The sequence below is a fragment of the Salvia splendens genome, chromosome 9, assembly GCF_004379255.2.
Source record: "Salvia splendens isolate huo1 chromosome 9, SspV2, whole genome shotgun sequence".
NCBI lineage: Eukaryota > Viridiplantae > Streptophyta > Magnoliopsida > Lamiales > Lamiaceae > Salvia > Salvia splendens.
In genome coordinates this window covers 14246685-14318773 of record NC_056040.1, presented here as the reverse complement: position 1 = coordinate 14318773, position 72089 = coordinate 14246685, and the positions used below count along the sequence as shown (strand labels likewise).

The 72089-nt window shown below is 41.9% G+C and overlaps 2 protein-coding genes, 1 long non-coding RNA gene, 1 other non-coding gene and 1 pseudogene across 5 annotated transcripts in view; 4 read left to right on the top strand and 1 right to left on the bottom strand.

Annotated features, from left to right (window-relative positions):
* LOC121747576 (protein LATERAL ORGAN BOUNDARIES-like) overlaps positions 1 to 806 on the top strand; it is a 2137-nt gene extending 1331 nt beyond the window's left edge. For both annotated transcript variants that reach the window (XM_042141650.1, XM_042141651.1), the window contains exon 2: positions 1 to 806. This exon is cut by the window's left edge and continues 247 nt beyond it. In XM_042141650.1, the coding sequence (XP_041997584.1) occupies positions 1 to 291 (291 nt within the window). In that variant the 3' untranslated portion in view covers positions 292 to 806.
* A 6173-nt stretch (positions 807 to 6979) lies between these two features.
* Positions 6980 to 7420, top strand: LOC121749192 (oleosin H2-like). Its single transcript, XM_042143782.1, has one exon. It carries the CDS (start codon positions 6980 to 6982, stop codon positions 7418 to 7420), a length of 441 nt encoding a protein of 146 aa, XP_041999716.1.
* Positions 7421 to 7844: 424 nt separating this feature from the next.
* Positions 7845 to 9726, top strand: LOC121746697. Its single transcript, XR_006039064.1, has 3 exons — positions 7845 to 8039; positions 8827 to 9003; positions 9281 to 9726. It is a non-coding gene; the product is annotated as an uncharacterized LOC121746697 (long non-coding RNA).
* A 17364-nt stretch (positions 9727 to 27090) lies between these two features.
* On the bottom strand, positions 27091 to 27176 carry LOC121749945. The gene has a single exon (XR_006039747.1). It is a non-coding gene; the product is annotated as a small nucleolar RNA R21 (small nucleolar RNA).
* An 11349-nt stretch (positions 27177 to 38525) lies between these two features.
* On the top strand, positions 38526 to 69606 carry LOC121749191 (annotated as a pseudogene).
* Positions 69607 to 72089: the final 2483 nt, after the last annotated feature.

Sequence of the window (72089 nt, the reverse complement as noted above, 5' to 3'; positions counted from 1 at the left end):
GTCTACGGCTGCGTCGGAGCCATCTCCTTCCTCCAGAGGCAGGTCGACCGCCTCCAGAAGGAGCTCGACGCCGCCAACGCAGACCTCATCCGCTTCGCCTGCGCCGGCGCCATCCCCCCATCCCCCGCCCCCCACGCCGCGGTCGTGGGCACACCGCGGCAGCGGGGCGGAGGTGGAGGTGGAGGAGGAGGATTTTATCAAACACCACATAGTAATTACACATTTCCTTATAACTACCATTGCCCATGGAATGGTGGCTATAATCCTCATGGAGGGGGAGGGGATATGTAGGGATGGCTTCAATTCATCTCTCTCTCTAGGGTTTGTTTCTCTCTCACTCTTGAAATTAAGATGCATGCTTGCTTAAGTTATTTTTGGCATATCAACATCAATTTTAAATTACATGTCTAAGTCATGGTTTGCTAAAGCTATGTTTCTAGAGTCACATGCATCCATCTAGCTGTCAATTTTATAAAAAAAAAAGGAGGAAAAAATTTTATTGTAATCCACTGCTTGATCAATTCCAAAATTATAATATGTGCAAGTGTGATAATTTAGGCTTGATCAAGAATGGGGGTGAGACTCACTATTTTACTTGTACAAGAAATGGACATGTGATCACTGTGGAATTGGGAATAAAAAGTTGTAGTATTTGTGTGTGAGAGGTGAAGTATTTGTAAGAGAAGATTCTCTAGCCATGAGGGTGATCTCCATTCATCCACATGTATTCTTAATTCTTGTTGAGGACCACTTCTTTATTTTCTTGCTAATATCTAATTGCGTATAGGTTTTGGCTCGAATCAAAATATGTATTCACCTGTGGGATGGTAATTTTACTTAATTAGGTCAAATTGAAAAAACAAAATCATGAAATTTGGTAAATTTTTGGTCTAGTTCGTGATTTTAAAAATTAGTCGAAAAATCATGAAGTTTGAATTTGTTTGCAATAACCATGTAGCGAAATTTTTAGTGAAATTGTATCTTGCAGTCGAGAAATCATATGTGGAAATCATCGTCGGTAAGTTAAACGGTATTATATGTAGTCGACTGGATTTTTTTAACGTGGGATAGTTGCGAACAAAGCTATACCCAATAGTTTTTCTGACTAATTTTTAAATTGTGTGACGGACCAAAATTTAACAAACATTCATTGTTTTTTCAGTAATTTCCCTTTTTAACTTCTTCATATAGTGGTGAAATGATGAGTAATATATGGTCTTGAAGTGATTCTTATACACTGCGGAACTTTGTAAACAGATAACTATATGTATAAACTGACATCATAATATATGGTTGAATATTGGTGCAAGTGTATATTGTATAATGATTATATGAACATGTAGTAAATGAGGAAGTGACAGGGTCCTTTGTAATAAAGGGATTTTCCACAGTCGAAAGAAAATTAATGTCTCATGTAACAGAATGTAAACTTTTATACATAGTGAAACATGTCCATCACATATACTGTTTACTAAGAACATTTTGAATCTTTTGTACCTAAAGATGGAGTGTGAATCTTATCACAAAATTTAAGTTTGTGAACCTCAGCTTTTGCTCCGGACACCTTCTACAGTGAGCAACAGCTCTTTCTTGCATTGGATCCATGTAGGTGGTGGCCACTACTCCATGTACACATTTCAAAATAAAATTTCTCTATAGTTTTCAATGTACTAGTAGAAAAGTAATCAATTAGTAAATAATTTCCAAACAATATAGTTTTAGGAGATGAATCAGAACTCTAACCCAAAACACTAGGGTTAGGGTTTCAATCCAATGAATATGAGCTACAAGAAAATACGGTGTGCTTGATTGCCAATCTTGTCTGGAGTCTTTAACATCGAATCATCCCTACCCTACCTAGTTGTGCAACTTCCTCATAATCAATTACTACCATTTACACTTGCTTACCATTTCAAAATAATACACCCTTTGTCGAGCCCTATTTCTTTTTAGGCCATCCACAATTGGGCGCCCTAAGGCGCGCCCTATGCACCGCCACGTCAGCATTTTATCCTCCTATCCTTCCACATGCAGTGGGACGCCCTAAGCATTTTCTTCTATTTGAATATTTAAATAACTACAAAAATTGGGAAAGACTTTCATTTCATTTACAAAATTAATACATTACAATATGAGAAAACTGATGCGAGAAATGTTCGTCGTGGTTCATTTTTGCTTGTGAGATTTGGAGAGATGTGAGAGATGAGAGAACTGATGCGAGAAATGTTTGTATGAAAAATGGAATGACAATCGAGGTTTAAATAGACAAATTTCGAATTTAAAAAATAAAAAATAAAAATAAAAATGCGTTGCATGTCCGCGCCTCCCACAGTGGGTGGACGATGACGCGGACGATGCCCTATCGTCCGCGGACTAAGCGTCGGGCACGGACGACGCATCGTCCGTCGTCCGCCTCATTGTGGATGGCCTTAGGCCGTCCAAGGCAGGTGGATTGTTTCTTTTTTTTTTATGTAAAATACTTAATTTTTTCTATTTCCTTTTCACTAACCTTTTAACATTAATTTTTTAAATCTTATGTTAAACTTCTCAGGTGATGTAGGGAGTAGATGTACTCTTCATGTCCACGTAAAATAATCACATTTTTTTATTCTGGTTTGTCTATCAAAATTAATTAGTGACACTTCTATTTATGGAAAATTTTCACCACTTTCTTTTCTCTCTCTCCTACTACCTTGCCACCTTTTCTCTTTTTCTTTTCCACTTTACCAATTCCATATTAAAACTTATGTCATCCATCCAAAATAAGTACTAAAAAACATTGAGGTAAAAAATTTATTATTTTTACCCATAAGTATTGTTTAGAATATGACGAATCTGTAGAGACATGGTCTAGGAAAACTGAATTAAGAACAAGTAGTTTGGCATCCTTTTTGCATAGCATTTTGATATGGTATTTCAGATTTATTTGGGAATACTATTTCAAAATAAAACACTACTTATGCAGAGAATGATTCGAATGTACTTTTTTTTTTGTCTATGATGTAGTTCTGAACTCAAGATCTGTATAATTTTGATACTACCAATCACTACTCTTATTATAATCTCATACTACTAATATAAAAATGGACAACTAAAGTAGTAGAAGTAGTAGTAGTATATATTTTTATAGGCAAATTAATTAATATTAACATGAGGCTTCCATTTACACTGTATAGTTGTTGTCATTGAAATACTATTACAATGATTTTGTAATGTTATTGCGAAACAAGCAGAGAACAATTATTAGATGGAATTTAGATATGGGTGGGAATGAAGATTGATTGCAGTGAGTGTAAAGTTGCTTTTTCCACACATTTCAGAAGTAGCAGAAGCTTTCTGTCACTTCTGTTTCTCCCCTTACAATTTAATTGGGCATGCATGCAGTAATTTAGTTCCATCCATCGCTTGTCTATCATCCTCCAATTCATCGTCTTCTCGAGATCAACAAGATTCATGTCCATTGGATTCTTTTTGCAGTTTTCTTCGTCTTGTCAATTTTCGATCGGACACATATTTGCTACAACAGCTAGTAGTGTTGCTTATTCCATCAATTTCGTTTCTTTTTTGCCGATTCAGGCAATGATTCCATCAATTTGTTTTTATTTGAACTCAGACAACCAGGATTTGATTGGAGTGACTATCCATTATTTTTATTTTTGTAAAATAATTACATAATAAAAAATATTCACTTCTGTCATTTTGACTAGCTCTTCACTAGCGTTGAGATAAATAAATGAAAATGGATAGAAAAAATTGAGTGAAGTGCGAGTCTTAATTTTATATAATAAAATGTACTAAGTGAAGTATGAATTAGTAAAAGGTGAATTATGTCAATTAAAAATAGTAAAAATGAAACGACATATTATAGTGATTGGAAATGTCTCAAAATTAAAAGGTGAGATACAAAATAATAATAATTATTATATTGACTATATTAACTACAAGATTGACCAGAATATTTATCAATTTTCGTGATTTTTTTTATCAATTTATCCTATTAAATCCTAAACTTTAAAAGTCAAATCACTCTTTAAATATGGTTAGTTGATATGCAGAAAATACATACGCGTACGGCATTATAAATACAAGTGCTAATTCATGGTTAATATGACAACTTTTTTCCTGAAACGATGGTCATATTAAAAACCAAAGCTTATTTTATCGGTACGATTTACTTAAAAAAGTAAGCTAGATTTTTGCATCAATTTTGTTTTAATTGCTTTTGAATATCATTAGTACTCGATCGTAGCTGGAAAAATAAAGAATTTTGATAGCAGGTAAAAGCTGTAGATACGTGTATATATTTCAACATGTGGACACATGCAACAACCCCACTACCTACATTCATTGCCCCTATAATTCGCAGGCATGTCTTTGTGTTCTTTTCTTTATATACCAATTTTTAAACAATTAATATCATATATATGTATACTATATTATGTACCTATTGTATAGGGTCGTGATGTAAATTAAAGTCTGCGTCAATTATTAAATACTACATATATTTGTTCCAAGGTTTTATCAACTTCAACTAGAATGCAAGTCAACAATAACTTTTTCTTTTTATGGTTATAGCAAAATTTAGAAACAAAGAACAAGAGGATTTGTTAAAGAAAGGTATAATTCGTTTTTGTTTCGTTTGTATGCATTAATTAATATGATCATTGAACTGTAAGAGAATTAATAGTACTCAAACACATTTCGATAAAAATTCCCCCATGACACAAAAAGAAAAATTGCAGAGGTATATATTCAGAGAAAATAAATGAAATATAGTTCGAATGTATACTTATTCTAGTTTGTTTCTTGGGCAACTAATAAACGGCCTTTTGTATTCCGAACAATAAAAAAATTAAGCACCATTTTTATATACATTAAGTCGCATAGAATAATAAATTAAATATAGTGAAAGAAGATTTGTTCCTAAAAGTCGATTATATTCCGCCACATTTATCCTTAAATGAGACTTAAATTAAATTATTGAGCAGAAAAAAAAAAGCTTCAGTTTCAGATCACCAAATCTTATTTGTTCACTTATTCTTGTGATAACACTATTACAATAATAAAACTTTACAATAATTATTTGTTTAAAGGTTCACAAAATGCCAGCTTTGGCTTTGCGCCGTAAAAAGTGCACGAGTATATATTCAAGGCCGCCGGCGTATCTAAATTAATCTCTTTTTAATCTGGATGGAATAATCAAAAGCTGCAAAATCTTTACATATGTTAGCAAATATCAAAATTGCTTATACATGAAGAACTTCAACGATATTAATATTTTGTGAGTGAAGACTCACAAGTAGATTTATTTATTTTGTAAAATTATGTTATCCCTTTAATTCCCTTTTTGGCCCACAGAATTTGGGCTTCAAGTTGAAATTAACAAAATTTAATATTATGAGTAGTATCTAAATTATAAAGTGATACCACATTGATCAAGAAAAATGTTTGTGACTCATTCTTTTTTTATAGATTCTCCGTTGATGAAATCTGTTGATTGCAAAAAGTGCTTCTCCTGCATGATTAATAATAATGCTGCTATTATTACATGTATATGATATCTTCATTAATTCAAAAGAAAATGGGTGTTTTATCTGTATATTATACTTTTATCTCCAAAATAATGTAAAAATATAACCTGGCTTGACCAATGCATGAATAGTGGTGTGATCCGTTGCTAACTTGCTAACTCATCAACGTAGTGTATTAAAAATGTCAATACGATGATACTGAAATGTCAACATAAACTTAAGTTGATATTTTAATACATTGTGTTGACATTAATATTTAAATGTCAACATAGTTTATTAAAATGTCAACACAAATATGTGTTAACATTTTAACGTGATCGTGTTGACATTTTTAATACACTATGTTGATGAGTTAGCAAATTAATAAAAGTTAGCATTATAACGCACCACTGCATGAATATATAATAAATCAAAAGCTCAATTACACTGCTATATTCTCGTTAAAGTTATGTGCTAATCCAGCCTAATGATGCATTATGATATATTTCAGGCAAAGAAAATAAAGTGCTTAACTGCACATTTTTCTAGGCGTAGTTGATAAAAAACTAATTACATATTTTGAATTATTATTACTGCAATAGGGCCACATAAAAGTAGTTAATGTGTTTAAATGTGTATATGGCCTACTGATGACCAAATGTCACTAGTTAAGTCTGTTACATCAAATCTCTATGATTCCATAATATCTTTGTTAAGCTAATGAACGATTTCATGTATTAGAAGAAAATGAAAATTTTCATTTTCTTAAGAGCTTTTTACTCTTTAAATCGGTTATTAACTTATTTTTGTGATGGCAAATTCAAAAATGGAAAATAGCTTTCAAGAAAATGAGTAGGGTGAGGTGGGTAGAAGGAAGAAATGAATTATGAATATGAATGAATCGGGCTTATTCTTTATCACATAACGGCCCATCGACAAAATGAGCCCATAGTTTGTGCGTCATATAATGTCAAACGGGCCCGTTGAATTCGTATATATTTCTGTCACGCAATCTAATAGTACTACGTTGATTAAAAGTAATTTTATTCCTTTTTGTGTTATTTTTAATAATCTAATTTGGGCTTCAGCCAAGCTTCAAATTCGATTAAATACAATTATATTTTAGTTTGTTTAATCTATTAATCATAGAGGGTATCATATCAAATTATGAATGCAAATAAAATGATATTTCGATTATTACACAATTTTACAATTTCTTACAATATTGTACATTGTCATACGAATCAATAGCATTAAGATATGTTTGTTTGTTTGTTTGTTTGTATCCTAAAATATAATGCTATCATTTGTCATGTAAATCCGCATGTTTTGTTCTCCTCAAAGTGAAACATCTGTCACTCCATAATCCACGTGTCCCAATTCAATCCTATTTAAAATTTAATGAATCACACTTCATACCATTCAACACTTCATCACACTCTCCCCTCTACCGCCCAACCACTGTCGCCATGGCGGAGCACCACCACCAGGGTCCCACGGACGCCGTGAAGAGCTACCTCCCCGACAACGTCCCCTCCACCTCCCAAGGACTCGCCGTCGCCATTCTCTTCCCATTCGGCAGCATCCTCCTCAGCCTCTCCGTCCTCATCCTCACCAGCACCCTCTTCTGCATCGCCGTCTCCGCCCCGCTCTTCCTCCTCTTCAGCCCCATTATTGTCCCGGCCGTCATCACTCTCGCCCTCGCAGTAGTCGGGTTCTTGACCTCCGGGGTTTTCGGCATCACGGCGCTCTCGTCGTTCATGTGGATCGTTACTTACTTTAGAAAGATGAGGGCGAGCTGGCCGGAGCAGTTCGAGCAAGCCAGGCGGCGCGTAGGGGACGCGGCGAGCCATGTGGGCCAGAGTGTAAGGGAGGTGGGCCAAAAGGCCCAAGCTACCGCATGGTCTTGAGGGAAGTGGACTAGTTATTTGGGCCCGGGCCCATTAATGTTGGCACGATCAGTTTTGTGAAGAGTTATTCCAATAGTTATAATTTCGCTCTATATTTGAGTTGCAACTGTCTGGCTAATTTTGCTATGTGATTCTATTGAATTGAACATGTATGTCAAACACAATAAGCAAAAACAAATTCAAAAATACGAGTTGTGAAGGACACAAATAAGCACAGATAAAATCTAATTTCGTGCATTGACTTCTGATTCAGTGGTATTAATCATTTTACCTAGCTCTTTTTTTCTAACTCAAATTAATAAACAACATTTATTGTAGCCCAATAAAGTGAAGATAAGGCCCAATTTCAACCGACTAAGAAATTTTAAGATCCATAATATATGAAGGATTGCCAGACCCGAAAACCAGACCCGAATCATTTGAAAGCAATTAATTCCCTTTCTCATAACTCAAGCAATCTCTAGTTCTTTGCGCTCCACCGTTTCCGCCGGTAGCTTCTATGTTCTGCGGCCGCTGCCACCATCCCTGATACTCCGCCGTCGGATCTCTCACTCTCTCTCTCTCTCTCTATTAACTCGCTTTCCTTCTTGTGTCGTTCGAGTTCACATTCAGGTTGAAGGTATAATTTTCCCTAATTTTCCACAATTTGTATTAGTATTTTATATATTTCCACGTCTCAATCCGCAATTCTGATTCGATTTTTTTATTCCATCCTGCAACTCTGGAGTTGAATTGTGAGAGCGGATTTGACTTAATTTTACCATTTATGTTTAAGAGGTTCTTCTAGCTAAAGTTCTTATGCCATTCTCAAAAAAATTTGTTTTGACTATTGATCCTTATCTGGTCGTCAAATATGAACTAAGTTGTTGTGAGTATAGATGGCAGCTCAAATTTTAGATATTTCTGTGAATGATTGAAAATGTTATTATATGGTTAGGTTGGGAACACTCCAATTTTTTTATGTGAATACTTAATCAAACATTTCAGATCAATTGAATAGATTTGAGGATTTTTAGAGCATAGGTCTCTGGTTTTGATTTAAACCAGCTTCCTAATCTTTGCATATTTGCTGTGATATCCACTTGCAACTATAATTTCCACCAGCAAAGGAATCATACGATAATTATTAGTAGTAGTAATTTTGTATTGTTCAGTTTCATGTTTGAATCTCCACATTAAGCAAATGTGTTAGTCAATAAGGATGCTTTTTGGTGTTTGGGAGTTTCATGTTTCAGATATTAATTTCAGTTGCTGACTTGTTTTCCCCCAAAGACAAAGAACCTCTTAGAAAATTCGTACTACTCTCTTGAACTGTTCAATGGTGGTATATATGCTGTGCAGTCAAACCACTGATTAAGTCTTAAATAATGTCAGCTTTGCAAGTTTCATATGTTTCTCTCATGCAGCTTGCAAAAAATGTTAGCACTGGAGAAGTTTGTAGCTTCTAATGGGAGAATCATCTGGGGTTGGTTGTTCCTTATCATTGGAGCCTTTTCTTTCACAAGTTTCCTCTATGCTACTGTTATATCTAAGCTTCAGCCTCCATCTCATAATGTTATCATCCGTGCCATACAAAATGACTGGTATTTCTCTTTTAATCAAAATTCCTGTATTTCATTGTTCATAATTGTTACTTGTAACACTCTTAGAAGTGGTGGCCACTTTCTTAGTCTATTGATTTGAATTCAGTTAGAATTAATCCTGTTGTATGCATTGGCATGCTTCATTGAATGGGAAATTTGAATGTGTTTTTTGGGTGCAAATTATCTTCATCTTATTGAAACAGTAAAATTTAGCTCCAATCACATCGTGACTCTAATATTCATACTGCTAACCTCAACAAGTTACGTGGTTGTCCAGGTATTATTGCTTCTTGATTCCCATGACACTTCCAATCCTTTTTGTTGCGGTGTATTTTCATTGGCTGAGCATGAAGTTGTTCAAGCATGCCTGATCTTACAACTCTCGACTTCACTCAGCAACAATTCAGTAAGACCATCTGCCGCTGTCGTGCACATAATCAATCTCCGCCGTGTTTCTCTGTGGATATCGAGCTCCCATGGTACAAGAAAGACCCAAAGGTTGATTGTGAAGATTGAAATTAGCATTGGCTGTGTGTGTATACACAACGGTGGGGATTACAATTCATACATGAGCTGCATCAAGCATGGAAATGCTGCAAAGCTTACTAGGCACATTTTCTTACTTGATCATGTGTTTCTTGTTCTGGAACCTTTATTGATACGGTAACAACTCTCTTAACATATCATACAACAGAATGGAGCATCAAAGTTTATTGTTTATTAGCACAATGATCTTAGTTTTTTAATTATACTATTTCTTTTTTAATGTACTTTATTTGTTGACATAAAAGCATGTCCTTGCTTCTTGCTTCCTCCAAACTGGTGTTCTTGTTGCCCAAACGAATGATAGCTTTGTTTTTATTCTTGATCCTCTTAAGGAAAATAAAATTGTACTGCACACTTAGAGTGTCCACAGTGGGGGCCGCGCACCCGAGCCACGAATGATAGCTTTGTTTTTAATCTTGATCCTCATAAGGAAAATAAAATTGTACTGCACACTTAGAGTGTCCACAGTGGGGGAGCCGCAGCCAGTGGCTCGGGTGCGCGGCCCCCACTGCAGAGCGCCACGACAGGCGGCTGGGAGCCGAGAGCCGAGAGGGAGCCGCGGCCCTCACGTGGCTCAGCCGTGTGCGCCGCGGCCCACCACTGCAGAGGGCCGAGAGCCGCGGCCCGGCCACTGAATTTTTTTTTTTTTTTTGCTTCTTTTTATAAATAAACACCATTTTCCCTCCATTTTTCTACCCCAATTCAAACACCGATCTTTCCGATCTTTCCAATCTATTTCAATTCAACTTCCAATCTACCCCAAATTTTCTACCCCAATCCCAATTCAATCTATTTAAACTAGAAAAATTTCGTTGTATAAATATCATAAATTATAGTCTAATAAAATTTATTGTAGTTAAATTAAAAAATATCATTAAATAAAGCAAACAAATTAATTTTTATTTTGGAGCGGGCCACATTTCGTTGCCCTTGTTATTTACTATTGTGGAGAGCCCAGGAGAGCCATATTTGATGGCCGGGCCAAGGGCCACCATTGTGGGCACTCTTAGTCAATTGGCAATTTGCTAAAAGTAGGCATATGGATTCAAGCAGTTATAACGTAGTGATACATACAAACTCACAGTTCATTTTCTGAGGCATGTCATACACCCCATAAGTATGTGTTCCACTTCATTCCATCAGTAAATAATTTCAACTCTTTTACCCTCGCAAGTTATATTCCACCCATCCAATCAGGTGGAAAAAAAAAACTGACAAGCATAATCGTAAGTTTTTGTTAATTTTTTTTGTTAATTTTGTACAACGAATATAGATACTAATGATTGAGTAAAGAAAGAGATTAAAAATCTGAAGGTGAAAAACATGATTTACAATGAACTATATAGTTAATTTTGACATTTTCCTATAAAACATATAAGAGCATCCGCAATGGGGCGGACGATAGGCCGCCCGAGTTGTGGGTGCGCGGACGATGCTCGATGCATCGTCCGCGGATGATACGCGGACGATAGGACATCGTCCGCGCCATCGTCCGCCCATTGTGGGCGATGGGCAACGCGGACGATGGCGCGAACGATGCAACACGTTTTTTTTAATTCTGAAAAATTTATTTATATAAATACCCCTACCCCACCTTCATTTGTAACCTTTCCATTCACTTTTCCACACTCAAATTACACTATAAAATGATCCAAACCCCTTAGCTCAAGTGGTTGACGGGTAAGGATACCGCGCCATCCTGGAGGTCACGTGTTCGACCCCTGATGGCGCATCTTGGGGATTAATTTCCCCTGGGGGTTCTTGAGTCACTGGCCTGGACCCAGGCGCTGGGGGAGGTAGCCTGTTCATGGCGTCGCCTGGACCCGTGCTTGGGGGAGGTTGGTTATACAGACTCGTTCCTTCCCAACCCGACAACGAAGCGTAGCTCGGTGGTAAGACGCTTCACCTCCGACCGTTAGGCTGGGGGTTCGAGTCACTTCGGGGGGTAGATGGGGAACCATCGTTGATCCTCCTTTAAAAAAGAAAAAAAAAATTACACTATAAAATGGATTCTGGTAAATACCCAAGTCCGAATAGTCTGATGCTTGGGGGTGGTGCACGTTGGCTGGGTACAGACCCTGACGAATATCGGCCGTAATTCCAACACGCAGTATGATCCCGAATTCAGTACGGATTCGTACGGTATGTCTGACATGGAGTCGTCTCCAACTCGCCGCGCCGCCACCAGAAAGAAGCGGAACTGGCACTGGGCGTACAAGGTGCCACCTCCGGAAACGAATGAAGAGTACGCCCCCGGGAGGACGAACTACCGACCGGATGAAACTGTCACGACCGCCCTTACTAAGGATAGCAAAGACGGGGAACTCGTGACTATGGGGAAACGATAAAGAACAACATTTAATATGAAAACTCAATTAACTTCAAGAGAAAGTGTTTTGTCTACAAAATGGTTAAGCAGCGGATAAGAGTCTCAAAGTACTTAGTGGCATAAAACTGTATAGAGTAATGCGGAAGGCTGAAAAAAAATAGTTTCAAATAAGGCAGCGGAAATCAAGTATCTATAGAGAGTCATAGGATGAAGCCCATGTATGAAGACACGACGCATCTGGGAAATGTTAAGGCTCGACTCAACATCTGCCGCAACATCCCGCTCAACCTGCACATAGGGAAAACATATGTCGGGCTGAGTACTTGGTATACTCAGTGGGCTCATGCCGAAAACATTTTATAACAGTTATGTCATCCATACCACAGTGAACTTGAGTTTTACATTTAAAAAAGAAATATCATCGAGTATCACAAAAACAGTTTCATAGTCTGGCCAGACAATCAATCTCCCTACTTTCTCAACAATCCAACAATCACATCATCTTTCTACAGTGCGATAAAAGTGTGGCCACACTATTCGCCCACGAGACCGGCCGACTAGCAAGGACGGCTCCCGATCCCACCGGTGTACACAGCCTGATGGGGTTTGCGGCCATACTCAGACCCGAATTCATTTCACACATAGCCCTATAGCCTAACGGAGCAAGCTCAAACGAACTAGGCATCAGACAACAATCTCAACATCAAAACAATCATGGCATGACATAACACTTTAAACCACCATTATAACTCCGTAATCATACTTTTGAAAAAGTAAAAGAGTTTAGTAAAAGAAAGCCTACCTCGCTTGCTTATACACACAATTCACAACTTTAATGCGACCTTTGCTCTTGGTACCCACGTACGCACAACAACCCTTGTCAACACTATAACACAGTCAGTCTTTCCATCAATACATTCATTATGCATGCCCTATCGTTCCTTTCATCGTTTTTCTCATATTGCACATCCCAAACGTTCACCAACATAAACGAAACGAACACTCTAGCATACAACAACGTGCAACACATAGCCACATCATAGGATGCGTTCCTTATTCACACATATATCATGTAATTCACTCAAAACTTATCAACAAATCTTATTTCAACAAAACCAGAATCTGGCAGAACAGCGCAGTCGTTTTGTAAAAATCATTAAAATTCCGCCCGACATCATATGAAGCTAAAATTTGGTCACCACCCAGTAGACATATCAAGGTTCATCCAGTTAAAATTTGACACCAAAATCATATCGTTTGATCAGTCAAAACAAAAATGAAACTCACTGGTCGGAACACAATTTCTGACAGGACCGCGTAGTTCAATTGAAAAATTTGCTATAAATTCATCCGTTATTAAAAGAAGCTGAAATTTTGATACAACACAGAAGACATCTAAAACTTCATCCAGTTAAAAATTCACGTCAAAATAAGATCGTTTGATCAGTCAAAAACTGGTCGGAACCTACTGTCCGAACACAACAGTTTTCATGTTCAACATTCACAAACCCTAGTTCGTCTATCATACTTTCACACATACGTATTCACGCTTCAAACACATATTCATGCTTCAAAAACGAGATTACCACCATGCTTTCCTAATCACACATAACATTCACCAATGATTCATTCACACACTCACACACCCACGTACATACACGCACACACACAAACATTCTTGCTCAACCGTCCTTCCCAACCAATTAAATTCTTAGCTTTATGATTCTTCACTCACTATATGCACGAGGGGTTCAAAATCATGGATTCAATGATAATAAGGGGAAAGGTGGATAAAAAATTATACCTTTCTCTTGAAAACAATTGGTAGAAAAGACAATTGGTGCGAACGGATCTTGAGTTTCCAACTCCAAATCGAAGCAACAATGAAGGATTGATTTGGAGCACTTGGGAGAGAGGGGAGAAGGGAAAAAACATGTGGGAGGAGAGGGAGGAAAAGAGGCGTGTATTATGAAGATTAGGGTTAGGGCTTTTTTTATACTCAAGGATTAATTCCACACTTAAATAAAATAATTAAATTGTGGGAGAATAATATAGAGGTCAATGAATAAATCCCACAATTTTAGCAAAATAGGCGTGTATTGAAGGGGGAGGGATTTTCCTTTAATTGGCATAGATATTGATTTGGTATTTACTTGGAGAGAAAGATACTCACAAAATAGGTAAAAAGATATTGAGTATCCCATAAATAAGGTAACAAAATAATTCAAGCATCTCCAAGTGGGGAAATAAAAAGGGGCGTGTATAATGGGAGAAATCAAGGAAAAATACTTAAATCCTCAAATCAAATAGGAATAGGATTTAAATTTGGTAATTTCTTGTAGGAAAAGACTCCCACAAAATAGGTAACAAATAAATTAATCCCACAAGTAATTGAAAGGCCTATGGGCGAAAATTATGAGGATTTAAGGAAGAAAAGAGTCAAATCCTAATTGAAATAGGATATGGAGAGATTCAATTGGATTTTGGATTCAAGGAAGGAAATAAATAAATACCAATTAAATCTACAAAATAATTTATTCTCCTAATTAATAGAAGATTTCGAAAATGCCAAGAAGTGGGCAAGGGGTCCAAATTTTATGTAGAATAACATGGGGATAAGTTGGTGTGAATTTAATTTGGATAAATATCCCAAAACAATTAGTTAAATCCAAGAAAGAAAATATTGTTTCCAATGGATAGGAGGGCCGAAAATTCCAAATAAAATTGCCAGAAATATATGCATGATCCCATTTAATTTAATTCACGCATTAAAAACATATCATATTATTCCACATAACTCTCAACAATTAGTTTCACATTGTTAATTCAAGCCCATAGAAAATCAAATTCCATAAAGGAAATTTCCATTCAACATCCACATTAATAGAAACAAAAGTCGCAAAATTTCGGGATGCTACAGAAACCCTCGTCTTGGTGAGGTGTTGGGTGGATATTTCGGAGGACCCAGTATTCGCGAACAACCAAAAGCAGGTTGCGTACTGGGAGCGCATCGCTGAGCGCTACAATGAGGCGAAGCCGCCGAGCGTGTACAAGCGCCATAGGGAGCAGCTCCGCAAGCACTGGGATCAGGTGAAGAAGCAAATGAACCTGTTCTCGGCGGAGTACGAGAAGTGCTCGAGGGAGCAGGGAAGCGGCGAGAGCTTGAGAAGGCGTACGGCTCACCTCGCACCATCCTTACAAGGGAGAGTGTAGAGGCAGTGAATGTGCAGAGTCAAGAACGGATACATGCAATGATAGATAAGCTGGAGAAAGCAATTCTGATTGCCTTAGGGAAGAACAATCCCTCAGACCCAGGAGAAAAGAACAAGCAAATGCCGGATCCAGAGGAGGTATACCAGTGCTATGGTTAGCAAGGCGAGGGAGATATCCAAGCTCAGGCAAATGCCACTGGGAGCTGGAATCCTAACAGAAGTTGGAACACAGGCAGGCAAAGGGATGATCCCTGGAGGGACCACCCAAACTTCAGATGGTCCGACAATGATCTGAATCTGCCACCCCAACAACAGAGCAACAACTATTCAAATCCTCAGGAGCGACAACCGAATTGGGTGAACAGAAATCAGGAGGAGAATAATTGGGGCAACCGGCAGCAAAATGACCATCCCAACTAGGCAAAGAGGAATCAAAATAACCCAACAAGTTCATATGTGCCGTTACATCAGATGAAATACCAAGGCAACACTCAGAATGCTCAGCCCAACCACCAAGGCCATCAGGGACAGAATCCTCAATACAACAACCTTGGAGGTCAAGGAAACTTCCGCCCGAATTAGGGGAATGGTCCGAACCACCCTCAAGGGCCGAATACCAGCCAGCAGAGTTCTAGACAGTCGAAAAATATTGACGAATTGGTGAATGATATGGTGAACTCGCAGTAGCACATTCACAACAACATGCAGTCCAACAATGACGTGGTGTATAAGCTTCAAGATGATCAAACTGAGCAGAAGGCGGCCATGGACATGTTAGCGTAACAGCTCTCTCAGATCGCGACCTCTTTGAGCGAGATGTGCGGGAACGAAGGAAGGATCCCCACCTCGGTTAAACCACCAGATAGGGCAAACATCAGCCAGGTAACCCTAAGATCGGGGCGTGGATATGGCGGGCCGAGTGTGAAGAAAGATGAAGGACCCACTCCAACTTGAAGAAGCTATACCAGATGCGTTCCCAGAGGAACATCTATACTTTATAGGGGAGACCTCGAGTCTGATTCGTTGGGATAAGGTGATGGCTGCAACTGGAGCAGGAGTTTCGGACAAAGGGAAGTACCATCTGAATGCAGAACCATGGTTCGCTGATTTAGCAAACTATTTAGTCACGGGAGAACTGCCCAGTGCTCCAAAGATTTCCCGGGCCCAAATGATGAAAATCAGAAGCGAGGCCAAGTACTATTTTTGGGATGATCTGTATCTATGGAGAATGGGATCCGACCAAGTAATCAGGAGATGCATTCCAGAATGGGAGCAAAGAGACGTACTAGACCACTACCATGCATTGGTGTGCGGTGGGCATTTCGGTCCAAGGAAGACTGCTCGGAAGGTTCTAGATAGCGGATTCTATTGGCCGACATTGAACAAAGATACCTATGAGTACTGCCAGAGTTGTAACCGATGCCAGCAGACAGGGGGAATCTCCACTCGAGACGAGATGCCCCAGATTCAAGTGATCGTCTGCGAGGTGTTCGACGTTTGGGGGATGGACTTCATGGGTCCATTTCCATCTTCCTATAGTAACTCCTACATATTGGTGGCAGTAGATTACGTATCAAAATGGATAGAAGCCAAGGCAACTGCCACATGTGAGGCGAAGGAGGTCACAAAGTTCCTCAAGTCGAATATTTTTAGTAGATATGGGGTGCCAATGGCGGTCATTTCAGACCAAGGAACGCATTTCTACAATCGGATGATGGAAGCACTTATGAAGAAATACGGGGTACATCACAAACTCTCCACCCCGTATCATCCGCAGAGCAATGGTCAAGCAGAAATTTCCAACAGAAAGATCAAAGGGATTTTAGAAAAGACCGTTAACCCGTCGCGAAAGGACTGGAGCAAAAGGCTAGATGTCGCGCTTTGGGCCTATCAAACTGCATTCAAGACCCCCATTGGTATGTCACCCTATAGAGTCGTGTTTGGCAAAATGTGCCATTTTCCGGTTGGGATAGAGCACAAGGCTTATTGGGCAGTCATAGAGATGAACATGTAGCTTCAGGCCTCTGAAGAGGAAAGGAAGCTGCAACTGCAAGAACTGGAGGAGTTAAGACTCGAATCCTACGATGCTGCAATGTGGTACAAAGAAAAAATCAAGTTGTGGCACGATTAAAACCTCCGGGTGAAGGAACTGCAGGTTGGACAGAAAGTACTCCTCTTCCAGTCAAGGCTGAAGCTAATGCCCGGAAAACTGAAGTCTAAGTGGACCGGACCATACACCATTGTGAGCCTCAGAGCTAATGGAGTCGTGGAGATTCAGGGATGTACTCCTAACTCTATCCATTTTCTAGTTAATGGTCATAGAGTCAAGCGATTTAGGGATAGTTCGGAGCTGTGTGTGGTGGAAGAAGTTCCACTGCGCATGCTCCCCACTATAGCCTAGTTGGTTGAAGGGTTTAAGTATTCTTCAGGAATTCTTGGGTCAAAGAAATGACATGAAGTTTGAAAATTTTAAAGATAAAACTATATTCCCAAGAATACTTAAACAGTTTTGTAAATATTGTGAATATTCTTTTTATGTTCTCACAAGAAAACCCAAACAAAGAAAAAATCTTTTAACCCAAAAATATTTTCAAAATCTCGAACAACCTTGAAAGGTCAGATGAACTTTGAAATGTTTTTCTATCTAAATTTCTTCAACCTGGGAGTTCTATGTTTCATTCTTTTGTTTAATATGGTTTTAAGTTTTGTCGTGTGCAGGAACACAACAGTTAAGGTTAGGGGAGAGCAGAGGAAAAGGCGGGAGTTTTAATTTTGAAATTTAAAATTCAAAAGTGCAAAGGAACGAACGGTCGCTAATGTCATCGCGCAATCTTCCGTTTTTCCCTCAATATTTCCTTAATCTTTCTTTCCCCAAAATAAACTCCTTTCAATTTGTTAACCCTCCCCCATAACCCCAAATCTCTCTCGTAAGCTACGAATCTTCTTTGCAGGAAAAGAAGGAAACCCTCGTCGTAGCTACACACAATTGCGATGAAGAATCAAAATATTCCTTACCAGCCTCACCAGAAGCGTGCCAAATCGCAGAGGAAGACGACAGGGGAACCGTCAGGAACGACTGTCAGAAGGATTCAAGATGAATCGGAAGCTGCGGGACTCGCTAATGCTCAGTACAAGGAAGCCGCAACAACTCAAAATTCAGGCCGACCCACTTCTTCAACCACCCCTATTACGGATGCGATGGCCGATAAACCCAGTTCGGAGGAGATTATGAGGAAATTTCTTGACAGATTCGGCCAAGACGTAAATGCAAGCGAACTCTTCGTGCGTATGGCTGAGGCTTGTCAGGGGAAAGTGGCCACCGAAACCCTAACCCCCTTGGAAATCCCACCGATGCCTCAATCACTTATTGAGACTCCGACAGCCCGAACACTGAACTCGATAAGAAACAACCCTAGCATTCCAGCCGAAACCTTTCCCCCTCAAGATGTTACCGAAGCCCTTATCAAGCACTCGGGAAGGGGAATCACGACCATCAACGAACAAGACACGCGGTTGGGAGTAGAAGGTGTGGAGGTTAGAACAGAGAGTGTAGGAGTTGCGGAGTCAAGAGATGACGGCGATATGGAGCCAACTGAGGCCGGTGTGTCGGGGAAAAACAAGTTGGGGACAGAAAATGATGTACAATTCGATGAATTACAAGTTTTGCTGGAAATGATGTTGGGAAACCCCGAGGACACATAGTCGTTAACTGGTCTAGATGGGGCTGATCCTACTGAAAAAGAGAAAGCAGAGACGATGATTGAAGCCGAGATAATTGTTCTTGATGATGCGACTTCTGATGAAAAGGAAATCTCAACGGATGAGAGACTGGTCAGAAGGCAGCTGCGACATCTCAAGCGTGTGGAAGAGATAGCTACACAGGCAGAGGTGGAGCCTAGTGCCATAAGAGAAGATTTTCCCGAAGACAGGCCCACAGATGAGGACTTGGATAAACACTACGCTTCGGAAAGAAAACGAAAAGGGAAGCAGGTGGTTGAACCCACTCCCTAGAAACCCCACCAAACACTTGCTAGTTCGGGAGTCCAAGCAGCTGATCCAGAAACAATCATAATGCCTTTCAACCAGTTATCTGAACCAGAGGTGTCATGGACTGATGATGAGGATGAAGCAGAGATGGATAACCCCCGGGAAGAGGAGGGGGCATTTGAGAGAATAGAAATTCTGGTGACTAAAAGATTGCTGAATGAGATGACTAAGTTTGAGGATCCTAAGCAGAGTGCGGCGTATGCGGGGCGAGAGTCCAGCGGCAAGATGGCCAAGTCAGGAAGAAAGTTGTGTCTTGAAGACTTGAGAGATTTGGGTGTGGATAAGAGGTTTGTCAAATATTTCGAGGAAATAGGATTTCAATGGCTCTTGAGCGACTTTACTGAGGAAGTTCCAGTGACATTAGCCAGAGAATTCTTTACAACTTTCGTGTTCAAATCCACCACAGACCCAGATGCGGATTCAATTTCTTTCCGGCTATTCAACCAGGAATTCATGTTCAGTATCCGGGAGCTGTCCTTGCGGTTGGGTCTGTTTACAGTGAAGGAGGACGAACAAGGTGCATGGAAAGAAAGAGTCATTGGCCCACCTAAGAAGACAAAAGGGTTTAATGTGGATGAAGCTTGGAAGGTAGTGGCCCACCAAGGGGGGAGAATTCAAGACAAGCCACTCGAAAGGTGCATACATCGCTGACCCCGCCCTCAGGTTGGCCCATGTTTACATTGGATACAACCTTTTAGGGCTAATCGGGACCACTCTCACCACACCGGAGCTCTACCTTATGTGGTGCATGGTCAATGGAATCAAGGTGCATTTGATCTCCCCTTCCTTTTTAACAAGGGACTCACTGTGCTTGAGGATGGTGAGGTTAAATTTTACGAAGGAGGAATACAGGAAGTGGTGGCTACACAACCGATTCAGGCAGAAGAGGCAGCAAGTGAGATAGAGGATGACTGGAGGAAACGTGTGGAAGCAATGTTGATTAAGCTAAGCGAAGCTGCGAAGTCACAGAGGAAAATTAGTGAAGTTCAGACGAAGAACATGACTCGAGCGATTGACGTCATGCTACGAATGATTGATGTGGTTGAACGAAGAATCCTCTCAGCACAGCCGCCTACTACCTCTGCTCAGCAAATACCAATTCCACCACTCTAGAGATGCCCACCGGTTCCGATTCCGGTGGTTAACCGGCGAACCGGAACCGTGGCAATTTTCCCGAACCGGAACCGTTGCAATTCGGGTCGCGGTCCGGTTCAGGTTCAAGATATTTCGAACCGGAACCGTCGCCGAACCAGCGGTTCGGGACGGTTCAGAACCGCCGGTTAACCAGTGAAACCGTCGGTTCGGGTGCGTATATCATGGCATTAGGGATGGGGCCGACGGCGGTAGCTTTTCAGCTGCAAAACCGGCCGGTTCCGGCGGTTTTTGGGCGGTTAACCGCCGGTTCAGTGGCTTCCGGTGGCGGCACGAGAAACGAGGAGACATGGCGCAGCTTTTGCAGACGGTTTGTTGACCGAACCGACAGTTTTGTCCCGGAAACCCGCGGTTTTCTGAAAATTCAATTTTTTTTTAATTTCAGATTTCAAATTCGAATTCTTCCATTCCCCCCCCCCATTTTTATCTATAAATACCCCCCTCTATCCTCATTTACATTCACCCCACTCTTGTGTTAATACGAGTTTATCTCTTCAATCTCTCAATTCTCTCTCTTTGTCTCCAATTTCTCATTTGTGCTATTGTGCTTCCATTTAATTACTCAAGTGCTACTCTTATTATTACGCATTGTTATACACTTATACTTGTTCCCGTAATTCTATAAGTTCCGAGTCCGACGACACTTGTATATTATATTACATTGTTGTATGTTGTATACTTGTAGTTGTAGTTGTAGTTGTAGTTGTAGATGTATATGTATTATAAATTGTAATGTATTGTTGTCCGTTACAACTCAAACTCAATAAAATTGATATCATTTTCTCCTTATTCGTCATATTTCTATTTGAATTATACATTGTCTTATTCCAATTTATTGTATAAATCCAAATTTCAATTAAAAATAAATAAATAATCGAACCGCGAAACCGCCCGTTCCGAACCGGAACCAGAACCGTGAAATAGCCTCACGGTCCGGTTCCAGTTCCGCCTTCGACCAAACCGGAACCGGCGGTTCCGAACCGTGGGCAACACTACACCAGTCAGCCCACCAGAACTAAGGAGAGAGATCCCGAGGCCAAGCTAGCCTAAGGCCAAGAAGGATGCAACACCACCACCCCCAGAGGAGTAGCACAAAAGCCTGGTCCCCGCAGGGGCCAGGGACAGAATTAATCCGACACCCCCGAGTAACCAAGTAATTTTAATTTCTGTTTTTTTTTTGTTTTAGTCTAGTTTTCTTTTTAGTATGCATGCTAGGAAGTTGTTTCTTTTATGCCTTCTTCCACTTAGGCCATGGCCTGGCCTAAGTGTGAGAAGTTTGTGTGCTTAGCATGTGTTGTTTTCCGTGTTTCTTGTGTATCTGCTCACACTTAGCCCATGGCTTGGCCTAAGTGTGAGAAGATTGTTTTGTATATATTTTGTTGTGTTTTGCCTTCTTACACTTAGCCCAATGCTTGGTCTAAGTGTGAGAAGTTTGCGCTTTGTGTTTTTCTGTTTTCCTGTTTGTGTCGCCACTAACTGTGTTTTTCAGTTCATAAGGATTGCTTGGGGACAAGCATAAATGAAGTGGTAGGGGGGAAGTAGTTAGTGCACTTAGTGTCATGTACATAGTTTGTTAGGTCTAAGAGTCAGTAGAAGTTTTTTTTAGGTTCTGTGTTTATGCATAGCTGGTATAATAAATAGCAAAAACCCCTTAGGGAGAGTAATTGAAGAGGAAATACATACTAAATTGTGAATCCCTTTTTCCTTAATAAATCAAAGTCAGTTGGATGAAGTAAGAACGATAGAAAGTGCCTAAATTTTAAGCTTACTGTGAAGCCCTCTTAAAGGTGAGTTATAAGCCTAGAGTAGAACATTTTCTACTAAACACTTAAAAATTAAGAGTGGCTGCCATTGATGCTAAAGGAAAAATGACACAGCTAGTAAGGACTAAAGGCAATATGGATAACCATTTTGAGCTTAATTTTTTCGAACTCGTTGAACCTGCCTTATTGGAAAGGCACCCCTTAGTGAACTCTTTGGGCATGTACTAAACTATATCCTTTTATTGGAACCTTTAGTCTTCATTCCATGTGAACAAGGGGGCAGGGATGGAATAGTTCGATGGTAGGGGATAGAAGATAGAATTGGGAATAAGGGAAGTAAGAAAAATAGAAAATGACAAACGGGAAAGGAAGGTTGTAACTTGACCCAAGAAAAAAGTTAGAATATGGGCAGGAAAAAATATATACATGTTATCAGGCCCAGGAAAAAAGAAAAAAAATAGAAATGCAAAAAATGGGCAGGAACAGTGTTACCTGACCCAAGAAAAAATACAGATATATAAAAATAAAGATAGAAGAGAAGGGCAGAAAATTTTTATGGCCCAGTGAAAATAAAGTAGGAAAAATAAGGCTAATTAGCCAGGGGAACATCTCCATAAGGTTGGGAAAGATAAAATCATACACGGGAGTTTGTTGCTAAGTTTTGTCCCTAAGTTCACATGTCCACATCATGCCTTTACTTATATTTCTGAACTTAGGTCCCTTAGGATTCTAACCGATATACACTGTACTCCCTAGCCCCATTACGACCCAGTAAAAGACCTTAAGGAACTATTTTGTGACATCAATCTTAAGATATCAATGGTATGGCAAAATAAAGAGTGAATTATTCCTTACGTCCCTAGTGAGGAATTAGCGATCGAGTGAATCTAACAGGAAGTAAAATTTTAGGCTATCTTGACGAACTGACAGCTCGACTAGATAGAAGAAGGGAGGGGGAAGAATCTGAAGCTGTAAATGCTTGGATTGAGCTTAAACTTGTGAGGATGGCTGATAGAAAAAAAATACCAGTTTATGCACTTATGTGTTTTCTTTTTCTTTGTCTTGTGATTTCTGTGTGTTTCGTTTTTTTCTAGGTCTAGGAGTTTACGTTTTTTTTAGGATGGTTAAAAGGGGAGGATGCATCGAAACTTGCCTTACTTCTTTATTTTCCTTATCTTTCATACTTGAGGACAAGTATGGTTTAAGTGTGAGCAGTTTGATAAGGCTCGTTTCATGCATCTATTTTAAATATAAATTCTGTGTTTTCTACGGTGCTAACGCGCATTTATAAGTCCAGGTGTGTGAAAAATCTGTCAGACCTAGGAAGGAAGAGCAATCACCAGGGCAGATGAAATAGAAGAGAAAAAGTGAAGAAAAAGAGCTAAATCCTCAAGGGCACATTTGTCAATTCACGAAATCTGTTTCCCTGGGGATTTGAGCCACATCTATAAATACAAGGAAGCTTGCGATAAGAGAGGAGGCTCTTAGTTAGAAAATTTCCTTGGGTATTTCGTTCGCTCTCTGAATTCACACACTTAGCTCGCGCACTTGGTTCCATGGGAGATCTAGGGTAGTATAGTGTGGTGTTTTGTTCAGTTTGGAAGTGTAACACCGCTCCGATAAGGAGCGAAGAAACAATTTACTTTTCGCACGTACTATCTCTCGCCGATTTCCTTACCGGAAATTCGGCGACTGTTTTGTAACTTGATTTGCAGTTTATGGTTAATCTAGTTTCGTTTTCAGTTTTGTTTTGGATCTGATGCTTACTGTTCTGTTTACTAAGTTGGATGTTTTTCGCAATTGAATTGTTGATCGGAGTTGATCTATTGAATTGAGGTTGAAACAGGGTTGAAATGGTGTTGAATGTTGTGGATCTAGTTTAGTTGGTAATGAATCTGATACATCTAGCGTAGATTTCCTTTTGATTGTCTGAATCTGAGTACGTGAGTTTAGATCTGCATGGAAATCTCTGTTGTTGCTGATTTACTTGGTCCAGTAGACTAGATCTGATAGTTCTTAGTTTAATCTTAGCGTTCGTTGTTTGATTTGAAGTGTGCTCTGTTTCATGTTCTGTTTTGTTCAATTCGTGTTTGATTGCTGAAGAAGATGAAGTTGATCGGCAGTTATAGTCGAGTTTGCTTTAGTTTGTTAATTGCAGCTTTCTGTCAGTAGCCAGTTAGGGAAATCTGTTTTGTCGTTACTTTTGCATATCTTGTGCCTAGTTATTTTAGGAAACTCATTTACTTGACCAGGGAAGTTAGTGAATATTCTAAGCTGATTTTTGTTCAGAACCATGCATACATTTATGTTCTACGTACTTTCAATTCTCCAGATCTGATAGTTAGAATAGATTAGCTTTAATTTCCCAGACCTAGTAGTTAAAACTCAGCCCTCATGTTGCATGGCAGCAGCCGAATCATCCAAAAGTTCCCTCGATGCATTCGAACCCTTCCATCCTCGTGGATTCGATCCCGAATTCCCTATACTAGCCAATAGTGTAGAGGGTTGAGGTTTTGAAGCGGGGGTTGCTGTGACAACGACTGCATTCTAAAAGTCATGATCTCCTAGACCTTGTGCTCTAGCGAATCCTCTGGACCTAGGAATTCACCATCAAAAGAATCATAACAGTCAGCACCTTCCCGTAGGAGTGGATCCCCTGCTGTGGTGAAAACACAGCAGGGGCTGCTGTGGTGCAAAAACGACAGCGTTTCATATAATTGCTTCATTCCCTTTCTTTTCATCTAAACTTTTGTTTCTACTATCCATAAGTTAGTTGAACAATAATTTTGGCTAACACTTATTTATTGCACCACTCCTGTCTACATACTCCACAAAGATGAAATCCGAATAATTTATCACATTGTTGAATAGTAAACTTAGTTATAGTATAATATAATAATGTTTGTTGAATGTTAATTTCAGTAATAAAATTTATCATTTAAAATTATTTTAACTAATGGTTATTATTATAAATTAATGAATATTTTGTTATTTTAAAATTATAGTTACAGCTTGATGAATGTTGTTATAAATTAATGTTATATTTCAATTCTAATTTATTTGACTAAACATTTACTCTCCCTCAGTCCGCAAATAAAAGTTTCATTTCTTTTTGTCAAGGGTTTAAAAAATACTGTATTAAGAAAAGTGAGTGAAAGAATGTTAGTGGAATATGAGTCATACTTGTATATATTAGTTTTAAATGATATGTGAGTGAAATAAGTTGATGGAATGTGGGGTCTTTTACCATTTATAGAAATAATGAACCGAAACTCCTATTCGTGGGCGGACCAAAATGGCAAAACGGGACTCCTATTCGCGGACGGAGGGAATATCAAATTTGAAAACACTTTTTCGTAAGTAACTATATAAATAGTTTGACACGACATGATAAATCAAAAACAACCGGAACATGATATTACACGATTACACAGTTATAACATGATTAAAACCGATTTAAATCTAAATAATACTCCCTCCGTCCCGCACTACTTGCACTTATTTCCTTTTTGGGCGTCCTAAGTTATTTGCACTCTTTCCATTTTTAGTAACAATTTATACCTACAGCCGTAATTGTTGACTTTATCTATCACTCATTCCTTAATCTCCGTGCTCAAAAGGAAAGGTGCGAGTAGTGCGGGACGGAGGGAGTAGTAATTAAGTATAATATTTTAAATTTAATAGTTATAATTATAGAATAACCCAAACCCAATATATATTCACCGGGTTTTTCTGCGTCGACCCGATATGAACTCCAAATCCATTAAAGCTTGAGCCAGATTCATTACATTCATACGAATTTGTGTAGAATTATTGTGTCATATTAATAATTATCAGTCCTAATATTAGTAGTTAAATATGTAAACTTTAAATGAGCATGCAAGTGAATATAAAATTATGAAATGTTAATAAGTAAAATAATATTAATGATAGTTCAATGGTAATGAATCGATATTTAATAAAATCATGGTTGAACGTGAATTGCTTAAAATATTGATTACCAATTTACTATGGATTAGTTGGATTAGTTAAGGCAACTTGTGTTAAAGCAATTTAAAAAGAATGAAGTTTGAAGAAAATGTTGAGACAAAAAGCCGTCGTTTTCTTTGTAGAATAGTAACCAAAATCAGTATTTAAATAGGGGATAGAAGCAATTATATGAAACGCTGTCGTTTTTGCTGTCGTTTTTGCACCACAGCAGCCCCTACTTTGTTTTCACCACAGCAAGGGATCCACTCCCACCTTCCCGTACCCCTTCACTTGTCTACGCGGAGTTGGCAGCGGCCGCCAACCGGAGGACGTTGTTGGACACGCACAACTCCCTCATGCAATGTCAGGACCCAGCCAAAGCCGAATACCTCCAGGGGATGATCGATAAGCTGTGCCGCAAGTTGAGACTTTTGTAGAGTAGTCAACTTTTTTTTCATTTCTAACTCGTGTAAAAAAAATTTTAATCAATGTGAGATTTGTCGTTATTAATTAATCATGATATTTTTTAATTATTTTGCATTGACATATTTGAAAACATTTAAATTAATTAACAAACCAATAGTGACCTATATGGCAGCCTTTAGGGCGGCTCTACAGGTGGAAGGGTAGAAGGATAAAATGCTGACTTGGCGGTGCATAAAGTGAGCTTTACAACGCCCCACCGCTAATGCTCTAATTGAGCCAAAATAATTGATTGGCTGTTACTAGCACACAAGTCATTAACTTTGCTAAGAAATGATTTATGCCTACCGAGTTTCTAAGGATTCATTTGCAAATACTGAGAAGACAAAAAAAATCATGAATTCTTTTAATTTAATTTAGAGCATATGATGGCGATCTTCAGAGAAGTGCAACCAAAAAAAATCGGATTAGACAAGAAAAAAAATTAAGAATCAGATTAATATACTCCAAAATTCTTAGTTTTATCCGCATTCGCGAGAATACTAATATAAATAAGGTAGACAACTAAACCAGAGTATACTTCAAAGAAATGGAAGTGAACAAAAATTTGTACACGCATGGCAGTTTGCACTGTACAAATGTGGAACATCCCTCAGAAAAATTTCTTTCACATCAAGAATTTTCAGTCTACTTTTAACGTTAGAATTCTGGAAAATATTCATCATGGGGATGATGGCTAGTAGCTAAAGAGTTGAAAATGAACATGAAAATGTAAAACACAAAAAGCAGAAGATGAATATTTGCAGGGGAATTTGGTGTGAAGAAGAATCAATAGCGAGTAGATTCAGTTATATACCACTATTAAAAGGGAAAGGGAGGCGGCGATTGCGAAGACGAGGATTAGGTTATTTGAAGTAAAAGGCCCAATTTGGTTATTTGGGTTTAAGTTTACTCAGCCCATTAGCTCATTTAGGTTGTACTTCTAAGTTTATTTGAGATTATATAAAAATACTCAAGTATTGACAAATTATAGTAATGAATCTGAGTTATATGTTTCTTATGTACTTTCAAGATATGGACACTTGTAGTATTGAACCATCATACATTACAAAATGTATTGATACTTAAATCATCATGTTTTTTCAAATAATTATTGGAATATTTAAATAATAGTATATATATTATTAGGTCATCCACAATGGAGCTCCCTAAGGCGCGCCCTAAAGCCCGCCCTATGCACTGCCACGTCAGCATTTTATCCTCCTGCCCTTCCACCTGCATAGGGTGCCCTAAGGGCGCGCCCTAAGCATTTTACTATTGTTTTGTTATTTAATTTAAATGTTTTCAAATATATAAATGCAAACTTATTAAAAAACACAACGATTAACTAAAAGAACGGCAAAAAATTCATTGATTAAAAAAAGTTACACGAGTTAGAAATAAAAAAAATGACTATCCTATAAAAGCCCCAACTTCCGGCTCAACTCATCGCTCAACCTCTGGAGGTGCTCGGCTTGGACCGGATCCGTACACTTCATAAGGGCCCCAATTTTAAATTTCAAATTTTAAAATAAAATAAAATAAACTAAAACGCGTTGCATCGTCCGCGCCATCGTCCGTGTCGCCCACAGTGGGCGGGCGATGCCCTATCGTCAGTGCTTCGTCCGCGGACTAAGCGTCGGGCTCGGACGACGCATCGTCCGTCGTCCGCGGTGCCACAATGGCGGACGATAGTGCGCCTGATGCATTGGGCGCGCTATTGTCCTCCCCATTGTGGATGGCCTTAACCTTTCATTGGATTGGAATTGTTCGACCCAACAAATTCTGTTTCCTGGATCCGTCATTGAGATTGATTATCCTCAAACAAGTATATGAAGAAACTCTTCACTAAACCCAATATATATCATACTACTCCACATTGTTAGCCGCTACAGTACAATTGGTAGTTTCTAGCTTTAACTAATAAAAACAATAAATAAACCTTGCTTTAGAGCCGAAAGAACATAAATGAGTGGTTAAGACCTTTTTTACCTTGAAAGAAGGGAAGAACATTCCAAGAAACAAGAGAATTATTGATATATTGCACTTTCTTAATTTGTTTGTTAGTGAAAGCAAATGTAACTTTAAATCTTTCTACAAATGATTTCTATTCAATTCCATGTTACTTTTCCCTATTAACAAAGCAAAGACGAAGACGTAAAACATTGAATATATACCAAGAAAGGAATAATTTTCTTATTTGAATATAGTTTATTCATGCAATAATGGATACGTCGATTTGTAAAGTTCCCCAATGCTCCACTTGTACACTCATTAATTAGTGTTGCTTGCTTTTATAAAGTTCATAGCATTCTTCTTCATTTTAAAGTTTGGTATTGCTTGCCAAAGTTGGATCTTTAATTTTATAAATTTACATTTTTATATACATTTGTCATACGATATATTTATTTTTTTTAAAAAGTGACCACATATGTGATACTTTATCTAATTGTAGGATTTTAAATTTTTCGAAGAGAAAATTGCAATTATTGCTCATAATAATGCGTCATTTTTAAGTAACATCGCTTCATGTATAATACTAGCATGTAAGCTATCTAAAAAGGCTTGAGTTTCTGATTACATTCGTAGGTGAATTTTCATTAATTATTAATATGAGGGAATTAATATAGTTTTCTACATCGAGCTCTAGTTTATTTCAAAATCTTTGGTACTTGAATGATATAAAACCTGCAGGGGTGCTTCATAATTGCAATCAACAATAATTGGGGACAAATGAGTATAAAAATATACTTGTAAGAATATGTATTTTTCTATGGAACAGGATCCTGCATGAAGACTTTTTGCTTTTTGAATGCAATCACAAAGTGTGTATACATGCACACAAATAGTACAATACTTTTTACATCTTAAAAATAATTAGTGTAGTCAAAAAACATTATCCAACATAAAGCATTAATCACCTCATTTGAAAGTATGAACTACTTGACTATATAAATACAGGGTTGCATCTCTTTTTGAAAACATTAGGCACTTTTTTTAAAGTGAGATAAAGATATACTAACAATTATGTGAAATATTTGATCAGGCTAGCCTAGCAAATTGATATTTTCCTTGGCATCGATTTACACTAAGTTAAGGTTTGAATATATTTTCATCTTTCTTATCGTTTCTTTTTTTGAATGTTAAAACTGAGAATGAAAATTTTCCAATTCGACAAAATATAAAGGGAATCATACTAGATAATATGTATCAATTCATCATAAGATGAGCGTCTTATTTTTTATATACAAAATTAGAATTGATTGGAATGGAATTGGAAAGAATTAAATTCTAGTTCAGTTCCAAATCTCATGTTTGGTAAAATAAAATGAAGAATTTTATTTCTTAAAATGGAAATAGATGACCTAGCTAGCCCATAAATGAATGATCAAGCATTCCTCAAACCCTTGTATACCACCGGAAATTTTCTCATCAATCTTTTTAAGTTTCTCCATTCTCCAATGTCTGCATTTCAATTGCCTCTTCCTTTCTTTCTCATCGCATTCTTTTCCCCCATCTCCAGCGAAAATTCATTAACAGGTGAAATTCCTGATGAAATTTTCACTCTGCTGGAGCGGCTCCATCTCAATGGAAACAGGCTTGAAGGCCCGATTCCGGTCAAATTCGCCATGAGATACCTAGACAAGGGTTAACACAATTACTCATGTTGTAATTTATTTATTTTACTTTATTTAAATTAATGTAATGAGTCAAATGTGTGATTATAAGCTCCGGGTTTTCTTTGTCAGTTCTTTCCCGGATTGTAAAGAGAGTCGAACCGCATAGGGTTACTAGATAATTATGTAAAAATATGTAAATATATTTGTTACAAATGAATAATACAATAAGCATGAGTAATCTCCCTTCATTTTCCTTGTCCTTTCTACAAACCCTAATCCTAACTTATCAGAGCCACCGCGTGTTTTCTTCAGACGAAGCCTCGCCGGTTAAAAGTAAACCTTATCTAAAAGGCTATTTTTGTGTGAAGAATAAATAGAAGACCTGAGCACGATGTCCAGAGTTCCGATACATTATTCAAACCCCAGTTTGTGAGATGCATAAGCATATATAGAGCGACGGATTTGAAGAGAGGAAGGTTCCATTCCCAAGGATGAAGATGGAGCTCCATATATGAGCATCTGATCATCCAGATGGTCGGAATAAAATTTGGGAATGTGGATCATGTTTGTAGTGTTTAGTTTTAAATTATTGTAATTTTCTAATTTTACGCAATATTAAGTAGTGTCTTTTTTTTAAAGATAAAACAGTTACTGAAAATGGAGCTGCAATTGGCTTGTATTATGACTAGATGTTGTGATTGAAATGAAACAATTTAAAAATAAAGGTATTGTCAAAATAAAGTATTTTGCACTGATTATTTGGAGATACTTAGTTCTTAAATATGGTCATGATACCGTCGAATCTAATATTAGCTAGTATTTATGTAAATTTGTTGTAAACAAACCTGTTAAGTTTTATATTTGCAAGATTATGGGCAAGCTTGTGACGTGATATGAAACGTAATGTACACTTATAGAGTAGTGCCAATAATTATGGGAAGAAGGATGTTTATAGTCTTATACTAGAAGGCAATGCTTCATATCCAAGTTAAGTTTAGGGAAGTTATTTCTTTTCTTGATTTTGAGGTTTGCTTGTCTGATCTGTTTTCACTAAATTAATTTTTATTAGTATTTTATTTGACACATCAAACTTGGTAGAAAAAGATAATAAGGGAACATTTGATAAGAGTAACGTTTTTACTCATCTTTAACCTCGAATCGTCGAGATACAGTTTTTCTTCACCGTTTGACATTTTTGTGATGTAGGTTGAAACACCTTCTGGCCGAGATTGGTATATTTTAGGCTATGATGATTTTTTTCTGAGCCTTTACTCTGATGCCATGATAAAAGGAAGAGATTTTATTCATTCACTCTTATAATTCACAGCCTGATTTACACTCCTTTAAATAGGTTCAACAATAGCTAAACATGGTAAGGATCATTTCTAATTATTTTCCTAATCACATGGTAATTCTCCTTAACTACATGATTCTAATTGATTTCTTTTCAACACTCTCCCTCAAGTTAAGTAATGGGATCACACATTCTTAACTTGCCTAATACTTCGCGGAAGCATCTTGAATCCACATCCTTAGTCAGAATATCGGCCAGTTGGTCTTCATATCTCACAAACGGGAGCTCTACTATCTTGGCTTCTATGTTGTCTTTGATGAAGTGCCTATCCACCTCGACATGCTTTGTCCGATCGTGCAGGACAGGGTTTTCAGATAAACTGATTGCCGCTTTGTTATCACAGAACAACTTACACGACTTTTGTGACTTTAGGCTTAGCTCTGTCATTAGTTTCTTCAGCCACAAAATCTCAGTCAGACCACTCTTGATTCCTCGAAACTCAGCTTCTGCACTAGACAGGGCAACCACCTTTTGCTTCTTGCTCCGCCACGTAACAAGATTCCCTCCAACAAAGGTGAAGTACCTTGCGGTCGACTTTCTGTCATTTGGGTTTCCTGCCCAGTCTGCATCTGTGAAACCATGGATCTCCAAGTGTCCATGATTTTCGAACATCACTCCATGTCCTGGCGTCCCCTTTAGGTATCTTACAATCCTAAGAGCTGTCTCCCAGTGAGCTGCTTGGGGTGCGTGCATGAAATGACTGACTACTCCAACAGCATATGCAATGTCGGGTCTGGTGTGAGACAAGTAGATTAATTTCCCAACTAGAAGCTGGTACCTTGTGCGATGAGTAGACTCCGCTCCTTCAATTATCTGCAAACCGTGATTCTATGCCATAGGAGTATCAGCTGGTTTGCAGTCTAGCATCCCAGTTTCTGTCAACAGATCAAGTACTTATTTCCGCTGGCTGATAAAGATTCCCTTCTTCGACCTTAGTACTTCAATTCCCAGAAAGTATTTAAGTAAGCCAAGGGCCTTCATTTGGAATTCTGCAAAGAGATTCTTCTTCAACTGCTTGATCTCATGCTCATCATCACCTGTGAGGATCATATCATCTACATAAATGACCAGACACATAATTTTTTCTTCTCTCCTTTTTAGGAACAGAGTAAGGTCGGAGTTGCTTTGCTTGTATCCATACTTCTTCATTACCTCAGTGAACCTCTCAAACCATGCCCTAGGGGATTGTTTTAGCCCATATGGTGTCTTCTTAAGTTTGCAAACCTTTCCTCCTTCAAACTCGCCAGAGAAACCAGGTGGTGCCTCCATGTAGATTGGTTTGGACAACTCCCTATGTAAAAAGGCATTTGTCACGTCAAATTGGTGTAGTGGTCATTCCTTGTTCGCCGCTATGGAGAATAGTACTCGAATAGTACGCATCCTTGCCACTGGGGAGAAAGTCTCAGCATAGTCGACTCCATATGTCTGAGTATATCCCTTAGCTACCAATCTTGCCTTATACCTTTCGATCGATCCATCTGGTCTTCTCTTAATAGTAAAGACCCATCTGCATCCTACAGTCTTGACCCCATCTGGTTTCAAACATACTTCTAAAGTCTTGTTTTTGATCAGGGCCCTCATCTCCACCAACATTGCCTCCCTCCAGTGGGCAACTTTCATAGCTTCTTCTGTCGTTCTACGGAGCTCTTCTTCCTCATAAAGAGCAGCTTCAAACGCCCTGGCCATTTCACTCAAGTTTGCTTTAGCCAGATTTGCCATAGGGTACCGACTCCATAAGTTGGTTCTTTCTGGACTGTATCGTTTAAGGGGTACCCCACGGGTGCTTCTAGGCAGCAAGATATACCGCCTAGTATCACCATCAACTGCTGCATTTCCTCCTTCTTCTACATCAGGAGGGTTAGAGCCAATAATTGTATTCTCTGAGCTAGTTTCGGGAATTACCTCAGATATCACTGGAGGAGGATCTGGTTCAGGCAATGGCGGCTGAGGAGGCTCCAAAGTGACGTGATCTGCTCGGCGATGACACTAGCTTGCTCTGTTGGTTCCGCTTCAGAGTTACCTAGTTGTGGCACATCCCAATGAAGGGGTCGAACACTCTCCCCCCTCTCCCCGTGACTAACACTCTCCCCCTGACCCCGAACTTGGGTGTGATAGAAATACTCACTCTCTAAGAAGTTACAGTTCATGGTTGTAATAATCTTCCTAGAAGTTGGATGATAACACCTATATCCTTTCTGATTCATCCCATATCCCATAAAATCACATTTAATGGCACATGCAGAAAATATACTTCTTTCTTGCTTTGGAACATGGACATAAACAGAACAGCCAAAGATCTTAAGAGGAATAGTAAGGGGTTCAGGGATATTTGTTGAGGCTGAAAGAACTTGCAGAGGAGTTTTCATACCTAAGATCAGACGATTTATTAAATAAACTGCAGTGGCTACAACGTCAGGCCAAAGATACTTTGGAACATTTGAGTCAAAAAACAAAGCTCGAGTCATTTTCAAAATCAATCTATTTTTCCGTTCTGCTACTCCATTTTTTTCTGGAGTATAGGGACAAGTCGTTTGATGTACAAGCCCCTTACTCCTAAAAAAACTTGTCATCTCGTTGTTAACAAATTTCCTACTATTATCAGATCTAAGAATCTTAATAGATGTTTGAAACTGAGTTTGAATCATGGTAAAAAAGAGAGTAAATTTGTCGAAAACTTCAGATTTATTTTTCAAAAAATATACCCATGTTAATCTAGTGCAATCATCCACAAAAATTAAGAAGTATTTTAAACCATGATCACCAGTAATGGGCGTTGGGCCCCACACATCAACATGAACTAAGGAAAAATATCATGAACGTGAGTATCACTAGATTTAAAAGATTGTCTATGGCTTTTGGCCAAAACACATGACTAACACATGACTCACAGGTAATATTTTTAAACTTAGAAAATTTGGGAAACAGAATTTTGAAATAACCCGAGGATGGATGCCCCATTCTACGGTGCCATAACCAAGCTTCTCTATCAACAGATCCGTGAGCAAGCATCGCGGTGCCACCTTGTTGAGTAATCTCATCCACATAATAGAGGCCTTGACGCTCAGTGTCACGCCCAATTATCCTCCTCGTCCTGATATCCTGTAATACACAGAAATTTGGGTGCATCAATAGAGTACAATTTAGATCTTTAGTAACATGGCTAATGGACATGAGTTTATGAGATAATTTAGGCACATAAAGGCAATTGGAGTTTTAAGGTAAGACAAATTTCAATAGTTCAACTCCCACTAACAGCAGTTGATTTCCCATCAGCAGTTTGTATTGAGCTCTTTGTAGCCTCATTAAGCGCAGAAAAATCATTTTTATCATAAGACATTGTATCTGTGGCTCCACAATCAAATATCCATCCACTCTCCTTAGGGTCATTTTTACTGTGGGTCATGCATGCCATAGAGATTTTTTCCAATGGTGCAAAATGATTTGGGTTTACAAAGGGATTTCAGGCAGTGTAGGGGCAGTTTTTCAGTTTTTTTGAGTCTGGGGCCTATTTGCAATTTATCAGAGCCGGTATGCATAGATTCAAAACTATAGGGACTAGATTCATAAATAGTTAGGCAATGGGGTCTTTTATCTAACACTGGAAAACTTGAGGGACTATTTGATAAATTCAAGAATTTAAATTGGGGATTAGGGTTGTCACTCCCTAATCCGCCATTACCTCCTATCGAGCTCCCTCTCCGTTCTGCGAACGCAGCCTCCCCGACGCGTTGGTTCGGCTCACCCCGCCTGCCGCCGTCGCCCCCTGCGGTTGGTTGGCGTCTCCCGCTCTCTCATGGCCGTTGGCAGCCTCTCGGTTACCCGTCGTTTCGTGGAACAGTCCGCCTCCTCCTTCTCCGATTCCGACTGCGAGTCGTGCCCTTGCTTTCTGATTTTCATCCCACCAATCTGGGAATCCGACGAGGAGGAAACAATTCTCCCTAGTATGTCTCGGTTTTTGGCAGTTCGAGCACCACATTTTGGATTTGTCGGGTTTGAACCCTCCTCGGCGGTTCGGTGGTGGTGCGGCGGGTCGCGGTGGTTGGTTGTGATGTTGTGGTATCTGGTTTCGGGCTGCGAATCCCAGCCCTATTCCGCCCAATGATGAGCCATCGTTGGTTGCGACGGTTGGGGGGTCCGAGTTCGCTGCCAGAGCATTGATTTTGAGCCGGGTAGCTTCCCGTTTCACCCACCCGTTCGCGGCCTCGGCTGAGGGCAGCGGGCATTCCTTCAGAATGTCCCGTCGAATTCCATCATACCGCTCGTTCAGTCCAGTTAGGAACTTGAACAAGCGCTTCATCCCTCCATACTTCCTGAATTGGCCAACACCTTTATCGCAGCAATCGATCGGGCATTTTTGGCATCGATCGATTTCAATCCAGAGCCCATGTAGATGACGCCAGTAAGTCTCGAGCCCATGTTCTCTCTGAATCATTTTTTTGGCCTTTTCTTCTAGGTCGTAGAGCAGGTATGGATCTGAGACGCTCTCGAAGGTGACAGATAGGCTCTCCCAAAGAGCCTGTGCAGTGTGGTGGTGAGCAAAATCCACGACAATATCAGTGTCGATATTGTCGAGTATCCACGAGAATACGATCATGTCGGATTCTTCCCATTCGGTGTAGCCTTTCTCCCCTGGTTCCGGTGGTGTTGGCGTACCCGTGATGTGTCGGTTTGCCCGTCTGCCGATAATTGCGATCTTCATCAGTTTCTTCCAAATGGGGTAATTTGTCCCGTTGAGTCTGATTGCGAGAGTAACGTTTTTACTCATCTTTAACCTCGAATCGTCGAGATACAGTTTTTCTTCACCGTCTGACATTTTTGTGATGTAGGTTGAAACACCTTCTGGCCGAGATTGGTATATTTCAGGCTAGGATGATTTTTTTCTGAGCCTTTGCTCTGATGCCATGATAAAAGGAAGAGATTTTATTCATTCATTCTTATAATTTATAGCCTGATTTACACCCCTTTAAATAGGTTCAACAATAGCTAAACATGGTAAGGATCCTTTCCAATTATTTTCCTAATCACATGGTAATTCTCCTTAACTACATGATTCTAATTGATTTCTATCCAACAGATTTTTTTGAACTACATCAACTTAGTGAAATTTCAAATATTCCTCCATTATTTTAAAATTTTGGTGATTTAAAAAAATTCATTAAGAACTACATTGTGTTCAAATACTTGAATAAACTAACTCTCTCTCTCACAGACACACACAAACACATGTGCAAACCTCTCAAAAATCTCGTGGTTAGATTCCTAATTAGGCATCCTTGTGAGATAATTTAAGTTAAAAATAATGTTGTTTCAATTCACGAGGCCACAAACATGTGCTATACATATCCAAATCATATTCCCAGCATAGCCTTCTGTCACGCGACATCACGTGATCCCACGATTTATTTATTCTAATTTATATTGAAAAAGCTTAGTATTTCAAACGGCAATTCTTAATTTTTCTTAATTATTTATTTGTGGGTTGTTACATGCCCTAAGGCCATCCGCAATGGGGCGGACGATGGCACGCCCGATGGCGCTCATCGTCCGCGCCCGCCATCGTCCGCCCCATTGCGGGTGCGTGACATAGGCCGCGGACGATCGTCATGCCCTATACTAAGGGCACGGAGTATAGCGCGGACGATTCCCATCGTCCGCGCCATCGTCCGCCCCATTACGGCCTACGTGGACGATAGCCGCAGACGATAGGCCATCGTCCGCGCCATCGTCCGGCCCACTGTGGGCTACGCGGACGATCGACGCGGACGATGGCACGCGGTTTCATTTTTTTATAAATAGAGTTCATTTGTAATTTCATTTCACGATTTCACTTTCGAAACTTATTACATTTACATAATTACTACGAAATGGATTCAAGTCCCAATAGTCCTATGTTTAGCGGAGAGGCGCGTTGGCCGGGTACAGAACCCGATGTAACTTTTTTTTATTAATGCGTCGTCATTTGTTATTTAGACATTTTTTATTTACTCGTTACTTGTTATTTGAAAACATTTAAATTAATTAAACAAAACAATAAAATGATGATGTGGCGCGCCTTAGGGCGCCCCACTGCAGGTGGGGGGGCAGGAGGATAAAACTGATGACGTGGCGCGCCTTAGGGCGCCCCACTGCTGATGCCCTAAGAGCATCTCCAATGGTTTTAGGCTAGCCTATGTCCAATGGTTTTAGGCTAGCCACAATTCCTCCTGCCACATCAACAGCACTAAAAACTCCTCCTGCCATATCATCAGAACGAGCAACTGGACAAGCAATAGGCTGGCAATAAGCTAGCCACAATAAATAAAATTATAAAAAACAAATAATTAACAAACACACAAAATACGGAATTAAAAAGTACATTAATTAAAAAAAATCTAACGGCGTGCAGTCCTCCCCGCCCACAACTCTTCAATTAAATCCTTTTGGAGTCGAATATGAGCATCCACTTGGCGCATGTCGGCATGTGCCTTGAAGCGGCCGACTTCATCGTAAGGTACCCCCATTCGTACGTTGGGGGCGGCCACGCCGTGGCTTGGGCTGGCTTCATTAGCATCGTCATTGGCCCAACTAGTCAGTTGTACACATTTATCTTCGACAATCATGTTGTGCAGGATAATACAAGCGTACATTAAATGATGTGCAAATCGCGTATATATAGTGTTTCGAAAATTAAAAAAAAAGTGCTGGTCGATCGCCCGCCTACAATGGCGGCCAGCCGACCGGCGAGCGGATCGGCCAGCGCCCGAGAATCGGCATCCGCTCGCCGATTTTTTCACCGATTTGGCGCTAGCCGACTCCAATAGTTCAGCGAGCGGACCGGCCAGCACCGTGAATCGGGTAGCCGGTCCTCTAGCCTCCATTGGAGATGCTCTGCGGATTTGACTTTCAAAAAAAGAGATGAATTCAATACGATTATGCAAATGGCAAGTAGTTCAATAATACCAGGGACGAAGGGACAATGGGGCCTGGGCGTGAGGGGCAAGGGCCCCTCAACAATTCTGAAAAATCACAGGGGTATTTTAGCAATTTCATAATTATTAATTTTAATTAATAAAAATACGTTTACAAGTAATGGGAGAAAAAGGTTATGAGGTTTTGCTTACTGAAGTTACAAAGTTTTGTAGAACAAATGAGATTGATGTGGTTGATATGGAAGATGAGTGTGTAGTTAGAGGAAGAGGAAGGCGTAAAATTGAGAAAATAAAAAATCTCCACCATTATCGAGTTGAGTTGTTTTGTTCAGCCATTGATATGCAAGCTCAAGGGTTGAATCACCGTTTTAATGAAGTCAACACAGATTTACTTATGTGTATGACATGTTTTGATCATAGAGACTCATTTTCTGCATTTGATTCAGAGAAGCTGCTTCGCCTTGCCAAGTATTATCCATCTGAATTTTCTGAAGTTACTTTGTATGAGCTTGAAAGTCAGCTTGATAACTTTATTTTTGATGTGCGCACAGATGAAAGGTTTTCAAAAGTATCGGGAATTGTAGGTCTTGCTCAGAGTATGGTTTCTACAAGGAAACATGAGAATTTTCCGTTGGTTTATTTGTTAATTAAACTGTCATTGCTCTTACCCGTTGCCACTGCTTCAGTAGAAAGAGCTTTTTCAGCAATGAAGCTCGTTAAGACTTCTATACGGAATCGTATGGGAGACCAACTATTGAATGATTGCTTAGTTCCTTATATTGAGAAGGATGTGTTTGTTAATGTAACTAATGAAGCTATTATGCAGCGGTTTCAGAAGATGAAAAGTAGAAGAGGAGTGTTATAATATCATTGTATGGAACTATGTGTTTACAACATTATATTTATATTATGTAATATTATTTATGTTTCATTTTATTATTTGAATTTTTTATTTGGACCCCCAACCTTAAAATTCTGGCTTCGACACTGAATAATACTACTACATAATCCAATCTTTGGGGAATGGATTCTGATGGGGTACGAACTAAACCCTAATGGCAAGCCCAATAACAGTGACGGCCCATCAGCCCAGAGCCCAAGAAAGAGTATCTGTTCGGCACCAAAGAGTTCGGCACGACCAAAGAGTTCGGACTCAGCCTACAGCTCGATAAAAGCCGACCAGTCAAGCTCTCCTCTCAGATCGGCAAGAGCTGATCGGTAAAGTCCAGCAGTTCGGTCTCAGCATTCGACCGAACTAGGAGTTGGTGGACTCACGAAAGGCCTCCACGACCTCCACTATACCCACGATCTATTTAGTGGTATGAAGCAGTTATTGAGCAGTTATTGCTCACCCACGATCTTGTTAGTGGGGCTGCAAACCACGATCCTAGTTCAATGTATAAATAGAACTTAGATCTGATAGAAAAGGGTTAAGCTCTCTAGAGATAAAATAGCATATAGCAAGTCTGTGTTGTAAGCTGTATTTTCGCAGATCAAGCAATACAAACCTGCCCTCATTTCTCCCCGTGGACGTAGATTTACCTCAGTAAATCGAACCACGTAAATTCATTGTGTCATAATTCTCTACCAGCATTTACTAACATCAATAATTCGCGGAACCATCACTGGCGCCGTCTGTGGGAAACAGAGAACAAAATTTGTGATAAAGCGAATTTTTGATCCATTTTTTCCACCCAAAAAATGCATACCAGATCGCAGAGTGCCCGTATTCCTGCCCGTGAGAACCAGGAGGAAGCCAATCCATCCCACAGGTCTGGAAAACAGCCTAGGGATAAATCCACCACCAGTTCTCATGGCGAAGGAACAAGCCGCTCCAAAAATCGTCCCACTGAGTCTTCCCAGCAGCCCGATTTGAATGAGGCTGTTGATGGTTCCGCGAATTATTGATGTTAGTAAATGCTGGTAGAGAATTATGACACAATGAATTTACGTGGTTCGATTTACTGAGGTAAATCTACGTCCACGGGGAGAAATGAGGGCAGGTTTGTATTGCTTGATCTGCGAAAATACAGCTTACAACACAGACTTGCTATATGCTATTTTATCTCTAGAGAGCTTAACCCTTTTCTATCAGATCTAAGTTCTATTTATACATTGAACTAGGATCGTGGTTTGCAGCCCCACTAACAAGATCGTGGGTGAGCAATAACTGCTCAATAACTGCTTCATACCACTAAATAGATCGTGGGTATAGTGGAGGTCGTGGAGGCCTTTCGTGAGTCCACCAACTCCTAGTTCGGTCGAATGCTGAGACCGAACTGCTGGACTTTACCGATCAGCTCTTGCCGATCTGAGAGGAGAGCTTGACTGGTCGGCTTTTACCGAGCTGTAGGCTGAGTCCGAACTCTTTGGTCGTGCCGAACTCTTTGGTGCCGAACAGATACTCTTTCTTGGGCTCTGGGCTGATGGGCCGTCACTGTTATTGGGCTTGCCATTAGGGTTTAGTTCGTACCCCATCACTACCCCCCCCCCGAAAAGCGAAGTGGATCACTTCGGCGAGGTGAGTCACTTCGGCATTCTGGATAACGGTAAGGGGGAGGCTGACGTCAGGGGACGTGCCTAGCGCATGCCTGCATTAAATGCGACAGTAAAATCCGGCCGTTGATTCCTGAAAAGGTGGGATTCGAAACGGCGCAACGATTTCGAAATCTTTCCCGTATCTGATAAATACGCTCTTTCTTCATCATTGAAGCACTTTTGCTGTTGCGTCTTCTATACTCTCTTTCTTGCGAAAATTCTCTCTCCGCTTTCAAGAATTTTTTCAGACTATCTTCACCTTCAAAAAGTAAGAAAAATGTCTTCTTCTTCTTCTTCGGAGTCGGGTAGCGTTAGGAAAGGGGGTAAGGGGTCTTCTAGCCGGAAAGAATCCGGGGAGAAGACCGTAGAGTATTTTCACAGTATCTTGAGTAAGGATACTGTGATATCCCTTTACGAAAAATACTCTTTTCCTGGGGGGAAGGCGGTGGTACCTGACGGTGATCACAGGGCTGACTCCCCGCCGGAGGGTTACGTCACCGTGTACGAGGCCTGCTTAGAATGCGGGCTTCGTTTCCCCCTCCCTTCTGCCTTTATAGATTTACTAGATTTTTTTCAGCTTCCTTTAGGCCAGGTGACTCCGAACTCTTGGAGGCACTTGTCGGCCTTCGCTGCCGAACTCCGTAGGTTAGGAAGGGATTTGTCTTTGAAGGCGATCCTTAAATTCTTTCAATTTAAGAGGAAGGGGTCTTGGTTTTACTTGATCCCTTTACAGCCCTTTAGGGCCTTTTGTAAAACGAAGTGGCCGAAGTGGCAAAATCGCTTCTTCTACTATGATAGGACCGCGGCTCCTAGTTTTCCCTGGAGAGGGCCGGAGTCCGTTATCCGTCACCCTCGGCCTGAACCGTTGGACGAGCTCGATGGCGAGCTCAACAAGATTCCCATAGTTAGGAAACAATACACGGAGTCTGAGCTCGTCAAGGGCGACGTCGTGTTCGACATCTCGTCTTCGGACGAAGAGGCCGAGGGTGAGGATTTCTCTTTATCTTTATGCTCTACTGCTTTAACGAAGAAAATCTGACTTTGCTTTCTTGCTTTTTGGCAGTGTTCATGTTGAATAAGGCTATCAGAAAGTCCTCCGAGCTTGTGGAGCCGGAGAGAGAGAAGGCTACCAGCTCGGCGCCTGATGCCGAGAAGAATCCGAAGAGGCAAAAGACCTCTTCGGGTCCAAAGAAGCCGGAGTCGACTTCGGCAAGTAAGAAGGGGAAGACCCAGAAGCCCCCGAGAGCGCCAGAGAAAGACATGGTCTTGGCGCCTCCTTCGGAGCATATCTGTGAGCCATTTCTATGGCCCACGGACTTCGCCGAGGTGAATTGTCTTCTTGATTCCTTGGCTTGGCTTCTGTCCTGTATTTTTGGTGCCCTCTGTTAACTTTTTTCCTTATCCATTTTCAGAGGAATGATATGCTCTCCAAGCTCGTCGCCGTCGAACTCTCCAAAGCGTCCAACGACTATGCCGAGATGCAGAGGAAATTGGCGGCTGCTTGTCACCGGGCCGAGCAGGCTGAGGCAAACTTTGAGAAAGCCAGGGCTGCTAGGATTTCGGCCCAGGATGAAGCTCAGTTTGCCAAAAACCAGCTCGTCATCCAGCGAGAGCAGACGAAACAGAGGGATGCTGCCGCCGTGGTTGCCCAAGGAGAGGGTCTCCGTGCCTACACGGAGAGACTCTTTTTGAGCAGCCAGTTTTCGGCCTTTGTCGGTAGTCTGGTAAGGCTAATTGCCGATAAGGGCGAGCAGGGGGCCGACGTCGTGCTGCCTCTGTACAGCCGAGAGATAGCAGCTCGGCTTCAGAATCTGCCGCTCCTTGAGGAGCTCGCTTCATCCTCGGTCCTGCTTTCTGCAGACCGAGTCCGGAGTTGTCGAGCTGATCGGGACGAGAACCTGGAGGCTATCTTTGCCTCCGTGGGACCCGTTTCACCCGCTTCGACTTACAACGGAGAGGGTGAGGCCGAGCTGCTGGAGCTGGAGGCCGAAGTCGAGCGGGCCGGGCATCCGGAGAAGGAAGCCGATCAGGAGGCGGAGGCGAGGCCGAGGCTGAGGTAGCTCAGGAGAAAGAAGCTGACCCAGACCAAGGAGCCGGAGACGAAGCTGGCGGAGTATGATTTCGTCTCCCTTCTCTTAGTCTAGTTTCTTCCTTGTAAAATGGCCTTGAAGCCCTCCTAGTGTAAAAAAATTTTCCTTGTGAATGAAAAATTCTCTACACTTGTCTTCGTATAGCTTTTCGTACTCGCCTTTATTCCTGTTGTATTTTACTATCTGCTCGGTACAGCTGCCGAACTAACATAGCTGCTTTGTACTCAAGGAGATGGAGATACTTCACTGGAAACGGCTGTACTCTTCGGCTTTAGACGAAGCTGAGAAAAGAGCTATAGCCGATCAGACGAAGAATGACGAGCTTCTGGCTCGTTTAGTGAAGCTGGAGGCCGATAATAAGGACTTAGAGTCCGATAAGAAGGATCTGGAGGCCGAGCTGAATACGACCATTGCTGAGAGGACTGCGTACGAGGATTACATCCGTGTGCGCGGGGGATTGACCATATCAGATGTTCAGAGTCGAGTTGACGAACTGTGGGAGGAATATCGTGTACTCCGGAGGAACAATGCGCTGGAGAGCTCGGCTTGCCAACAAGTTGTGAAATCACTACGGCGTTGGGCTTCTCGGTACAACATTGTTCTTTCTCGGCGCCCCTCCATAGAAAGATTCCTTCGGCATATCGTGCCAACAGATGCTCGCACTCCAGATCAAACCTCTGGTTCCCTTGTTCAAAATCCTACTCCAAGTCAACAACGAACTCCGGAACAGCCGGAAACGTCTAGACGAGAACGGGCTCAGGAGCAACCGGAATCGTCAAGACAGGGACGGACTGAAATTCGCCGAGGAGTTGTGACTATGAGCGAGCAAGATCAGCAGATGCTTATTGCAGAGACTCTTCATCGCCGAGGTGTTAGGACTTCTCGGGCTCGGGGAAGAGGCGTTGGGTCGAGGATAGCATCTCGTCGACCTGCTTATTCTTCATCTGCTCGGAACGACCGAACTCGGCTTCCAGAGGATTTTGTGAATAGGTGGCTCAACTTTAGCAACCCCGGACAGTAGAATAGTCCTTTGTAATAGTAGGGTAGCGGAGTTGTATGCTGAACAAGATTTGAAAAATGAAATTTTGTTTCCGCCTCTAACACTGTATTTACAGCTTAGCGAAAAAATTTCATCGTACTTGTCCTCGGTCTTATGAAGTATACTTCTTTGATCGGACTTGGTCCTTGGTCTTATGAAATAAACTTCTTTGACCGGACTCGTCTTTGGTCTGATGAAATAAACATCTTTGACCGGACTCGTCTTTGGTCTGATGAAATAAACATCTTTGACCGGACTCGTCTTTGGTCTGACGAAATAAACATCTTTGACCGGACTCGGTTTGTGTTCTAATTTGGCGATTTTTGTCGCCGGGATCGAACTTTCCCTTGTCCTAATTCGGCGAGTTTTATCGCGTGGATCGGACTTTCCCAGTTAACCGAAGTGGTCTTATGCAGTAAACCTCTTTGACTAGACATGGTCGTCCTCGGTCTTATGAGGTAAACTTCTTTGACCGAACTCGGTCGTCCTAATTCGGCGAGGTTTATCGCGTGGATCGGACTTTCCCTTATTGCAGTTCGTTTCAGACGAAGTGCTTATTAAGCTGAATTGCGGTCTTGTATCCTCCTTGGAAGCTTGGACGCACAATCGTTGGCTTATTGCAGTTCGTTTCAGACGGACTGCTTGTTAAGCTGAATTGTGGTCTTATATCCTCCTTAGAAGCTTGGACTCACAATAGTCTTTAATAATCGATCTAAAAAGGGGATCAGTCTTTAAAGAACGATATACCTTGGTACCATTTGTAAGAGACGACAAGCACATAGAGACAAAACACATAGAGAAAAAATGAAAAAGACGAAAGAAAAAAACTTTAAACTTTTCATAAAACGACAAGTAAAAGGTACAAGTAAAAAAACAAACAAATAAAAACATGTACCCCTATGACCGAACTAGACACAAGACAGACTGACCGGACTTTGTCTCTTACAAGTGGAACTTCTTGAGGTTGGAGACGTGCCATGTTCGGGGTACTTGTTCTCCTGACATGTGAGTCAATTTATAAGACCCTTTGCCGAGGACTTCTGACACCCGATACGGACCCTCCCATGTGGGCTCGAGTTTGCCCAGCTTTTCTGCTCGGCTTACTTCGTTGTTTCTCAAGACGAGATCTCCCACTTGAAATTGAAGCTTTTTCACCCTTTGGTTATAATACCGGGCTACTTGCTCCTTATACTTGGCTGCTTTTATGCACGCCAATTCTCTTCTTTCTTCGGCGAGATCTAGTTCGGCTCTCAGTCCGTCGTCGTTCATTTCTGAGGAGAAGTTTAGAGTTCGGGGACTGGGTACGCCGATCTCCACCGGAATTACGGCTTCAGTGCCGTACACCAGACTATACGGAGTTTCACCGTTGGAGGTTTTGGGTGTAGTTCGGTAGGACCATAGGACTTGAGGGAGATTTTCTACCCATTGTCCTTTGGCTTGTTCTAACCGAGCTTTTAACCCTTTCACCAGAATCCGGTTCGTTACTTCCGTTTGTCCGTTTGCTTGAGGATGGGAGACCGAAGTGAACCGCTGTTGAATGTTCAGCTCTTGGCACCAATTCTTGAACGTCTTGTCGGTGAACTGAGTCCCATTATCCGAGATGAGGATGTGGGGTATGCCAAATCGGCACACTATGTTCTTCCAGACGAAGTCCAATGCCTTTGAGCTCGTTATCGTAGCTAATGGTTCAGCCTCCACCCACTTCGTGAAGTAGTCCACGGCAACGATAAGGAATTTCATTTGCCGAGGAGCTTGAGGAAGTGGTCCCACTATGTCTATGCCCCATTGCATGAAAGGCCAAGGGCTTTGCATAGTGTATAGATCGGTCTGCGGCATCCTTGGGACATTTGCATGAATTTGGCACTTCGTACACTTCTTGACGAGCTGCACTGCCTCTTGTACCATGGTTGGCCAATAATATCCCCATCTCAGAACTTTTTTAGCTAAAGCTCTGGCTCCGATGTGGCTACCGCACGATCCTTCATGAACTTCTCTGAGGATGTAGTCCGTCTCTTCTGGTCCTACGCACCGCAATAACGGCTGGAGGTAAGACTTTCTAAAGAGGACTCCTTCATGAAGTTCGTACCGAAGTGCTCGGCACGTAATCTTCCGAGCTTCTCTCTTATCCTCAGGCAATTGTCCTTGATCCAGATACTGCAAGATCGGCGTCATCCAGTTCGGCGAGCTGGATACTGAATGTACCTCGGCTTCATCAATGCTTCGATGCATTAATTCTTCCGCCTTGGAGCTCGGATCTGAGGCCAACTTACTTAAGGTATCTGCTCGGCTATTTTCCGCTCTGGGAATACGGATTATCCGAAAATAGGAGAAACTTCGGCTGATGCTTTGCGCTTTGTCCAAATACTTCTTCATTCTCTCGTCACGGGCTTCACTTGTACCCAACATGTGATTTACTATGACTTGTGAATCACAATGGACTTTGAGAGATTTGACGAGCAGACTTTGCGCTAACTGGAGTCCGGCCAGGAGGGCTTCGTACTCGGCTTCATTATTAGTAGTGGGGAATAGGAACCGAAGTGAGTAGGTTACCTCGTGTCCGTCGGGAGCGACAAGTAAAATACCAGCTCCACTTCCCATCTTGTTTGAAGCTCCATCTACGAATCCGCTCCAGCAGTCCGGCGGCTCTATTTCGGATTCCAAGGGCTGTGCTAGTTCGGCATTGGCAGAATTCTTCTGTTCGGCAATAACAGGAATTGCTTGATCGAACTTTGCTTCTGCAAGAAAATCTGCCAAGGCTTGTCCCTTGATGGCTTTCCGAGGTAGGTATTCAATTGTGTGCTCTCCCAACTCTATAGCCCACTTGGCGATTCTGCCTGATGCTTCTGGTTTGGTCAACACTTGCCGAAGTGGTAGATCAGTTAAGACGCATACCTTGTGAGCATAGAAGTATGGCCGCAGTCTCCTTGCTGCATTTACTAATGCCAGAGCAATCTTTTCCAGTGGTTGATACCTTGTTTCTGGACCTCTTAATGCTCGGCTTGTAAAGTAGATGGGAAGCTGCTTTAGGCCTTCTTCTCGTACAAGCACCGCGCTGATGGTTTGATCCGATGCCGCTAAGTATAAGAATATTACTTCGGCTTCGGTTGGAGCAGAGAGCATAGGAAGCTCGGCTAGATAACTTTTGAGCTCGTCAAAGGCCTTTTTCTGCTCGGCTCCCCACTCGAACTTTGGTGCCTTTTTCAACACCGTGAAGAACGGCAGTTGCTTTTCGGCTGCTTGAGAAAGGAATCGATTCAGTGCGGCTAGACATCCGGTTAGCCTTTGCACGTCATGTATGGACTTCGGCATTGCCATGTTTTGAACAACTTGAACTTTTGAGGGGTTTGCCTTGAGTCCGTCCTTTGAAACCCAACAACCCAGAAACTTTCCCGAATCTACCAAAAAGGTACACTTTTGGGGATTAAGTTTGAGGTTGGCTTTCTTGAGCACGTTGAGAGTGGACTTGAGGTTGTGCTCGTACTCCGAAGTGCTTTTGCTTTTGACGACTATATCGTCAACATACACTTCGACCTCCTTTCCAATCAGGTGCCGAAAAAGCTTGTCTACCATCCTTTGATAAGTGGCTCCGGCATTCTTTAAACCGAATGGCATCTTTTTATAAGCGAAAATGCCGAAATCAGTAATGAAGGCCGTTTTTGAAGCGTCAATCTCATCCATTAAAACTTGATGGTATCCTTTGTACAGATCAAGAAAACAAAAAATTTCAAAGCCTATCAAAGCTTCTACTTTTTTATCTATGTTCGGAAGGGGATAGCAATCTTTGGGACAGTGCTTATTTAGATCGGTGAAATCTATGCACATCCGCCATCCTCCTTCCTTTTTCTTGATCATGACAGGATTGGCTACCCACGAAGGGTACTTCACTTCGAATAACACATCCGCCTTCAATAATTGACGGACTTCGTCATGGATGACTTGATTTCGTTCTGCCGCAAAGAGTCTTTGCTTCTGTTTTATCGGCCGGACTGAAGGATCAATATTTAACCGATGAGTGATTACCTCGGGGGGCACTCCGGTCATGTCCAACGGAGACCATGCAAAGACGTCTTTATACTCCTTGAGGAGCTGGATGGTTTTTTCCCGAAGTAGGGGCGTTCCCGCGAAGCCGATCTTAACCGTTCTGGATGGATCTTCTTCGTACAGCTGAACTGTCATCGAGTTCGGCTCCGGTATGACTTCGGTCATCGCCTCTGACTCCGGCTGCTGTGATTGCTATGCTTGGTGGTGCCGATCTGACTGCTCGGCACTTCTAAGCGCAATTTGCAGACATTCCTTTGCTCTCTTTTGGTCACCTCGGATGACCGCTATCCCTCCTTTAGTGGGGATCTTGATGGTGAGGTGATAGGTGGAGCAAACGGCCCGAACTGTGTTGAGCCAGTCTCTTCCCAGGATGACGTTGTACGGGGACCGAGCTTTCACCACGAAAAACTCAATCATCGTACTGGAGCTAGTAGGCGCTTTCCCCACCGTGATCGGAAGGCTGATAATACCTTCAGGGCGGGTGTCCTCCTGGGTGAAGCTCTTCAGGGGAAGCGGAGCCGGACTGAGCCGAGCTGGGTCCACTTCTAGTTTGTCGAAGCACTCTTTAAAAAGAATGCTAACCGACGCTCCTGTATCCACAAACACCCTGTGGATCAGTTTGTTTGCCACTCCGGCTTGGATGACAATGGCGTCTTGGTGAGGAGAGATGGCCGGGACGGGATCAGCAGCCGAGAACGTAATCACTTCGTCCTGCTTCAGCCTTTTATGCGTTGGCTCCTCTCGATTGGAGCCTCTGCGTTCTGACTTTAGGGACGACTTGGTCTTCCCGGCAGGGAGCGCGTCAATAGTCTGGATTACTCCATCATATTGCGGCTCGTCATCGTCTTCGGGATCCGGCTGCCTTTTCGGATCCTGAGGAGCGCAGTTCGCACCACTCTGCTTTTTATTCTTCTTTGGCTGCTTGCTTCGGTATTTTTTCAATGTCCCTGCCTTCACAAGAACGTCGATACCTGCAGCCAAGTTTCTGCACTCCTCAGTATCGTGACCGTGGTCTTGATGGTAGGAGCAGTAGCTATCCTGTGGTCGGCGCGCGGCTGATTTCGTCATCCGCTTTGGCTTTTCGAATAGGTCAGAGTGCAATTCGAAAATTTCCGCTCTCGGCTTGTTCAGCGGGACGAACTGAGCGGGCGGCTTCTCGGGATTGAGACGAGGTCCCAATCTGTCTTGCACCGGAGCCCTTTGAATTCTTTCAAATGGAGTCCGGCGAGGATGCCCCTGATCGCTATGATCGGGCTTCCTTCTGTCTCCTCGGGACGATGAGCTGTCTAACGACCGTTTGCGACGGTCTGCCTCATCGGCCCGGGAGTACTGGTCCGCAATGTCCCACATTTCCTGAGCTGTCTGCGGACCGCACTCAACGAGCTTCCTGTAGAGAGCTCCGGGCAGGATTCCATTTTGGAATGCCGAAATGACAAGCAGATCGTTGAGATCGTCTACTTGCAGGCATTCCTTGTGGAATCTTGTCATAAAGTCGCTAATTTTTTCGTCGCGACCTTGACGAATGGAAAGCAGCTGAGCCGAAGTGATTCGGGCTTCCGCTTTCTGAAAAAACCTCCTGTGGAAGGCATCCATTAGATCTCGGTAAGATCTGATGCTGCCTTGGGGGAGGCTATCGAACCACCTTCTCGCGTTCCCGATAAGCAGCTCGGGAAACAGCTTGCACATGTGGACCTCGTTGAGACCCTGGTTCGCCATGTTATATTGATAGCGCCCCAAGAAATCGTGAGGGTCCACGAGCCCGTCGTAAGTCATCGACGGAGTTCGGTAGTTCTGTGGTAGGGGAGTTCGGGTGATGTCGTCCGAGAACGGAGTCTTCAGTGCTCCGTACACGGCGAATCCGATATCTCGTCGGTATGGAGGAGATTGAGTTCTCCTGTGATTCCGGTACCGAGGAGGAACAGGAATATGTCGGGGCTGAGGACTCTTCTTCCTGGAAGCCACGGCACTACTACTGCGGTAGTGACTTTCTTGTGCGGAGGGAGAAGGAGAATCCGCCGTTTTCGTCTCCGACTGTTTTTGGCTTTTCCGCAGGAAGGTTAAGAATTCCTCCTGCTTCGCCTCCAAAAACTGCTTGACAGCCTCATTCAAATCGGGCTGCTGGGAAGACTCAGTGGGACGATTTTTGGAGCGGCTTGTTCCTTCGCCATGAGAACTGGTGGTGGATTTATCCCTAGGCTGTTTTCCAGACCTGTGGGATGGATTGGCTTCCTCCTGGTTCTCACGGGCAGGAATACGGGCACTCTGCGATCTGGTATGCATTTTTTGGGTGGAAAAAATGGATCAAAAATTCGCTTTATCACAAATTTTGTTCTCTGTTTCCCACAGACGGCGCCAGTGATGGTTCCGCGAATTATTGATGTTAGTAAATGCTGGTAGAGAATTATGACACAATGAATTTACGTGGTTCGATTTACTGAGGTAAATCTACGTCCACGGGGAGAAATGAGGGCAGGTTTGTATTGCTTGATCTGCGAAAATACAGCTTACAACACAGACTTGCTATATGCTATTTTATCTCTAGAGAGCTTAACCCTTTTCTATCAGATCTAAGTTCTATTTATACATTGAACTAGGATCGTGGTTTGCAGCCCCACTAACAAGATCGTGGGTGAGCAATAACTGCTCAATAACTGCTTCATACCACTAAATAGATCGTGGGTATAGTGGAGGTCGTGGAGGCCTTTCGTGAGTCCACCAACTCCTAGTTCGGTCGAATGCTGAGACCGAACTGCTGGACTTTACCGATCAGCTCTTGCCGATCTGAGAGGAGAGCTTGACTGGTCGGCTTTTACCGAGCTGTAGGCTGAGTCCGAACTCTTTGGTCGTGCCGAACTCTTTGGTGCCGAACAGATACTCTTTCTTGGGCTCTGGGCTGATGGGCCGTCACTGTTATTGGGCTTGCCATTAGGGTTTAGTTCGTACCCCATCACTAGCTGTCAAGCAGTTTTTGGAGGCGAAGCAGGAGGAATTCTTAACCTTCCTGCGGAAAAGCCAAAAACAGTCGGAGACGAAAACGGCGGATTCTCCTTCTCCCTCCGCACAAGAAAGTCACTACCGCAGTAGTGCCGTGGCTTCCAGGAAGAAGAGTCCTCAGCCCCGACATATTCCTGTTCCTCCTCGGTACCGGAATCACAGGAGAACTCAATCTCCTCCATACCGACGAGATATCGGATTCGCCGTGTACGGAGCACTGAAGACTCCGTTCTCGGACGACATCACCCGAACTCCCCTACCACAGAACTACCGAACTCCGTCGATGACTTACGACGGGCTCGTGGACCCTCACGATTTCTTGGGGCGCTATCAATATAACATGGCGAACCAGGGTCTCAACGAGGTCCACATGTGCAAGCTGTTTCCCGAGCTGCTTATCGGGAACGCGAGAAGGTGGTTCGATAGCCTCCCCCAAGGCAGCATCAGATCTTACCGAGATCTAATGGATGCCTTCCACAGGAGGTTTTTTCAGAAAGCGGAAGCCCGAATCACTTCGGCTCAGCTGCTTTCCATTCGTCAAGGTCGCGACGAAAAAATTAGCGACTTTATGACAAGATTCCACAAGGAATGCCTGCAAGTAGACGATCTCAACGATCTGCTTGTCATTTCGGCATTCCAAAATGGAATCCTGCCCGGAGCTCTCTACAGGAAGCTCGTTGAGTGCGGTCCGCAGACAGCTCAGGAAATGTGGGACATTGCGGACCAGTACTCCCGGGCCGATGAGGCAGACCGTCGCAAACGGTCGTTAGACAGCTCATCGTCCCGAGGAGACAGAAGGAAGCCCGATCATAGCGATCAGGGGCATCCTCGCCGGACTCCATTTGAAAGAATTCAAAGGGCTCCGGTGCAAGACAGATTGGGACCTCGTCTCAATCCCGAGAAGCCGCCCGCTCAGTTCGTCCCGCTGAACAAGCCGAGAGCGGAAATTTTCGAATTGCACTCTGACCTATTCGAAAAGCCAAAGCGGATGACGAAATCAGCCGCGCGCCGACCACAGGATAGCTACTGCTCCTACCATCAAGACCACGGTCACGATACTGAGGAGTGCAGAAACTTGGCTGCAGGGTATCGACGTTCTTGTGAAGGCAGGGACATTGAAAAAATACCGAAGCAAGCAGCCAAAGAAGAATAAAAAGCAGAGTGGTGCGAACTGCGCTCCTCAGGATCCGAAAAGGCAGCCGGATCCCGAAGACGATGACGAGCCGCAATATGATGGAGTAATCCAGACTATTGACGCGCTCCCTGCCGGGAAGACCAAGTCGTCCCTAAAGTCAGAACGCAGAGGCTCCAATCGAGAGGAGCCAACGCATAAAAGGCTGAAGCAGGACGAAGTGATTACGTTCTCGGCTGCTGATCCCGTCCCGGCCATCTCTCCTCACCAAGACGCCATTGTCATCCAAGCCGGAGTGGCAAACAAACTGATCCACAGGGTGTTTGTGGATACAGGAGCGTCGGTTAGCATTCTTTTTAAAGAGTGCTTCGACAAACTAGAAGTGGACCCAGCTCGGCTCAGTCCGGCTCCGCTTCCCCTGAAGAGCTTCACCCAGGAGGACACCCGCCCTGAAGGTATTATCAGCCTTCCGATCACGGTGGGGAAAGCGCCTACTAGCTCCAGTACGATGATTGAGTTTTTCGTGGTGAAAGCTCGGTCCCCGTACAACGTCATCCTGGGAAGAGACTGGCTCAACACAGTTCGGGCCGTTTGCTCCACCTATCACCTCACCATCAAGATCCCCACTAAAGGAGGGATAGCGGTCATCCGAGGTGACCAAAAGAGAGCAAAGGAATGTCTGCAAATTGCGCTTAGAAGTGCCGAGCAGTCAGATCGGCACCACCAAGCATAGCAATCACAGCAGCCGGAGTCAGAGGCGATGACCGAAGTCATACCGGAGCCGAACTCGATGACAGTTCAGCTGTACGAAGAAGATCCATCCAGAACGGTTAAGATCGGCTTCGCGGGAACGCCCCTACTTCGGGAAAAAACCATCCAGCTCCTCAAGGAGTATAAAGACGTCTTTGCATGGTCTCCGTTGGACATGACCGGAGTGCCCCCCGAGGTAATCACTCATCGGTTAAATATTGATCCTTCAGTCCGGCCGATAAAACAGAAGCAAAGACTCTTTGCGGCAGAACGAAATCAAGTCATCCATGACGAAGTCCGTCAATTATTGAAGGCGGATGTGTTATTCGAAGTGAAGTACCCTTCGTGGGTAGCCAATCCTGTCATGATCAAGAAAAAGGAAGGAGGATGGCGGATGTGCATAGATTTCACCGATCTAAATAAGCACTGTCCCAAAGATTGCTATCCCCTTCCGAACATAGATAAAAAAGTAGAAGCTTTGATAGGCTTTGAAATTTTTTGTTTTCTTGATCTGTACAAAGGATACCATCAAGTTTTAATGGATGAGATTGACGCTTCAAAAACGGCCTTCATTACTGATTTCGGCATTTTCGCTTATAAAAAGATGCCATTCGGTTTAAAGAATGCCGGAGCCACTTATCAAAGGATGGTAGACAAGCTTTTTCGGCACCTGATTGGAAAGGAGGTCGAAGTGTATGTTGACGATATAGTCGTCAAAAGCAAAAGCACTTCGGAGTACGAGCACAACCTCAAGTCCACTCTCAACGTGCTCAAGAAAGCCAACCTCAAACTTAATCCCCAAAAGTGTACCTTTTTGGTAGATTCGGGAAAGTTTCTGGGTTGTTGGGTTTCAAAGGACGGACTCAAGGCAAACCCCTCAAAAGTTCAAGTTGTTCAAAACATGGCAATGCCGAAGTCCATACATGACGTGCAAAGGCTAACCGGATGTCTAGCCGCACTGAATCGATTCCTTTCTCAAGCAGCCGAAAAGCAACTGCCGTTCTTCACGGTGTTGAAAAAGGCACCAAAGTTCGAGTGGGGAGCCGAGCAGAAAAAGGCCTTTGACGAGCTCAAAAGTTATCTAGCCGAGCTTCCTATGCTCTCTGCTCCAACCGAAGCCGAAGTAATATTCTTATACTTAGCGGCATCGGATCAAACCATCAGCGCGGTGCTTGTACGAGAAGAAGGCCTAAAGCAGCTTCCCATCTACTTTACAAGCCGAGCATTAAGAGGTCCAGAAACAAGGTATCAACCACTGGAAAAGATTGCTCTGGCATTAGTAAATGCAGCAAGGAGACTGCGGCCATACTTCTATGCTCACAAGGTATGCGTCTTAACTGATCTACCACTTCGGCAAGTGTTGACCAAACCAGAAGCATCAGGCAGAATCGCCAAGTGGGCTATAGAGTTGGGAGAGCACACAATTGAATACCTACCTCGGAAAGCCATCAAGGGACAAGCCTTGGCAGATTTTCTTGCAGAAGCAAAGTTCGATCAAGCAATTCCTGTTATTGCCGAACAGAAGAATTCTGCCAATGCCGAACTAGCACAGCCCTTGGAATCCGAAATAGAGCCGCCGGACTGCTGGAGCGGATTCGTAGATGGAGCTTCAAACAAGATGGGAAGTGGAGCTGGTATTTTACTTGTCGCTCCCGACGGACACGAGGTAACCTACTCACTTCGGTTCCTATTCCCCACTACTAATAATGAAGCCGAGTACGAAGCCCTCCTGGCCGGACTCCAGTTAGCGCAAAGTCTGCTCGTCAAATCTCTCAAAGTCCATTGTGATTCACAAGTCATAGTAAATCACATGTTGGGTACAAGTGAAGCCCGTGACGAGAGAATGAAGAAGTATTTGGACAAAGCGCAAAGCATCAGCCGAAGTTTCTCCTATTTTCGGATAATCCGTATTCCCAGAGCGGAAAATAGCCGAGCAGATACCTTAAGTAAGTTGGCCTCAGATCCGAGCTCCAAGGCGGAAGAATTAATGCATCGAAGCATTGATGAAGCCGAGGTACATTCAGTATCCAGCTCGCCGAACTGGATGACGCCGATCTTGCAGTATCTGGATCAAGGACAATTGCCTGAGGATAAGAGAGAAGCTCGGAAGATTACGTGCCGAGCACTTCGGTACGAACTTCATGAAGGAGTCCTCTTTAGAAAGTCTTACCTCCAGCCGTTATTGCGGTGCGTAGGACCAGAAGAGACGGACTACATCCTCAGAGAAGTTCATGAAGGATCGTGCGGTAGCCACATCGGAGCCAGAGCTTTAGCTAAAAAAGTTCTGAGATGGGGATATTATTGGCCAACCATGGTACAAGAGGCAGTGCAGCTCGTCAAGAAGTGTACGAAGTGCCAAATTCATGCAAATGTCCCAAGGATGCCGCAGACCGATCTATACACTATGCAAAGCCCTTGGCTTTTCATGCAATGGGGCATAGACATAGTGGGACCACTTCCTCAAGCTCCTCGGCAAATGAAATTCCTTATCGTTGCCGTGGACTACTTCACGAAGTGGGTGGAGGCTGAACCATTAGCTACGATAACGAGCTCAAAGGCATTGGACTTCGTCTGGAAGAACATAGTGTGCCGATTTGGCATACCCCACATCCTCATCTCGGATAATGGGACTCAGTTCACCGACAAGACGTTCAAGAATTGGTGCCAAGAGCTGAACATTCAACAGCGGTTCACTTCGGTCTCCCATCCTCAAGCAAACGGACAAACGGAAGTAACGAACCGGATTCTGGTGAAAGGGTTAAAAGCTCGGTTAGAACAAGCCAAAGGACAATGGGTAGAAAATCTCCCTCAAGTCCTATGGTCCTACCGAACTACACCCAAAACCTCTAACGGTGAAACTCCGTATAGTCTGGTGTACGGCACTGAAGCCGTAATTCCGGTGGAGATCGGCGTACCCAGTCCCCGAACTCTAAACTTCTCCTCAGAAATGAACGACGACGGACTGAGAGCCGAACTAGATCTCGCCGAAGAAAGAAGAGAATTGGCGTGCATAAAAGCAGCCAAGTATAAGGAGCAAGTAGCCCGGTATTATAACCAAAGGGTGAAAAAGCTTCAATTTCAAGTGGGAGATCTCGTCTTGAGAAACAACGAAGTAAGCCGAGCAGAAAAGCTGGGCAAACTCGAGCCCACATGGGAGGGTCCGTATCGGGTGTCAGAAGTCCTCGGCAAAGGGTCTTATAAATTGACTCACATGTCAGGAGAACAAGTACCCCGAACATGGCACGTCTCCAACCTCAAGAAGTTCCACTTGTAAGAGACAAAGTCCGGTCAGTCTGTCTTGTGTCTAGTTCGGTCATAGGGGTACATGTTTTTATTTGTTTGTTTTTCATTTTTTCTCTATGTGTTTTGTCTCTATGTGCTTGTCGTCTCTTACAAATGGTACCAAGGTATATCGTTCTTTAAAGACTGATCCCCTTTTTAGATCGATTATTAAAGACTATTGTGAGTCCAAGCTTCTAAGGAGGATATAAGACCACAATTCAGCTTAACAAGCAGTCCGTCTGAAACGAACTGCAATAAGCCAACGATTGTGAGTCCAAGCTTCCAAGGAGGATACAAGACCGCAATTCAGCTTAACAAGCACTTCGTCTGAAACGAACTGCAATAAGGGAAAGTCCGATCCACGCGATAAACCTCGCCGAATTAGGACGACCGAGTTCGGTCAAAGAAGTTTACCTCATAAGACCGAGGACGACCATGTCTAGTCAAAGAGGTTTACTGCATAAGACCACTTCGGTTAACTGGGAAAGTCCGATCCACGCGATAAAACTCGCCGAATTAGGACAAGGGAAAGTTCGATCCCGGCGACAAAAATCGCCAAATTAGAACACAAACCGAGTCCGGTCAAAGATGTTTATTTCGTCAGACCAAAGACGAGTCCGGTCAAAGATGTTTATTTCATCAGACCAAAGACGAGTCCGGTCAAAGATGTTTATTTCATCAGACCAAAGACGAGTCCGGTCAAAGAAGTTTATTTCATAAGACCAAGGACCAAGTCCGATCAAAGAAGTATACTTCATAAGACCGAGGACAAGTACGATGAAATTTTTTCGCTAAGCTGTAAATACAGTGTTAGAGGCGGAAACAAAATTTCATTTTTCAAATCTTGTTCAGCATACAACTCCGCTACCCTACTATTACAAAGGACTATTCTACTGTCCGGGGTTGCTAAAGTTGAGCCACCTATTCACAAAATCCTCTGGAAGCCGAGTTCGGTCGTTCCGAGCAGATGAAGAATAAGCAGGTCGACGAGATGCTATCCTCGACCCAACGCCTCTTCCCCGAGCCCGAGAAGTCCTAACACCTCGGCGATGAAGAGTCTCTGCAATAAGCATCTGCTGATCTTGCTCGCTCATAGTCACAACTCCTCGGCGAATTTCAGTCCGTCCCTGTCTTGACGATTCCGGTTGCTCCTGAGCCCGTTCTCGTCTAGACGTTCCGGCTGTTCCGGAGTTCGTTGTTGACTTGGAGTAGGATTTTGAACAAGGGAACCAGAGGTTTGATCTGGAGTGCGAGCATCTGTTGGCACGATATGCCGAAGGAATCTTTCTATGGAGGGGCGCCGAGAAAGAACAATGTTGTACCGAGAAGCCCAACGCCGTAGTGATTTCACAACTTGTTGGCAAGCCGAGCTCTCCAGCGCATTGTTCCTCCGGAGTACAAGATATTCCTCCCACAGTTCGTCAACTCGACTCTGAACATCTGATATGGTCAATCCCCCGCGCACACGGATGTAATCCTCGTACGCAGTCCTCTCAGCAATGGTCGTATTCAGCTCGGCCTCCAGATCCTTCTTATCGGACTCTAAGTCCTTATTATCGGCCTCCAGCTTCACTAAACGAGCCAGAAGCTCGTCATTCTTCGTCTGATCGGCTATAGCTCTTTTCTCAGCTTCGTCTAAAGCCGAAGAGTACAGCCGTTTCCAGTGAAGTATCTCCATCTCCTTGAGTACAAAGCAGCTATGTTAGTTCGGCAGCTGTACCGAGCAGATAGTAAAATACAACAGGAATAAAGGCGAGTACGAAAAGCTATACGAAGACAAGTGTAGAGAATTTTTCATTCACAAGGAAAATTTTTTTACACTAGGAGGGCTTCAAGGCCATTTTACAAGGAAGAAACTAGACTAAGAGAAGGGAGACGAAATCATACTCCGCCAGCTTCGTCTCCGGCTCCTTGGTCTGGGTCAGCTTCTTTCTCCTGAGCTACCTCAGCCTCGGCCTCGCCTCCTGCCGGCCTCGCCTCCGCCTCCTGATCGGCTTCCTTCTCCGGATGCCCGGCCCGCTCGACTTCGGCCTCCAGCTCCAGCAGCTCGGCCTCACCCTCTCCGTTGTAAGTCGAAGCGGGTGAAACGGGTCCCACGGAGGCAAAGATAGCCTCCAGGTTCTCGTCCCGATCAGCTCGACAACTCCGGACTCGGTCTGCAGAAAGCAGGACCGAGGATGAAGCGAGCTCCTCAAGGAGCGGCAGATTCTGAAGCCGAGCTGCTATCTCTCGGCTGTACAGAGGCAGCACGACGTCGGGCCCCTGCTCGCCCTTATCGGCAATTAGCCTTACCAGACTACCGACAAAGGCCGAAAACTGGCTGCTCAAAAAGAGTCTCTCCGTGTAGGCACGGAGACCCTCTCCTTGGGCAACCACGGCGGCAGCATCCCTCTGTTTCGTCTGCTCTCGCTGGATGACGAGCTGGTTTTTGGCAACTGAGCTTCATCCTGGGCCGAAATCCTAGCAGCCCTGGCTTTCTCAAAGTTTGCCTCAGCCTGCTCGGCCCGGTGACAAGCAGCCGCCAATTTCCTCTGCATCTCGGCATAGTCGTTGGACGCTTTGGAGAGTTCGACGGCGACGAGCTTGGAGAGCATATCATTCCTCTGAAAATGGATAAGGAAAAAAGTTAACAGAGGGCACCAAAAATACAGGACAGAAGCCAAGCCAAGGAATCAAGAAGACAATTCACCCTCGGCGAAGTCCGTGGGCCATAGAAATGGCTCACAGATATGCTCCGAAGGAGGCGCCAAGACCATGTCTTTCTCTGGCGCTCTCGGGGGCTTCTGGGTCTTCCCCTTCTTACTTGCCGAAGTCGACTCCGGCTTCTTTGGACCCGAAGAGGTCTTTTGCCTCTTCGGATTCTTCTCGGCATCAGGCGCCGAGCTGGTAGCCTTCTCTCTCTCCGGCTCCACAAGCTCGGAGGACTTTCTGATAGCCTTATTCAACATGAACACTGCCAAAAAGCAAGAAAGCAAAGTCAGATTTTCTTCGTTAAAGCAGTAGAGCATAAAGATAAAGAGAAATCCTCACCCTCGGCCTCTTCGTCCGAAGACGAGATGTCGAACACGACGTCGCCCTTGACGAGCTCAGACTCCGTGTATTGTTTCCTAACTATGGGAATCTTGTTGAGCTCGCCATCGAGCTCGTCCAACGGTTCAGGCCGAGGGTGACGGATAACGGACTCCGGCCCTCTCCAGGGAAAACTAGGAGCCGCGGTCCTATCATAGTAGAAGAAGCGATTTTGCCACTTCGGCCACTTCGTTTTACAAAAGGCCCTAAAGGGCTGTAAAGGGATCAAGTAAAACCAAGACCCCCTTCCTCTTAAATTGAAAGAATTTAAGGATCGCCCTTCAAAGACAAATCCCTTCCTAACCTACGGAGTTCGGCAGCGAAGGCCGACAAGTGCCTCCAAGAGTTCGGAGTCCCCTGGCCTAAAGGAAGCTGAAAAAAAATCTAGTAAATCTATAAAGGCAGAAGGGAGGGGGAAACGAAGCCCGCATTCTAAGCAGGCCTCGTACACGGTGACGTAACCCTCCGGCGGGAGTCAGCCCTGTGATCACCGTCAGGTACCACCGCCTTCCCCCCAGGAAAAGAGTATTTTTCGTAAAGGGATATCACAGTATCCTTACTCAAGATACTGTGAAAATACTCTACGGTCTTCTCCCCGGATTCTTTCCGGCTAGAAGACCCCTTACCCCCTTTCCTAACGCTACCCGACTCCGAAGAAGAAGAAGAAGACATTTTTCTTACTTTTGAAGGTGAAGATAGTCTGAAAAAATTCTTGAAGACGGAGAGAGAATTTTCGCAAGAAAGAGAGTATAGAAGACGCAACAGCAAAAGTGCTTCAATGATGAAGAAAGAGCGTATTTATCAGATACGGGAAAGATTTCGAAATCGTTGCGCCGTTTTCGAATCCCACCTTTTCAGGAATCAACGGCCGGATTTTACTGTCGCATTGAATGCAGGCATGCGCTAGGCACGTCCCCTGACGTCAGCCTCCCCCTTACCGTTATCCAGAATGCCGAAGTGACTCACCTCGCCGAAGTGATCCACTTCGCTTTTCGGGGGGGGGGGTAGTGAATGGGGTACGAACTAAACCCTAATGGCAAGGCCCAATAACAGTGACGGCCCATCAGCCCAGAGCCCAAGAAAGAGTATCTGTTCGGCACCAAAGAGTTCGGGCACGACAAAGAGTTCGGACTCAGCCTACAGCTCGGTAAAAGCCGACCAGTCAAGCTCTCCTCTCAGATCGGCAAGAGCTGATCGGTAAAGTCCAGCAGTTCGGTCTCAGCATTCGACCGAACTAGGAGTTGGTGGACTCACGAAAGGCCTCCACGACCTCCACTATACCCACGATCTATTTAGTGGTATGAAGCAGTTATTGAGCAGTTATTGCTCACCCAACGATCTTGTTAGTGGGGCTGCAAACCACGATCCTAGTTCAATGTATAAATAGAACTTAGATCAGATAGAAAAGGGTTAAGCTCTCTAGAGATAAAATAGCATATAGCAAGTCTGTGTTGTAAGCTGTATTTCGCAGATCAAGCAATACAAACCTGGCCCTCATTTCTCCCCGTGGACGTAGATTTACCTCAGTAAATCGAACCACGTAAATTCATTGTGTCATAATTCTCTACCAGCATTTACTAACATCAATAATTCGCGGAACCATCAGATTCATTTGAAGAGTTTCATATTAATGTATACTTCAAATAAATTATTATCTTATATGCACAAGATAAATCAGATATGCCCAATAAATATGATTTATAATTTAAATATATAGCAGACAAACTGGATTAATTAAGTTTAAATTATTATATAAATTTCTTAATTAATAGATTCATCATTCAATTTAAACAGACTACAGATTACAGATCCCACCAATAAATTTTTACAGAGTTTTAAAAATAACCCCAGAATAAAAGATTAAGATCTTTATCAGGATATAAGAAAAAAATAATAATAAACCAATACTGTCACATATCAAGATTGGAAGTTACTGATAAGATGCATCCAGAGAATATTTATTTTTACTGGTCTGATTTAGATCTAGATCCAATACCATTTTGTACTTTTAATTTAGGACCTAAGCTTATTTATTCCCCTGTCATTTTATGCATTGTGTTTAAATACAAAGGTGGTTAACAATACTAATAAATTTATTAAAACTGTCATCATTTAGTTTCAAACGTCCGAGGCATATAATTATTAAGTAAAGATATCATTACGTATAGATAATCTATACATATATAAAGGAAAGGGGAGTTTTGGGGTATTTATGGAATTATCATTTAACTTTAAATACTATAATCTAGACATTTAATATAGACGTTGTCGTCCATTGAATCATTTGTCATTGCATTTTAGTCATTATTGCATATTAATTGCCCAAAAAATAACTCACATCATCATTGTGTGCATCAAATGCACATCTTATACCAACCGTCTACAACAATCTAATATTTTACCTACATTTAGTTATGCACATGCAAAAAAAAAAAAAGATAAGAAACCTACAATTACTTTCTCTTATAAAAAAAAAATTTGACTTTTTCATATAAATGGGATTAAGTGGGTGATTATTGCACCATTATTAGCGTAGCGGCAAATTTTGTAATTAAAGTATCCTATTGAAATCCATATCCAAAATTTTCAAAGATTTGCGAGTGGTGCTACCGTTACTGCCATGAGAAAGATTACTAATTAAAATCTTTTAATCTTTATCAAACCATTAAATATAATAATTATTGCAAACACACCCTTCATTCTCTATATAACACCCAATTTAATAGTAGAAAATCGATTGGAACCAACATTAATAATATTTTTTTGTTTTTAGTATTAGGGTAACCTAAGTGGAGAATGTGAAAAGTTTGAAGAGAGCCTCATGGTTCATTTTTCCCCTATAAATATGACATTTGATCTAACCACACATACCTACTCACCTTATACAGCTCAAACTTCATCTTTTTGTTCTTCCCACGAGTAGCAAGGTTGATACCATGGAACCATTCCACACCTTGCTCGATGAACTACAACTAACAAAAACTAATTCGATTATTAAAGTCTGTTGTATCCAAGTCTATGAAGTTGCCGCCTCTAAAGACAAAACCAATATCGTGCGTTTAGAATGTGTGCCTCACGATCGAATGGTATGTTGTTTTGTACTTTTTAGTTATGTTTTTGCAAGTTATATGAAATCATTAGCTATGGACTTTTTTGTGTTCAGGCATAGGATTCAAGCAACTATTCCACGAATTTACATGCAAGGTTTGGTGCACTAATTAGGGAAGGGGTATTTTTCGTATAAGCAATTTTCTCATGAGGCAAAATCGGCCTCGCAATCCAGTTACAAATCATGCATACCACATTAAGATGATTTCAAGCAAACAAATGTTTGAAGTTAGTGAGCCTCAATTTCAAAAAATGAGTGACGTTAACATACTAATTACTAGATATGGACGGTTTCAAGCTTTGAGAGCATGTCAACTTGGAGATGGATCTTGCAATCTGGCAAGGGAGGATTTTCAAATTGATTGGTGCTTTTTGAATTTAAAATGTAAAAAAACCTCTACTATCAGTAAGGATTATCAAGTAGGCTGATCCAGTGTAAGATATCGAATACAAATCTAAACCTCCAAAATAGAATAAGTGATCAACAAAGTAAAATTGAATTAGGACGGAGGGAAAATTTAATTGATATCTGGCTCATTGTTGGTCATGATGAGTATATTTTAAAGTAAGGGTTTAGGATTTAGGTTTCGGGGTTTGGGTTTTTAGTGTATAGGGTCACTATATTGCAATGAAATGAAGCTCGACTAGGAATTGTATAATAAAGAAGATTATAGATCAAAGAAATTCCAACTTGGGATTCTACTCTTAGTTTCAACAATATACAATTAGAAAAATTAATTAAATTAAATAAATTAAGGTTAATACATCATACTTAATTAAATTAAAGAAAAGTTTGAAACCAAATGTGGTTCAGTTGCTAAAATATTTTCTTAATACTCAATAGGTGTCACTAGAAAAATTAAATTCATTAATGATCCGCTTCATAATTGTTTTTCTATTAATTAATGCAATAAAGTGATGAGTTTTTAGATTAAAATTATCTATCAATTAAAATTATTTTTATTATTTGAAAGGTCAAATAATTATAACTCCATATTAAAAGGGGAGTTTTTGAAAAATTTTAAAATAATGTTATTTTAATTAAAAATTTATATATCAATTAAATTATTTTTATTATTTGAAAGGTCAAATAATTATAACCCATTACATAAACGTTTAAAACTAAAATACCATACCAGTAACTAATACCCTAAATAGTAAGCTCATTAACAATCCATATTCCTCTATTTCAATTTTACTCCTATTGTATTCACACTCTATCAAATGGCGTGAGTATCGGAATGTGATCATGGGGAGCCCTTTGGCTTTTCACTTCTTATAACATTCATTACCTTAATTTATTGTTTATGGTGTTTTAATTTCATGTCTTTCTATATTCTTATTTTGTGCCTATAAAAGCATCAAGTTGTACATGGATTACGCACCAATAAAAGCATTCTCCCTCCTATCTCAAACTCTTTACATTTTGTTGTGTATATTTAGGATCACTGTATTGCTTGATTCTCGGAGCTCCATCAACTTTGTCGGTGCCAAGCACAACATAATTTGTCTTGTGGAAAGAAGTTTTCTCTCGACTCGATTTATAGTTTGATTTTTTATTATTTTCGTTGTAATTTTCATTCCAATATCGCCAGTATATGGTTAAAAATTTTTATCTATATATTTCGAACAATTCTTAAGAGGATTGGGACATCCCTAAAACATGCTCATCTTTACACAATTTATTATTTTCTTTTATCAAAATTGAGAAAGTGAAAAAGTTTTAACTTTTTTAATTAGGAAAAGTAAAAGGGAAATTTTTTGAAGAATTTGTCTAGAATTATGTGTGTGACTTCAATTTAATTTACTTGCAAAAATGTTTAATTGTGAATATGTGCTATACTATTGGAAAAATAAATTGTTTCCACGTTGTAGTTTATTTAAATAAAATATTCATTTAGTAAATTCTCATAATTTTACTACAAACAATATACTAGAATGATTCCATAATTTCATTGTAAACCCATCACATTTTAATCTTCTTTTCGGATACAATAAATATTTGTGGACCTACTAAAAGTATTATGTACCCAAACTTGCAAAAACGTTGTACATCTAAGACCATTTTAAGGTTAAAGTCAGTGAGAAATAATTTGGTGATGTTAGTTAGAACAATTTTAAAATTATATCATGATTATTTTGTTTTGATTTTGAATGCCATTGGAACCATTTTATGCAATAATTAATGTATGAAAGACTCTTAAATTTTGTGACAATAATGAAAAATAGACATTTTGCATAGTCAATATAATAAAAGTAAAACATTAAATGATAAGTTAATAGGTATTTTTTGTGTAAATAAACTGATTTGTATTTAATAAAATTATACAAATAAATATTATTTTAGACAAAAATAAATAAAATGACACAGCTAGAATTTAGAATCATTAAATTATTTAATATTAATTTTTATAAAATAGATTTCTAAAGAATAAGTCATGTTTATACACCAATAAAATTTACTACTTTTATCAAATGTATTATTGTATACATTTATAATAATTTATGATTTTAACTCATATAATATTATTATTATTTATTTCAAATCAATATTTATATTTTGAAGAAAATAAAATGGACCGTGCATATCACGGGTGTGATACTAGTGTTTATAAAGTAACAGAATTTTTTGCGGGCTCCTTAACAAAAGAGTTTTAAACATTTAATTCTCTCACACGTTACAAATAAAAATGAGATCATCATTTGACGAACCCTTAACCATATTAATCCAATAATCAGTGTTTCAATCCCACAAACGGTATTGTATAATCAGATGTTGTTTATAAAGTAACAAAATTTTTTGCGGGCTCCTTAACAAAGAGTTTAAACATTTAATTCTCTCACTCATTACAAATAAAAATGAGATCATCATTTGACGAACCCTTAACCATATTAATCCAATAATCAGTGTTTCAATCCCACAAACGGTATTGTATAATCAGATGTGGACACAGAAAAAAATATTAAACAGACTTTATTATGTCTATTTCTTTTATAGTCAAACTATACCCTAATTTCTTTTCCTCTATATTACTTGACAATCTTTGGTAAGAATCAGATAACGATGTGATTGTAACAAAATTAATTCTGGCGCAAATAAACCCCAGAGAAAAAAGAGATGAAAGTACGAAAGTACCCAGCACATAAAAAAGTTGCACAAAAAGTAAATAAAAAGTCTTCATTTCTCGAAATTAAAATAAATTTGAAATTGCAGTGTCAGCACTCCTTGTGCCATCTCCATCCACCTTTCCCCTCTCATTTTCTTAAACAAAGAAAAACCTCATCTCCTCCACCTCCATTAACAAATCCCACAAAAATCTCCTCTCTCCATCTCTCTCTCTGCCTATACATACACTACTGCACTACACACATCTACATACAAACACAATGGCCTAGCTGTTTCTTGGATCCCGAGATTCTGTCACAATATTTTATGCAGCTATATATCTAAATTACTCATAGCCCACAACGACATGATCTTGTTTTCCTCCCAAATTCGCCTCTCCCTAGGTTCAAACCCATCGGAATTTGTATCATAGATCCTTTTTATGTTTCTGTGATGCCTGTTTTCGATGGCCTCTGCTTCTCCTTCTCCTCGCATTCTTTTCCCCCGTTTCCAGCCTTAACCCTCAGGGCCAAGCCCTCCTCGCGTGGCGGCGGACCTTCAACGCCTCCGTCGACGCGCTCAGAGGCTGGAGCCCTGACCACGCCACCCCGTGCTCGTGGTTTGGGATCTCCTGCAATTCTAAGAATGAGGTTGTGGCGATCAATTTGAAGTATATTGACCTCCTCGGGAATGTATTATCTGATTTTACCCCGTTGAGGACTTTGAACGAACTGGTTCTGTGCGGGACTAATCTCAGTGGCCCAATTCCGCCGACAGTTGGCGAGCTTCAGCAATTGAAGTTGCTAGATTTGAGCGATAATTCATTAACCGGGAAGATTCCTGATTCAATTTGCACTCTGCAGAAGCTGGAGCAGCTCCATCTCAATAGCAACAGGCTTGAGGGTTCGATTCCGGTTGAAATCGGTAACCTCGCCGCGTTAACGGAGCTGACACTCTTCGATAACCAGCTCGTCGGCGGAATTCCGGCGAGCATTGGGACGATGAAGCAGCTGGCAGTGATAAGAGCAGGCGGGAATAAGAACCTCGGTGGGGCTTTACCTCAGGAGATCGGAAACTGCTCGAATTTAGCCTTGTTGGGATTGGCGGAGACCAGCATTTCCGGATTCCTGCCGCCATCGCTGGGGCAGTTGTTGAGAAGCTGCAAACGCTGGCCATCTACACCACCCTCCTCTCAGGGCAAATCCCGCCGGAGCTAGGCGACTGCACCGAGCTTCGCAACATTTATTTATACGAAAACTCGCTAGCGGGATCGATTCCTGTTCAATTGGGGAAGCTGCAGAAGCTGGAGAATCTCCTGCTATGGCAGAACAGTTTGGTCGGAACCATCCCTCCGGAGCTCGGAAACTGCAGCAGATTGCTCGTGATCGACGCCTCGATGAATTCGCTAACCGGCGAGATCCCGGAGTCGTTCGGGAATTTGAGCTTGTTGCAGGAGCTGCAGCTCAGCGTGAACCAGATTTCCGGCAAGATTCCAAGCCAGCTCGGCAGCTGCACCGCGCTGAATCTTATTGAGCTCGATAACAACCAATTATCCGGCAGCATTCCGGCGGAGTTCGGCAATTTGCGGAATTTGAGCCTGCTGTTTCTATGGCAGAATCGTCTGCAGGGAAACATTCCGCCGTCTTATCCAACTGTCAAAACCTCGAAGCCGTTGACCTGTCGCAGAACGAGTTGACAGGTCCGATTCCGAGTGGAATATTCGATTTGCAGAATCTTAATAAGCTCTTGCTACTGGCTAACAATCTCTCCGGTCCCATTCCACCGGCGATCGGGAACTGTTCGTCGTTAATTCGGTTCCGCGCCAATGATAATAAGCTGACCGGAAATGTGCCGCCGGAGATTGGGAAGCTGAAGAGTTTGAATTTCTTCGATCTTGGATCGAATAGGCTGTCGGGGATCATTCCGCCGGAGATTTCTGGATGCCGGAATCTCACGTTTCTTGATCTTCATTCGAATTCTATATCAGGGAGTTTGCCGGAGAATTTGGATCATCTTGTTGCTTTACAGTTTCTAGATGTCTCGGATAATATGATCGGAGGTACGTTGAGTTCGAGCTTGGGCTCGTTGATCTCACTGACGAAGCTGGTTCTCGGGGTGAACCGGTTTTTGGGGGTCGATTCCGAGCGAGTTGGGATCGTGTTCGAAGCTGCAGTTGCTGGATTTGAGCAGCAATGAGCTTGAGGGGACGATTCCGGCGAGTTTGGGGAAGATTCCAGCGCTTGAGATCGCGCTGAATCTGAGTTGGAACCGGCTCTCCGGTGGGATACCGAAGGAGTTCACGTCATTGGACCGGCTCGGGGTGTTGGATGTCTCTCACAACCAGCTCTCCGGCGACCTTCACTACCTTGCTGATCTTCAGAATCTCGTTGCACTCAATGTCTCCCACAACAAACTTCTCCGGCCGCGTCCCGGACACACCGTTCTTCTCCAAGCTCCCGCTCAGCGTCCTCGCTGGAAACCCGGAGCTCTGCGTCACTGGCAGTGCATGCGCAGACGACAAGGGGGTGCCACCAGGCACGGGAAGGGGGCGAGGGTTGGCCATGGTGGTGCTGCTCTGCACAGCGTGCATATTGCTGCTGACCGCTCTCTACTTGATCCTTGGTGGCAATATCCGGTCCTGTGGGTCCCGCAATGGCGACGTGGACAACGAGGATGATGTGTGGAGTTGGCAGCCCCATGGGAGGTCACTGTCTACCAGAAGCTTGACTTGTCAATCACTGACGTGGCCAAGTGCTTGACACCTGTCAACGTGCTCGGCCACGGCCGGACCGGGGTGGTCTACCGGGCTTTGACTTCGGGTGGGCTCACCATCGCGGTCAAGAGATTCCAGTCTTCAGAGAAGTGCTCGGCCTCTGCATTCTCGTCAGAGATCGCGACACTAGCCCGCATCCGGCATCGGAACATCGTTAGGCTGCTTGGGTGGGCCGCGAACCGGAAGACCAAGCTATTGTTGTACGATTATCTTCCTAACGGCACATTAGGGGCGTTACTGCACGACAGACAAGGGGAGCGGGGTCGAGTGGGACACTCGGTTCAAGATAGCGTTGGGGGTCGCTGAGGGCTCGCTTACCTGCACCATGACTGCGCACCGCCAATCCTCCACCGCGACGTCAAGACGCATAACATTCTACTCGGGGATCGGTACGAGCCGTGCTTGGCTGATTTTGGACTAGCAAGGTTTATGGATGGTGAAAATGCTGGCTCATTTTCAGCACACCCCCAACTTGCTGGATCATATGGTTACTTTGCTCCAGGTAATAATATTCATATGTTCTCTTTTACATGTTTTTCTTGTCCATACCCCAAATCCCTTACATATTTTGATGTTTTTCTGTTAGAATAACACATAAATTGATTGCTCCACTATACTTTGGTAGAAACAAAGTATTGTATATAGTTGAGTGATGTTACTAGTTTTTGGGATTTGTAGTTATGTGAAATCATGTGATTTTTTGTCCACATATTTGTCTCCACATACCTGTCTTTACCCTTTCACCACTTTCTTGAAAACTTTTGGATCTCTCTTAACTTTTTGTTTCCTTTTTTTGCCTTTGCAGAGTATGCTTCCATGGTGAAAATAACGGAGAAGATCGATGTTACAGCTACGGCGTCGTCCTACTAGAGATCATAACTGGCAAGAAGCCAGTCGACCCTTCGTTCCCGGACGGCCAGCACGTTGTCCAATGGGTACGCAACCACCTGAAGAGCAAACAGGACCCGGTCGACATAATAGACCAAAGTCTTCGAGGCTCCCGGACACACAAATCCAAGAGATGCTCCAAGCCCTCGGAATCGCCCTTCTCTGCACGAGCAACCGGCCTGATGACGCCCCTGCCATGAAAGACGTGGTTGCCTTTTGAAAGAGATCAAGCACGAGCCCGTGGCAGGAGCTGACCAAGCCCACAAGCCCACAGCTAGGTCGCCTAAAGGGTCCGAGATCCCCACCTCATACTCGTCCTCATCAGTGACCTCGTCTCAGCTGCTGCTGCTCCAAGGATCATCTAATTGCTCCCTGGCTTACTCCTCTTCCACAAACTACAACAAATGAGCATCAATGATTTGTTGGAACCACTTCTTTAATTTTTTGGATTTTTGTTAGGAATAGGACAGCAGTTAGATGGCAATGTAAAGAGGTAGGGGCATTATTTGATTATAACATCAAGATCATTGTTACATTATCTAAAAAGGAAATGAGCAAGTTTCTTATAACTAAACTAAATCCTTAATTTCATGCGACATTAAATGTTACTACTATCTAGTAAGAATCATTGTTCAATAATGCTTGCATATATATATTAAAATGAAAGATGCAACCTTGTTAGGTTGCTTTATGGACAAGTCATTTTCAATCAAAGAAGCACAAGGATGTTTGATTGGGCAGGCATATGCCTTGTTTTGTTCGTAAATGATTTTGTATTTATTCAAAAAAATTATAGAGCTGTGGTTAGGGGCATGATTAAAATCATGATAAGATAACACACCAATCTAACACAATTTTTTATCTTACGAAACAACAAAACTTATATTCAATATTAAATAATGTCACATTAATAATAATATCGCGAACGCTCAAGATAAATATTTTCCGTATCTCTGGCTCCCGAAAGCCCCACCTCAACTCCAACACTTTTTGTCCATAAATGTGAAAGGATGAGCTAAAGGACCCCCACCATGTGAGATGGATGCAAACAACATACCATACCAAAGTTGATGATGAAAAAATTGACAGTTTGGCCTATGCTCATATCCTTTATTGACAACCAAAACCTGTCTTATCATCTGCCATTTTACATATGTAATTTCATTCTCTAAGCCTTGAATTTACACCTCTAAAAGCATAAGCGAGAGCAACCTATAAAGGCAAATGGGTCACCACGAGGCATTAAAATTCAAAAAGCAAGTTGTTCATCTAATTGAGAAATGAGATTTTTCTGGCCTGAAATTCCACAGAGATATCAAGATAATATTTTGGACCCTCTTTTGCTACTTGAACTACTGAACCTAACCACTTTGTAAATCACAATTTATAACTTCATCGCTTCCCTTTAACAAAACTAGTCAAATACTTCGACCGCCCTCTGATTTCAGTTGAGCGAACCCATACGCTTGAGATAGTGTTGACTTAGTGGAAAATAACATATGGTGTGAGGAAGATGCAAACAGGGCTAGGATGATCAATATAGCTCTATTAATTTCTTTTGAGAAAAGAGGGCTCCATCATTATTGCATGAAAGGGGTGCCAGGATAATCTAGTTGGAAGTGTCGGCTCAAGTTTACGACAACATGTTCGTGCCAAGGGTATTTTAGTCATTACACTTCATCCCCGACTTAACTAATGGAATGCACTGAACTATCCCTCAATTTGAGCTAAGATAAATTCCATGTACAAATCCACATCAAGAAAGCTATATACCACGTGATTCATATCCAAACATAGGCAGTTGGTCATATAAAACGCTCCAGTCCCTACTTATTTGCCGACTTGAACATCCATTTCGACCTTTCGTTTGTCACAGTAGGGAGCTTACTAGGAACTCAACTCGTGCACTTAACAACATTTACATGCCGAATTATATCACAAAGAGAATCACATGCAGAAAAAAAGCTCATAATGCACCAGCAGTTAATCCTTTGACAAAAAAATGCATGGACCCCCACGTACATATTTGTTATGTGGAGTAATAAATTCTAACAAAGGAAGAGGAATTGATTTTTTGAGATAGGAAGAAAAGATTAATCTGACAGACACCCAACTTAGATGGCAAGGACAAGATCCTCTTATAGGGTCCCCTACATGAGTTGATGGATGGCCACGTGATGTCTGAATGGATTTTTTGAAACATTCTAGGGATATTTTTGGAAATAATAGTCTTGTCGAGTTTCATCTGGATCAAGAACTCTAGTGTCGAAAGTCATATTATGTCGGGAACCAACAAAATATTAGCTAATCTGGACAAGCATAGCAACAAGAGCTACATAAATAATAGGGTCGTTTACAAGTAAGGGGTAGCATTTTTAGCAGCATTTAGCATCAATGATATATAGATTTATGGTTAGTTTATGAATTTCCACTCGAACAGAAGGCCTTTGTGTCAACCTAATTTCCTATTATTATATTAGTGATCTTACCTAAATTTGATTTTATTGACATGTAATATTCTCCTAATGCTGGTCAACTTTTAAAGGAGTTACAAAGCATTTAATCCTAATACTCACTAAACCTTTCGAGTAAGTCATATTCAACGAGATTACTCCTCAGTTATGGCATCAACTGTTAAACACTCACAATTTAATAAAAGGAAAAGTATGTAACTTGCTTGAGGAGATAATGAAAAGGAATTAATATTATTACATGAGATTTGGTAGTATATGTGATACTATGTCATACACAAAAACAACTAAGGCTAGGAAACAAAGCATGGGAGTAAAGAAAGGTAGTACCTTCAAACTGGAATTCAGAGCCAAAACCACAAGACTGCTGAAGTATTTGTGCAAAGAAGCACCACTAGAACTTCTATGACTATATTTCATTGACTCCTCAAAATGCAATACTA

Excerpts from the sequence above, each read along its gene's own strand:
- LOC121749192 (XM_042143782.1), top strand. The coding sequence starts at position 6,980 with ATGGCGGAGCACCACCACCAGGGTCCCACGGACGCCGTGAAGAGCTAC.